The 65,080-nt window shown below is 53.6% G+C and overlaps 5 protein-coding genes across 5 annotated transcripts; all 5 read left to right on the top strand.

The window, feature by feature from the left end:
* The first annotated feature begins 4,345 nt into the window (after nucleotides 1-4,345).
* On the top strand, nucleotides 4,346-8,704 carry LOC101434973 (keratin, type I cytoskeletal 19). The gene is made up of 6 exons (XM_004471619.5): nucleotides 4,346-4,853; nucleotides 7,059-7,141; nucleotides 7,372-7,528; nucleotides 7,827-7,988; nucleotides 8,097-8,222; nucleotides 8,323-8,704. The coding sequence occupies exons 1-6, from the start codon at nucleotides 4,440-4,442 to the stop codon at nucleotides 8,575-8,577; spliced, it is 1,197 nt and encodes a 398-aa protein (XP_004471676.2). The 5' UTR covers nucleotides 4,346-4,439; the 3' UTR covers nucleotides 8,578-8,704.
* Nucleotides 8,705-13,142: 4,438 nt separating this feature from the next.
* On the top strand, nucleotides 13,143-17,256 carry LOC101447208 (keratin, type I cytoskeletal 15). Its single transcript, XM_058283244.2, is given in 13 exon segments — nucleotides 13,143-13,300; nucleotides 13,302-13,346; nucleotides 13,348-13,411; nucleotides 13,413-13,643; nucleotides 14,552-14,636; nucleotides 14,744-14,898; nucleotides 15,366-15,527; nucleotides 15,615-15,645; nucleotides 15,648-15,740; nucleotides 15,860-15,947; nucleotides 15,949-16,044; nucleotides 16,529-16,554; nucleotides 17,138-17,256. Coding segments are annotated over 13 exon segments (1,332 nt in total). The 3' UTR covers nucleotides 17,236-17,256.
* Nucleotides 17,257-24,361: 7,105 nt separating this feature from the next.
* Nucleotides 24,362-29,031, top strand: KRT13 (keratin 13). Its single transcript, XM_004471617.4, has 8 exons — nucleotides 24,362-25,106; nucleotides 26,180-26,262; nucleotides 26,450-26,606; nucleotides 27,062-27,223; nucleotides 27,335-27,460; nucleotides 27,553-27,773; nucleotides 28,457-28,482; nucleotides 28,764-29,031. Exons 1-8 carry the CDS (start codon nucleotides 24,459-24,461, stop codon nucleotides 28,847-28,849), a joined length of 1,509 nt encoding a protein of 502 aa, XP_004471674.2. The 5' UTR covers nucleotides 24,362-24,458; the 3' UTR covers nucleotides 28,850-29,031.
* Nucleotides 29,032-41,450: 12,419 nt separating this feature from the next.
* KRT36 (keratin 36) lies at nucleotides 41,451-45,111 on the top strand. Its single transcript, XM_012530278.3, has 8 exons — nucleotides 41,451-41,590; nucleotides 41,681-42,014; nucleotides 42,680-42,762; nucleotides 43,012-43,168; nucleotides 43,746-43,907; nucleotides 44,013-44,138; nucleotides 44,313-44,533; nucleotides 44,916-45,111. Exons 1-8 carry the CDS (start codon nucleotides 41,451-41,453, stop codon nucleotides 45,109-45,111), a joined length of 1,419 nt encoding a protein of 472 aa, XP_012385732.2.
* Nucleotides 45,112-52,791: 7,680 nt separating this feature from the next.
* On the top strand, nucleotides 52,792-57,472 carry KRT35 (keratin 35). Its single transcript, XM_004471615.3, has 7 exons — nucleotides 52,792-53,549; nucleotides 54,805-54,887; nucleotides 55,111-55,267; nucleotides 55,528-55,689; nucleotides 55,950-56,075; nucleotides 56,499-56,719; nucleotides 57,011-57,472. The coding sequence occupies exons 1-7, from the start codon at nucleotides 53,079-53,081 to the stop codon at nucleotides 57,156-57,158; spliced, it is 1,368 nt and encodes a 455-aa protein (XP_004471672.2). The 5' UTR covers nucleotides 52,792-53,078; the 3' UTR covers nucleotides 57,159-57,472.
* The last annotated feature ends 7,608 nt before the right edge of the window (nucleotides 57,473-65,080 follow it).

Below are 65,080 nucleotides of genomic sequence, written 5' to 3'. Positions count from 1 at the left end.
CTGCCCGTCTGTAGTAGATGCTGCAGGTGCCCTGCCCAGATCCCTTTTAGTGAGCCAGTTGCCTATTCCCCAGCTGCTGTGTGGGTTGGCTGCTAACAGCTCACAGCTGATGCTTTTGAGCATTGCCCTCAATAGGCCTGCACTGCCCAGAAACACTTGGGAGATTATGCCCAACCCCATGCCCCCCGTTGGGCTGCAGATGAGCCTGCATCTTTGTCCAGCTTCTTCCTCTGTCCTGTCCTGCTCCCTGTTCGTAGACCCATCTTCCATGTCTTCTCTCAAGGTCCCTGAGCTTCTCTGAGCTCTGTGTTGAGAATCTGCTTGCTTTGCATTGGCTTCCTGCCTCCCCTCCTCTACTCCTTTCCTTACCCAAATCCTAGGTTTCAGTTTCTTTTGGTCAGCTGTGTTAGTTAGCATTTTCAAGCTTTGAAATTTTCGTTGCCATTTCTCATCTTCCGTTGTTTTTTCTTTTTTTCTCTTGAAATATTCCTTAAATGTCTTTTTAGCAGGGTTTTAAGATGAAGTGAAAATTAAGGTGGGTGTTCAATGTACCACATTTAATCAAAGCTGACAAAAGTTTGTATTCTTTTGTCTCCCAGCACCTGCTACCAAACCTGGCATAGGAGGAGGGACTGGATACATGTTCACTGATTAGAGAAGTGGGTGAGAAAGCAAGTTGAGCACCTCTTATGCAGATGGCCCCTAAGTAAAGGGATGACCTCTAGGTAAGGGGATGTATTAATCTTCATGACAAGTTAAGTTCATGAAGTCTACACTTTTTGCCTTTTCTCTTCCAGCTTAAAAATTAGCCTCTGTTCATATACATAAGCCTGTCTCCTCTGCTAGACTGAACTTTGGGGAACCTTGATTGAATGATCCATTGACTGATCAAATGATTGTGTATTGGAGCAGAATGACAAGCTGGGACCTTGGCAGGTGACATTATGCCATTCCCAACTTGAAGACTTTCTTCAGGCCACTTAGACAAAGGCAACCTTGACCCCAATTCTGTGAGAGGAGGAATAGTATTGGTGGTTAGGACTGCCACTTTTGGAAGTTAAAGATCTGGACTGGAGTCCCTGGTCCACTACTTGTGTGATCTTGGTCAAGTTATTAACCTTTTCTGAGCCTCTGTTTTCTTTACTGTAAAATGGGAATAATGACATTTAATTGAATAATTAAGATAATGTAAGGAATAATTGATATAGTGTACACCAAGTGTTTAACAAAGTGGCTGTCACAATAGAACTTGGCCATCATCCTCAACATCCTCATCATTGTCACCTTCTTCATCATCATCATTGTTGTCACTGTTGTCATCATCATCATCATCACACCATTCATTCTTCCCAGGGACTAGGACTCTCATACCCATCTTCTTTCAGGGTCCCCACACTATCCCATTTCCTCAGGGATGATGATGAAAGCTCTCCCTGCCTTTAACCTCTCTGTGCTGGGGACCATGATCTGCATTTACCCAGATGGAAGAAGCTTTACAATGTGTCTCTGTGCAAGTGCAGACAGTCTTGGCCTCCCGGCCAGGGCTCAGAGACTAACCCCAATTCTGCCCCAGGTGGGTGGTTGACTTCAGGCAAGCCACTTAACCTCTCTGAGCTTCTTTGGAGTGGGTCATTTTTTCCTATTAGTAGGTATTATCAGAGAAAATATCCCATGGTCCAGTACATTTAGGAAATGCTGGTTAAACAAAGTTAAATAATAATAATATTTAATAATACTTGGGTGCTTACTATTTGCCAGGCATAGTGAAAACTCCTTACAAGCACCACCTTATTTAACCCTTAAAACACCCCCTGCAATAAGTATCCTCTGCAATAAGGATCCTCATCATCCTCATCCCTATTTTACAAAGGAGGGACTGAGGTTTTCCAAGCCATTGGTACTGTGCACCGTGTGTCTCCAAAAGGGAGCCAGAGCAAGTGGTATGTCTGAATTTGCCTGACAACTCCTGGGGCTTGAGTTCTGCAGAATCGAGTTGGTGGAGTGCAGGGTAGACCCTCAGCCCAGAGATGAGGGTTTAGAAGGGAGCTCCTCAAATCAGGTTCTACTCTCAGGAGGCCAGAGGCAGACTAGAGACCTCTCTGTTTACTAAATGGGGGCTGCAGCTTGGCCTCTCAATTCCATTTCTGGGGAGCGCAGCCTGTAGGGACAGGCAGTTCTTAATATATCGGAGAAGTGCTGAAAGCTCCAAAGCTCCGGGTAAAAGGCTCTGGGCACCACCTAGCTTCTGGCTCGGCGCTGTTCCTGGCCAGAGACTCTGGAGTGGGGGTTCTCCCTGACTCTGCAGCTGACTACCGACTACTGTAGGGGCTGGCATGATAAGATTTTTGGGGAAGGGGATCCAACAGAGCTGTGTAGTGTGTACTTCTTCAGGGCAAAGACTTCCTTGGAAGGGACTGCAGAACCTGTCACACTCAGCATCCCAGGCCACAGGCTGAGGTCAGAATCTGACAGTCCTGGCTTTGGACCTCTGGCAAGGTCCTTGGAGCCTCGGTTTTCTCCTCTGTAAAATGGGAATAAGACTACCTTTTCCACTGGGCTGCAGTGAGGATCCAAAGACTTCTGAAAAGGCTTTGTAAATGGTACTACCCTCTTGACAACTGTTCATACATTTCTGGCCCTGGAGTAGGGGGCTGGGACTCCCAGTGCCTCTGCAACTTAGGGAGCTCAAAACACCTACATCTTTGGAGATAACTGTTGGTCCTATTCTGTGTTTCCTAATACAGATTCCCTTCCCCCACGACCCTTCTATCAGGCCAGAACTAGAGAGACCAGGCTGGGCCGTGGTGCGCATAGCAACTATCAGGCCAATCTCCCCCTTCGCCCACAAAGAGCAGGCCTCCGCAGGGCCAGATAAGGGTCTAACTCATGCCAGAGCAGTCATGCCTGCTACAACCTTGGTGAAGTGCCGGGCCGCGCTCTTCCTGCTCTGGGCTCCTGGGTCCTACAGCCATCGCCCCACAGCTGGTTCACTAGTTTAAAGAGGCTGAGGCTGGCCTTCCTGGTGGAGGAGGGCTGCTCCTGGTGAGGCAGGGGCGTGTGGGGGTTGTGGGGGGTCCTGCCCCCGTTCCAAGATAAGTCTTCATTCAGTCACCAGTGACCCAGGTGGGACTATGCAGAGAGGAGGCTGAGGTGGGAGGAAAGTGAGGCCCTGGCGATGGAGAGCGACGTGACCATCTCCCTCAGACCCTCTCAGGAAGGGACAAGGAGTGGGTGCCTGCTCTGACATAGGACGGGAAGGGACCACAGGGACACTTCTGAGGAGTGGTGAGGAACAGAACCTGGGGTGAGGGTTTTTCAGTCCACTGGCCCTCTGGAGGGATTCAGGGAGGTGGGCGGAACCGCTGAACTGGGGGAGGGGGGGCGGGGGGGCCTCCAGTTCCCGTGTGGGTGCTTTTGCATTGCTCTCCCTACTCGCTCATCTGGGGTGTGGACTCTGTTAGACAGAGGACTTAGCCGCCGCTGTCTCTGAGGTGCTCCAAGAGGGCAGAGATTCCATCTTATTTTGGTCTTTGGGTGGCAGCTGCTAAATGCCTCGTGGGGGAGCTATTTGCTGCCCTCGGGCTGAGCTTCTGCTCAGGGAAATGTTTATGCCCCTGGATAAATGCCTGTTGAATGACTGCAGGCTTTGGGGGCCGGAGGGTCGAGGGTGGTCCTGGTTGGGGGTGAGAATCCCAAGTGGGGGTCAGCCCCACCCTGCAGTCAGGCTGGAGCTTGGGGTTGTGAAGGCGGGGCTTGCAGTCCAGGTGCCAGAATCATTCCCTGCAGCTGTCCCCAGCCTATTGTCACCTGGGGAAGTGTCTGGCCACAGCAGGGTGGGGCAGCTTTGTCTCCAGAGGCCCAGGAGCAGCGCAGCTCAGAGAACCCCTCCACCCCACCCCGGAAACTGCTGTCAGAGGGGCCTGAGCGGAGAGTGATTCCGCTCCGAGACTGGAATTCCCAAGGGGGTTAGGGACCCTGGTGACCATACCTTGGTGGGGGTGGGGGAGTGTTGGTAAATAGCACCATTCCCGAGGGGGGGCTGAGTGTGATGACGGTGGGGGCAGTGTGGGAGTATAATCTGGGATGGACAGGAATTCCCGGGGTGGGGCTGTGGGGTTCAAACGCTGGGTCCTTTTAAGGAAAGCGAGTTAGAAAGTGACTCCTGGGGAGGGATGGCCACAGCAAACCTGAGTCAGGGGGGTGGAGAACCCGGGGTGGGAAGGGCGCCTGACCAATGGGGAGAGGGCCCGTATTTGCACAGGGAGTTTGTCAACTGCTCGGGGCTCCGATATCCGCCCCTGACAATTCCCCCTCGCTTTGCACCCTCCCCTCTCCCCTCCCTACCCGCCCGGGGATAAAAGGCGCTGGGTGAGGGTTTCGCCACTCTTCCTGCCGACCGCAGCTCCGCTGTCCAGTGTCGCCGCGTTTTCTGTCTTGCCATGACTTCCTACAGCTATCGCCAGTCGTCCGTCTCCTCGTCCATCGGGGGCCTGGGCGGCGGCTCCCTGCGCTTCGGGGCGGGAGGCCCTTTCCGCGCCCCCAGCATCCACGGGGGCTCCGGCGGCCGCGGCGTGTCCGTGTCCTCCGCCCGCTTCGTGTCCTCCTCCGGGGGGTTCGGCGGCGGCTATGCGGGCGCTCTGGCCGTGTCCGACGGGCTGCTGGCGGGCAACGAGAAGATCACCATGCAGAACCTCAACGACCGCCTGGCCTCCTACCTAGACAAGGTGCGCGCCCTGGAGGAGGCCAACGGCGACCTGGAGGTGAAGATCCGCGACTGGTACCAGAAGCAGGGCCCCGGGCCCGCCCGCGACTACAGCCACTACTTCAAGACCATCGAGGACCTGCGGGAAGAGGTGGGCTGCGGCGCGGCCGCGGGAAGCGCACCTGGCCGCGGGGAGCGCACCTGCTGCGGCGGGGGGAGGGTGGAGGCGGGGGAGGGTGGAGGCGGGGGGGGGAGGGTGGAGGCGGGGAGGGCGGCGGCAACCCAGCCCGCGGGCGGGGCGAGGCCGAGGCCGGGCGGGTGGGTGCCGGGCCCCTCGTGGCTGGGGGTGGGGGGGAGCCCGTTAGAGCGTGGGAGGGCCACGGGGTGGGGCGGGGAGGAGAGTAAGGAGCGGAGCGGGCAGAACCTGGGGGCAGGGAAAGGAGCCCGAGGACGGGATGGCGGGAAGGAGGAGGGCACTGGCTGGGGTGCTCCGCGGGAGGGGCCGTAGAAGGCCGCACCGGCTGGGTTGAAGCGCGGAGAGGAAGAAAGAGCAGGGATCCCTGAGGCCTGCGATGAGTGGGAGGGCGAGAAGGGGTGGGCTGCAGCCGCAACAGGGAGCTGCGGGGCGGCCCGAGGGGAATCTGGTCCACCTGCCCTGCCCTGCCCCCCGGTGCCCGCGGCCTGGGGCTCCTGTCCTCCGCATTCCTTTCCTCTGGCCTGCTGATCTGCTCTCCTTCGAGCTCAGGCCACACCCGCCTCCCCCGCCAAGTGTCCAGACAGAGCTCTGGAGCAGCTCTAGGAAGAACGGGGAGGGTCAGCTGTGGGCCCGGGCGGGGCAAAGAGGGACAAAGGCGGAGGCCCTGGTCCTTTCCCAGGAAAGACCCTGTTGGAGAAGTCCAGGTGCAGCAGGGACTTTGCGGTCTTGACGTGGAGAGGCCCCCTACCTCTCCCCAGCAAGGCGGGGTCTCAGAAAGGCAGCTTCCCTTCCCGCAGCGTTTCCCAGTGCCCGCGCAGAGCTGGGGCCACCGGCGCCAAGGCAGAGAACCAGCCAGAATAGTGCTTTCCATGCTTTTAAAATCATGACCTGCGGTTAGAAGTGCATTTTATTGTGCATTTTGTGTATGTGAGAGAGAATCCTCACCATTCTCTCTCTCATGCACAATATGGAGGCAAAAGTTTCTTGAAACGGTTTAAAAAAATCAATTTTATTAATACATATTAATAAAGTGTAAGTCCATCCAAAGTGTACAACCAATGGTAGTTGATATAATTACTTAGATGTGCATTCATCACTTCATTTTTAGAACATTTTCATTATTCCAATAATAATAATAATAGGGGAGCAGATGTAGCTCAAATGGTTGAGGGCCTGCTTCTCACATACGAGGTCCTGGGTTTGATCCCAGGTACCTCCTAAAAACAAACAAACAAATGTAAAAACTAACTCTCACTGGGAAACAGATGTAGCTCAGTGGTTGGGCACCTGCTTCCCATGTATGAGGTCCTGGGTTCAATCCCTGGTACCTCCTTAAAAACAAAAAACAAAAACCAACCAAACAAAACTCATCACCTCTCAAGCTCTCTATACTTTCCTTGCCGTAACAGCTGCTATTCTGCCTTGAAACAGTTTTAACCCTACCGTGAGTGGTGTCCTCTGATGTTTTATACTTTGTCCTATTTCCTTAAAGAACTATGCAGGTCACAACCTGCTGGAAGACTGAGTCCTGACGCATTCTTTGAAAAACACTGAGCCCCAGTTACCCTAATCTGTGAAGTCTGGATGGTGCCCCTCAGGTGTCGCTCTGTCATTTCCTAGAGTGGGAGCTTGGACAAGGAGCCCTGACCTTCAGTCTCTTCCTCTGTGAAATAGGAGTTCCCATGGCCTTGGCAGTGAGCACCCAGTGACTGTCAAAGATGAGGTGCAAAGTGCCTGGCTTGTAATAGATGCTCAACAAATGGTATTCTCTTCCTTGAAGGCAGAATGTGCTTTAAGGGAGTGGGTGGATGGGGGGACAAAGGCCTTCCTGATGCTTCTCAGGCTTCCTCCTTGCCCGCACTGGGTCACAGGTTACTGGAGGCTGTTCCCCCTAAGACCACTTGTGTCTCACTCAGCACAGGGCTCACGGACTTCCTCCCCACCCCGCCTCTGACCCCTTCGCCAGCCTCAGGCCCCCTCTCCCCGCCAGCTGTGCTTTCCTTTGAAGGGCATGGACTGATCCCAAGGCCTCCCAGACAGCAGGAAAGTGGGCAGCTGATGGACAGCTGGGTCTTTGGTCTCTGGGAAACAGGGCGGTACTTATTTGGGTTAGGGGTGCCTGTGTGCTGGTCTGAGGTCAACCTGCCTTCTCCCTTCTAGGTTCTTGGTGCCACCATTGAGAACTCCAAGATCGTCCTGCAGATTGACAATGCCCGTCTGGCTGCAGATGACTTCCGGACCAAGTGAGTGTCTTTGCCCTGGGGGCTGCAGGAGGCCAGGGCAGGGGAGGACGGAGCCTGGACCCTTAGGGGACGCAGTGCATTGGGGGACCTGGACTCTGCCCTCACCCACTCCAGCTGGCCTACAGAAACCCGCCCCCCCCCCATAGTCAACTGAACTCTGGGGTGAGGGGTAGGGAAGGCCCTGAAAGTATAGAAGAAACTGGCCTGACTGCAACGGTTTCCTTTACAAGGTTTGAGACAGAGCAGGCCCTGCGCCTGAGCGTGGAGGCTGACATCAACGGCCTGCGCAGGGTGCTGGACGAGCTGACCCTGGCCAGGACTGACCTGGAGATGCAGATCGAGGGCCTGAAGGAGGAGCTGGCCTACCTCAAGAAGAACCACGAGGAGGTGGGCTTCCAGCTGGGTCTTCCATCCCACCCACCTTCCCAGGGCTGAGGACGCTTTTCTATCCTGCATCCTCTGGCCGTGGCCACACTTGCTGCACCCTCAGCCTGGCCCTGGGTGTGGAGCAGGGCTCCTGGGCTTCCAGCAGGGGATTGTGGTGACCCAGTTTATTCCACAGTGCCTGCTCCTAGGCCTGCACCTGAGAACCAACCCCTTTTGATCTGGGAGAGATGGGGGGCTGACCTGCCCAGGCCCAGAAGCTCTGGGCCCTGACATGCCCGTCTCTGCTGTCTCTTTCCAGGAAGTCAGTGCCCTGAGGCACCAGGTGGGTGGCCAGGTCAGTGTGGAGGTGGATTCTGCTCCAGGCATCGACCTAACCAAGATTCTGAGTGACATGAGAAGCCAATATGAGGACCTGGCTGAGAAGTACCGGAGAGATGCTGAAGCCTGGTTCACCAACGAGGTACGGAGGGGAAGCAGGTGCCCTTTGGGGAGGTGGCAAGAAGAGTGCCAATGCTCTCCAGCCAAAGTTCTGCCTCCTTGCTTATTCCCTCCTCCTCTTCCATTGCAGACCGTGGAGCTGAACCAGACGGTAGCCAGCCACACCCAGCAGCTCCAGGTGAACGAGACGGAGGTCACTGAATTGCGCCGTACCTTCCAGGGTCTTGAGACTGAGCTGCAGTCACAGCTCAGTATGGTAAGTGGCCCCTGTCCCCTGGGATACACATTTGGTGTGTGGCTGTGGCCCTGGCAACCAGACTCCACTGAGCCACTGCCTTTCTTCTCCCTGCCCTCAGAAAGCTGCCCTGGAAGGCACGCTGGCAGAAACCGAGGCCCGCTTTGGGGTGCAGCTGGCACACATTCAGGGGCTCATCACCAGAATTGAGGCCCAGCTGAGCAACTTGCGTGCTGACACTGAGCGGCAGAACCTGGAGTACCAGCATCTCATGGGCATCAAGCTGCGGCTGGAGCAGGAGATCGCCACCTACCGCAGCCTGCTCGAGGGCCAGGACGCCCACTTAAATAGCCTGGCCACCTCCAAGGCCCTCTGAGGGGCCTCTGGGCCTCCTGCCTTCCTGCAGAGGGATTCTCCTGGGTAGGGACACCGGGAGGGGACCCACCTGTCTCTTCCCCCCGGACCTGTGAATAAAACTTTATGGCCTCCAGGGAGGAAAGGCATTTGGTGTGTTAGCTCAACTCCTGGGGTGGGGCTGGGCTAGGCCTTGGTTTTATTTGGACCCAAAGTCAACACTGTCCCAGGAAAGGCCAGAGAAGGCACTCCATGTATGACTCATGGTAATTCCTATTCCTACAACAACTCTGGGAAATAAGCATTGTTCTGTTTTGTAGAGGGGTAAACTAAGGCCTGGGCCTGTGAAGTGGTTTGTCATATATCTGTTCTTACACATGGCAAAGGTGGGGTTTAAAACCGTGTTTTTTTTCCCCAGATTTGGGTCTCTCCCTGCACACTGGACTCTCCTAAGGGTTCGTGTACATGGGTGTGAAAAGAATGTTTATTGAACACCTACTATGATCCCTTGAATCCAAGTACCCTAATAGGTAGCTAATATGCACAATATCATATAGATCAGGAAATGGGTTCAGAGAGGTTAACTTGTCCAAGGCTACATACGCAGCGACTACACTGCAGAGCCAGGACTAGAATCCGGGTTTCCCAGTTCGTTTACTGTGCCACCCCTGCCCAGGTGGTCTCCTACTGTTGATACCACTTGTAGCAGGTCCTCGAAGTACATTCCAGTCTTAACTCCCAGTGAAGGGTGAGGGCTGGGATCCCCTGAGATAGGTCTGAAATTTTTTCCCACATAATCAAGGAGGAACTAAGGCTTTGGGGTCAGGGCCAGAGGAATGAGGGTAGGCACTCCCCTCCCTCAGTGCTGGCCTGGAGAAGACAACTGTAGGCATGTGTGTGTGTGTGCAAGCACTGACACATCATCCCTTCTGGGGCAGCCGGCAGAAGCCTCTTAGCCCGTCAGCTCAGACTGGGGCCCAAGCCTGGAAAGGGACCCAGCTGTGACCCAGTGCTCCCACACAGACCCCAACCTGAGCTTGCTCAGGGCACCCCGGGCCAGCGCGGAAGCACAAGTCCCAGCTTCCTGGTATGACACTGCCCGTAGGTGGGTCTGTTGCCAAGAACAGGCAAACTGAAGGTAAATATTTACAAAGCCCATAAGGAAGTCCTTCCCTCAGCTGAGTCAGGGCCCCGTCACTGTTGTGGTAGGAGGAGGGGACATGCGAGGGATACCAGTCTTGCTCTTGGCCCCCATGGAGCGTTGGAAGATCCCTAGGGAAACGCTGAATGCTGAGGAGGCCTGCCATCCTGAGGGAGGCGCCATTTCTGGGGCCATTTTCCTGTGGACCTCAAGAGAGGTCCGTCAGCTCGCCCCGAATCCCTCGCTGGTGAGGGGCAGATGTGAATGTGTGACAGCCACAGCCCTGCTCTCCCTGTCTCCCTGCTGCAGCCCCATCTCCCACTTCTCCAGCCATTCTGTGTCCCCGGCTCCACCTCCTGTACCCACAAACCTCCCTGCCCCACTTAATTCTCAGGAGGCCTTGGAGCTGGAGGCTCAGGCTGGGATGCCCAGGTACTCGTGCCCTGTCCATGAAAGCCTCTGTTGTTGCTGCAGCTGACACCCCGCTGCCCATGGGACCCCTGAAGTGTGGCTGTGGGGCGGGGTCTGGACGCACACAGGTGGAACAGGTGCCTGGGTGCAGGTCTGGGTGTCAGGACGGAAGCAGCCTTTGCGTGTGCAGGGGAGGGGCAAGGATTCTGCAGCTGAGCAGAACAAAGCTTGGTCTAGCCGCGGGAGGCTGGGCTAGGGGTGGCACCCCAGGTGGGGGACGGGGGTGCAGGAGAGGCTCAGGGGCTGGGTGAGGTCTGTCCATCACAGCTGGTCATGGTGACCACTTGGCAGTTTGCAAAGCGTTTCCTGTCAGGCTTTGCCCTCCCTCTCTGTGAGTCAGGCTGAGCAGGAGGGATTTAAATTTTCTCCGTAAGTGGACTGTGGCCCACAGAGGGCAGGTGCGAAACCCCTAAGCCACACACCCACTAAATGAGAAAGGAGGGATTTGCAGGGGAGTCTCCAGGCTGGGGGGCATGTCCATGGCATCTCCCTGGGGGAATGGGGACACCACCCCGGTGAAGGTGACTTCCAGTGCTCACACAGATCCCTCAAGCCCTGAGCTATCAAACAGTCACTATGGCCCTAGGGCGGGACTGAAGCTCAGAGAGGCTGGGTGGCTCCTCAGGGTGGAATCTGGCCCAGGCTCTTTCCACCCGGCTGCACGGCCCATTCCCCGGAGGTAAGGCCCGCCTCCAGGGACAGCCTGGCTGAGGGCCGCAGGAAAAGGACAGACTGGGCCGGCATCCTGGGCGGGACCCTGGGGCAGGGCTGGAGACTGCAGCCTGGGCTGGAGCTAAGGAGGAGGCCCCAGCAGCCGGCCCACGCCTGGAGCTCGCAGTAGTTGTCCGGATGGAAAACTGAGATTTGCTTACTCGCCTGCATGTCTGCAGGGCCTTTAAGGAGCTCTGGCAGTTGCTGAGTTTGATTATTTTTCTTTCAGAGGAAGACAATCTCCTTTCACCATAAACGCAATACTGCACTATCTGGACCCAGCACCCGGGGTGGCAGCTGGGTGAGGAGGCGCTTGCCCTCACCCACCAAGGCCCCAAGTCCTTCCTCCACCACCCTGCAGGACTCTGGGGTCTGCAGGAGGTACTGCCTTTTCCTGTCCTCTATTTGAATAGGGGTCAGAAGACTTATTTGAGGGCTGGTGCTGCCCCTTACCACCTATGCTGCTTTGCACAAATCACGTAACCTCTCTGAGTCCTGGTTTCATTTCCTCTGTGACAGGAGGAGGGATCGTCCTCTGGGTCATGGGGATTAGAGGAGGTGATGGATGCAGAGCTGCTTTGTAAACCGTGAGGCATGCAGTGGAAGTCAGGGGTTACTGTTATTATGGCAATAGGAAGCGCAACCTGCCTTGCCGCAGGAGCTGGCTGTGGAAGGGGGAATGCTGCTAAGCCTCTTGGCTCCCAGGACATGATCTGATGCCCAAGGGCAAAACTCCTTCCGGGCGAGGATGCTCGGGAGTCTCAGGTCCTGGATGTGTACCCCAACATGCGGCCCCTTGGGGTACCGGGAGCCAAGAGGAGGCAGGATGGAGGCCCATGGGCCCCAGGGCTTCCCTGTGAGAGTGGAGGGTGCCCTTTTGCCACAAGGATACTGAGACTTAAAGGTAACATGTACAGAAACTCACAAGTGTTAATTGACAGGGCAGGATTTGAACCCAGGCCTGAGGGACTCCAAAGGCCTGTCCATGTCCTCTTGCTGCAGCCCTGGGTCAGGAATCCCACCTCCAGACTCTCCAGGCCAGTCTTGGCTCAGCTGCCACAAGCCCCCTTTTCCGGTTGCCTGGAGCCCCAGAAGGCACTGCCCACAGATATCAGGTATCCAGGAAAGCTGGGCCCCTGAGCTGGTGGGCCGAGGAAAATGCTCTCCTGAGAGACCGCTCCCCCTCTCTGGCCTCAGTCTCCTTCTCCGTGGCCTCCGAGGTCTCCGAAGTGTCTTGCAGGCTGCCTGCCAGGCTTCCCTTTCTGCTTTCTTCCCACAAGGCTCGAGCACACTTGACAGGGCAAAGGGGGGCTAACGTGGCCCTGCCAAGCAGTGACCTGCCTGGGGGGTGGGCTGGGGGGCAGGCAGGGGCTTCCTGGAACTTGCCCAGGCTTACCTGCTGTAATTTGCCCCAACACATTCCCTGGAGCAAGCGAAGGTTCAGTGACCTGAGCAGTTGGCAGGTGCTGGGATTATCAATCAGCCCCTTGTCCATCCCATGCCTGCTGTTTTTTTTTGTGGGAATCCAGTGCCTTGGGCATGGAGGTGGGGGAATTGGAGAAGCAGGAGGGGGGTGGATGGGGAGGGGGCCAAGGAAGAGCAGAGTATGTTCATAGTGAAGGAACGGCTCTTGGCCCCTCTGGTCACCTCAGCTGGACCTTGGCTCAAGGCCCCCCCTCCAGTATGCAGCCTGCTCCCCTGAGCCCTGCGATCCTTGGTGCCCCTGCCCTCCAAGGCTCATGTACGGGGCTGGTGAGGAGGACACAGAGGCAGTGCGGATGTGGATCGCAAACTGAGAGCAGAGCTGCTGGCCTTAGGTCCCAGGTGAGGGGCAGGATGGAAGTCCAGCCGGCAGCACAGCTGACTGGAGCTGCTCTAACAGTATGCGCTGAGGTCTTGCTTGGTAGCTGCAGGGTGCCGATCCTGTGTTCCCTGCTGCTTTGTTTTCTCCCAGAGTGGAGAGGAACCTGTAATGCAAGTGTTAAACCCATGGCCCGGGGCAAAACATCATCAAGCCTGAATCATCCCTTTTGTTGCATTAAAAAAACAAACAAAATTCTGCTGCAGCCCTGTCAAAGTGTACAAGCAGCTGTGTTTATTGGGAATGCAGAGCAGTTGCAAAACCCCATGCCATCCTCCGAGGGGTATATAAAGGGCCCCAGGCTGGGGGCTGACAGGCGCAGCTCTCTGGTTTCACACCAATTCTGCACCTCCTTTTTGTGGCTTGCGCTTGCTGAGAACTCACTGGCTCCAGTTACCTGGCCATGAGCACTGCGTTTCTGGAGACTTCTTCCTCCGCCTTCCAAGGAGGCTTGACATGGAGGACTTCCCTCTGGGGTTGGGGGGGTGGCTTTGGTGGGGGGAGTCTCTGTGGGGGAGGTGGAAGCCACAGTATCATGGTTTCTTCTACGAGGTTTGTCTTGGGGTCTGGGGGGTGCCATGAGCTCTGGCTTTGGTGGAGGAGTTGGTTGGTGGTTTTGGTGGAGGCTTCAGAGGTGGCCTTGGAGTGGCTTTGATGGGAGTTTTGGTGGTGGTTTGGTAACGTTGGTGGTGGCAATGGCGGTCTCCTCTCCGGCAACCAGAAGATCACCATGCAGAACCTCAATGACCACCTGGCCTCCTACCTGGACAAGATGCACGCCCTGGAGGAGGCCAATGGCGACCTGGAGGTGAAGATCCATGACTGGTACCAGCAGCAGAGCCCAGCCAGCCCGGCACGGGGCTACAGCCCCTACTACAGGACCATGGGAGAGCTCTGGGGCCAGGTGAGCCCTCGGACACAAAGCGAGGGGAGCAGGGGGCTGGTGCCCTGAGCATGCCTCTAATGGCAGCGTTACTGCTGACTCGAGGAAATCATTTCCTGCTCCGGCAATGTCCCTCTGATAAGTGACCTCAGCAAACCTGGAAAGCAGGGATTGCTTTCCAGGTGCAGATGCTGGCACACATCTGAGAACTTGGCAGTGCCAGGAGATCTCGGGACTCTGGTTAGGACCATTGGGGCACAAGTGGGGCAATTATAGCCACCCCCCCAAGATCCCCCCCCCACCTCCCCTGCAGGGCTCTGTATGAAGTGGTCTGTTACTCCTTTGACAACTATGGTGTTTGAGTGTAACTCCATCACCCCTAAGTTCCAGGACCTCTTGCCTCACCCCTGAAGGGTGTCTTTAGTCCCCAGAGCACTGTTGGGACTTAGGAGACCTGGGAACTCAGTATGGTTCTGCAGCCCACTCACGTACCCTTTCACTCACTCACTGGGACCTGTTTCCTTATCTGCAAACTGCCTAGCTTGGTTTTGCTCTGGGTTCCCACTGCTCAGATGTCCTGTGGCTCCGTGGCAGGGCCAGGGCATGCAGGAGGGCCACGGCATGAGCTGTCCACAGAGGAGGTCAGTGGGGTGCCCCTGAGGGCTGTTGCCAGAGCCTATTGCACCCTGCTCCACCACAGCCCAGGTCAGGCAATTCCCACAGGAATCCCAGGCAATACTGGCTCCTACATGTCCTGAAGCCAGTGACACCACTCAGGTATCCCAGGGCAGAGCAAGTGGTGGGCATCCAAGGGGAGGCTGAACTCTGCCCCAGGGACCCAGGGGGGAGGTTCAGCCTTGGGGGTAGGGCTGAGAGAGCAGCAGGGGAGAGGGGGCGTCCAATGGGCACCAACTGCCTGTCTCCTGCAGATTGCGGCAGTCCTCAAGTACAGCACCGAGGTCACCCTTGATATCGACAATATCAGGCTGATTGATGAAGACTTCAAGTTCAATTGAGCTCCCACCTCCCTCTCCCCTTCCCATACTTCCTCTTTTTTGGCCTTCCTCTCTCTCTCCCAGACCTCCCATTTCTCCTTACTCTGGGCTCCATCTCTTCCCAGGATGAAAGGGAGCAGTCCCTGCATCAGACAGCGGAGGCTGACACCAAGGGCCTGCGCAGGGTTCTGGACGAGCTGACGTTGGCCAGGACTGGCCTGGAGATGCAGATGGAGAGCCTCAAGGAGGAGTGGGCCCACCTGAAGAAGAACTGTGAGGAGGTGAGAGTGGGGAGGGTGGGTGGCAGGCAGGGTGGGGCAGCTTTTGCTTCCTCCTAGTTGGTTGAAGTACTTAGTGGCCCGAAGTGTACCCCCAACACAGCCCACTGCAAACAGGGGTCCCCTTGGAGAGGGAGGTGCTAGATGATGGCATATCTCTGGTGGACCCAGATCCTTGTTCTCTGACCCACAGCCAGGCCTGGGTGGCCACAGTGAGCTTACAGAGGGCCCCTCTGTCCCAGAGGTCTCCCTTGGTAGGACAAAGAGCAGAAGAGAGACCCTCAGGTGGAGGGCCCATGTGATCAAACCTCTTCACGTAAAATGGGAAACAGTGGCCCAGAGTGGGGGGAGTGGTATGCTAAAGCCACACAGTGAGTCAGGGGCAGAGCCAGGCCTGGTACACAGGGCCCCAGACTCTCGGCTCCCTCCTCTGCCCTCCGTCTCCTAAATGGACCCCTCCCACCCCGTAGTAGCTGAGGGAGTTCTGCAGCCAGCTGGCCGGCCAGGTCAACGTGGAGACGGACGCAGCACTGGCTGTGGACCTGGCTCACCTGCTGGCAGAGATGAGGGAGCAGTATGGGGCCATGGTGGAGAAGAGCCGCCGGGATGCCGAGGCCTGGCTCTTCGGGGAGGTGGGTCTGACCTCCCAGCCATGCCCCAGCTGCCTGGGTCTCTGAGGAGGCCCCTGGGGCTCACCTCCCTTGTGGGCAACTTTGCAGACTGAGGAGCCACACAAGGAGGTGGCTTCCAATGATCCAGACCAGAGGTCACTGAGCTGAGACGCACGGTCCCGGTGCTGGAGATGGCGCTGCAGTCCCAGCTCAGCATGGAGACCCGGACCCCCACCCCAGCATCTCCGGGCTGACAAACACTTGCCCCACTCTGGCTGGTTAAGCGTCCCCTCATCTCCCTCCCATCCCACCACCCCTTTCTAGCCTGATGTATCTGTGGAGCCCGGCTGGGGGCTCGCTGGTGGAGGTGGAGTGCTGCTGTGCCATGCAGCTGCAGCAGATCCAGGGCCTCATCCACAGGCTCGAGGCCCAGCTGAGCGAGCCAGAACCAGGAGTACAAGCTGCTGCTGGACATCAAGATGCAGCCGGAGCAGGAGATCGCCACCTACCACAGGCTGCTTGAGGGCCAGGATGCCACGTATGGGCAGGGACCCAGGGGGAGGAATGAGGGAGAGGCTGGCTGTGGCTGGGGCAGGGATTCCTCTGAAAGGGACAGCACGATGTTCCCCAAGTGGCAGTGTGGCATAGTGAAAAGAGAACTGAGTAAGGAGTAAGGCATTCTGGACTCTGGGTTCTGGTTTTTGGCTATGCTACCCTGGGCAGGTCACTTTGCCACTCTGGGCCTGTGTTTCTTCTATAAGGGACAGAAGTTGGGCTAGTGGTCTCTAAGATTTAATGCTGGTTCCATTCTCTGCATGTCCTAGCCACAGTGTCATTATAGATCAGAATTTATTAATATCTACTGGGGTGGCAGCTGGAAGGGTTGTCTGAAGTCTGAGTTCCATAGAGAAGTTGGGTCGGGGGCGGGTGGTGGTGATACAGATCTGGAGAGGACTGTTTAGCCATCCTCAGAGAACTGAGCTTTGGCGCTTTGCTAATCTCTGCTTCGCCCTCTCTTTCAGGATGGCTGCCATTGGCACCGGGGAAGGTAAGAAGGCTCAACTCTTCCAGTGAAGGGGAATCAGGTTGAAGGAGAAAGAGGCCAAACCTCCCAGTAGGGTGGAGGCTCTCCCATTGCAGTCAACATCTCTTCCCCAGTGGGACCCTGTACTGGCCCCAGGTGGGATCGGGAAGGGATATTTACAGAGAACCTTCCCGGTTGAGCAGCCTTTGTCCAGGGCATGTCTCTGTCCCCAGACCCCACCTGTCATGGGCTTACAGTGTAAGATGCCCATGATTACCCCCTGTTCACGTGCAGCTTAAACCCGTGACGTTGCTGCTCACGGCTGGGCATACCTGCCGCTGCCACTGCCCATCTCTTCGATAAGTAATTCAACGTGAAACCTCCTGGCATGTCTTGAAGTGCCTGCCCAGTGGCCATTCTCAGGAAAACTGGACCTCACGCCTGAGAACGGGCGTCTTTCCCTCTGGTCACTTTAATAGCAGAGAATAGTGCATCATAGGAAGAGGAGTTTCCTGGAATTTTCCTGGGGCTCAGCCAAGGGTCTAGTACCTTGGGAGGGAGGGAGGGGCTGTTGCTCCACTCTGAAGCTGGCTCCCTCTTTCTATAGACATCCTGGGAGGTGGTGGTAACTGCAGCGAAGTCCTTGTCATCATAGAGGAGTCAGTGGATGGCAAGGTGGTTTCTTCCCACAAGAGAAACATCTAAGTGCCTGGTGCAGAAGCCATGTCCCCCACCACCCCACACCCTTCCCAGGCTGAGTGGGGGGCAGGCCAGAGGGGCTGGAAAGCAAACTGCAGTCCTTGCCTTCAGTGGGGGACCAGCTAAAAGGGGTCCCTGTCTCCTAGGTCTTGCCTCTTTACCTCTCCCCTACCTCCTTTAGAGCGGGAGGTGAAGAAGCAGTTGTACTGGGTCCCTAAGCTCATTGTACGGTGCCTGTTCATGCCATGAAGAATGGCTTTTCCTTCTGCAAATGTCTCTTGGCTGAGTGTTTGATTATTCTTGTTGGGGTCCAGATTGACCTCTGGCCTCTGAGGAGGCCCAGGGACTGACATCTCCCCCCAACTTTGGCCCCTTCCCTGCATGATCTGGGTGTCTGGGACAAACCCAGAACTGCTCAGAGGAACTTGATCTTCTGGTTTACCCCCTGGGCTGACAGTGAAAGTGGGGCTTGGTGGGGGGCACTTGGGGCCGCCCTCAGAGTGGTTGGAGTACTGAGCACAGAATCTGACACATCTAAGAATGGCTATGGCTGATTTTATTGATCCGCTGCTATATGGCTGGCACCGTGCTAGGCACAGCCAGTCACATGTCTCATCTATTATAGCTGTGAGAGGTCAGGATTCAGTATTCCACTCTTAGAAGTGAGAGCATGGAAGCAGAGGGATGAATGATTTGCCCAGGGCTTCATGGATGGTTAGTGGCAGGGCTGGGACTGGCCGCACATCTGAGTGACCCTGAGGCCAGGGCTTGCTCTGGGACCCCAAGCCCCGGCCCATCATAGCCCTTTGCCAGGAGCTCTCTGCCTCGACTCTGGCCCTCACATCTGCTACATGATCCTCCCTTCCATTCCAGTCAGGCACGCCTGACCCCCAGTGGCACCTCTGCCTCCCTGACAAACTGGCAGCACCCCCACCCTGAACTCTGCAGCTGCTACCTCCTTCCCATGATGCACTTCTCTCGGCTAGGAAAGTGGCCAGAGGGAAGGACACCAGCTCCAGGACGGCCTTCCTGATTTTCCCAAGCTGAAGTGCAAAATAATACCAAGTTCTACTGTCCCTAATGCCCAAACTCTGCCCCTGTCCTCCCCACCCTCAGCGCCTCCACCCTGGGTCCGCTGGAGCCGCATGGCTGTGTGTGCCCCTGGCTTGTCGACGCTGGCCCGGGACTGGCTTCTCCGTGGTCCAGGGTTCATGGCCCTGACGGAGGGGCAGGGAATGAGGAGGCAGAGAACTCCGGGTGCCCAGGCAGGGCAGGGCTCAGACCTTGAGGATGGGGTGGGGGCTGAGTGGGAGAAGGAGAACCAGTTTCCCAGTCCTGTTGGGAAGGGGAGGCCGGAGGTGCCAGTCTTCTGAGAATCGGCTCTTCCGTGGGGGTGGGAAGAGCCAGGTTCTCTGAGAGGTCCCCACGCCCTCTGAGAGCAAAGCCCCTTGCCCTGCAAGCCTGGCTGGAGAGAGGATGGTGCCTGCGCTTTCTGGGGGACATTTAATGGGCCTGTGTCTCCTAAGGACACATTTGAGACTCCCGGGGTCTGGAAGAAGGAGACGGAGTTTACTGAGTGTCTACGATACGCCAGCCGTGGGCAGTGCGTTCTGCGGTCAGTGTCTCATTACCCGCACAGTAGCGCTGTGACGTTGGTGCCGCCACCAGAATCAGCTTTCAGAAGAGGAATGCAGGCCCACAGGACTTAAGTAACTTGACGGAGGCCCAGGCTAGAGAGCATGACGCCGCGTGGGGACCTGGGTCCTTCTGATGCTAGACCATGGCTCTTCCCTTGGCATCACGAGGTGGCCCGTGGAGGGTGCCAGAAGCCGGCGACACCTTCCTGGAGAGGGTGTGCTCACCTGAAAACCCATTTCTTAGCCTCTGTGGGCAGCTGTTCAAATGCCAAAACACAGGTGCTGTCAGAAAGATCCTCCTCACACTTCGTTCTAGTCTCCCGTGCTGTGGATTAGGCTCACGCTAGAGCCTGTGGTATCAGCTGCTGCGCCCCCACCCCCCCGGAGCAGCCAGGCTCCCTCCTGAGCCCCCTTGGACCTGGTGGGACAAGCTGGTGGCTTGGCCACTGCTCCCGCTTCCCTGGCCTTCCTGGCCACTGTGTACAGGTCTCGGTCCTGCTAAGCAGTCGACAAAGGGCTTCCTCAGTCTTTAGTTTGCAAGTATAACCTCTGCAAAGGGTGTGAAGAGGCAAGGTGGGGCTCAGCCCAGGGCTGCGCCTGAATCGGGGAGTGGGGAAGCGGCTTCTGTCTCCCGGAGCACCCGTTTCTGTTCTGTTGGGATTCCCAGAAGGGCTTCCAGAGAGGTCTTTGGAATTTGCCAAGTCCTGCCCCTTGCCAGGCTCTGGAATGAGACGTCCCCATCTGGGGATGGCTCATGCCTGCTGAGCCCTTAAATAGCCTCTGTGTGGAAATGGCACACCCTCCAGCTGGCCCCGGCTGAGCCAGGATTGGTTTCCTCCACAGAGAGAGGGTGGCTTTGGGACTAGAGATAGGGCCTTGGGTGTGTCCTCTGCTCAGAGTGGGTTTCCCGGAGCAGGCGTGGGGCATGCCTGTCGCGCTGTCCCTGAGGACCTTGGCTGGTCCCTGTTTCTCTCTGGGTCTCAGTTTCCCCACCTGGAAATTGTGGAGTGTGGCTGGATGAGATGATTGCTAGGGTCTCTGTGAGATGGTCTGTATCCTGGGGCTGCCCTGTGTCCACTTTATTCACTGCTGTGGGTCCTCAATACATACGCATTGAACTAATGAGTGAACACACTTCTTTGCTTTTTTCCTGCTTGAAACCTGGCTCTGGCCATTCACTGCCCACCTGGTGGTCCCCTGTCCCTCCATGGGTAGCTGTCAGCACAGGGGGAATTAGGAGCTGACAGCCTTTGCTCCTGAGACTTGGAGCTGGGGTGACCCCATTGGACACTGTTCCTGCTTGCCCTTCCTTGGCACCTACAGCCAGGAGACAAAGCATCCTTGAAACAGTTTCTTGGCCATTTATTAAGAGCTTCCCTGTGCGAGGAGCAGCATTTGGAGATACATTTAGAAAAGACACTGTCCTCAGGGAAATGAGGACTGAATGGGGTGGGGGAATAAGAATGACACCAAGTGTCACTGTGGGCACCGTGCTGGCTGTGGGGACTGGAAGGGGTGACAAGGCAGTGTGTTAGCACAGAGTTGAGGACCGCTTAAAAATCACGGTCTGCATTTCCTCATTTGTGAAAGGGAGGAATAGCAAGCCTCTGCTTGACGAGGGCCTCCCACTTGTCGGGTGCTTCTCAAACACTAACTCCTTCGATGCCCAGCTTTCATTTGCTGCCACTGAGGTGCTGAGGGGCCCTTTGGGAGGTGGGTCAGCTGACCTGGCACTAGGCCCCTTGCTGTCCAGGGAGAGAGGGGACTGGAGTAGGCGGAGCCAAGGAGACAAGGCTGGATTAGGAGCTGGGATAGGGTTTAACGATCCGGTGACCTTGGACAAAATCTGGAGAACCAGGGACTCAGAAAGCCATTGCCTTAGGTTGCAAATCAACCTAAGGTGGAGGGAACTGAGGCCCACGATGAGCTGCTGGCAGAGTGGGATGCTTACTCCAGACTTTTCCAGGCCACACGTTTCTCCTTGTTTCCCATTGCCCTGGTTCTCTACATTCTTGGCCTCTGTTTCCCCATGTGTGAAATGAGCGTTGTTGGATCAGAAAGTTCCTACAACTGCTAGTCTGGGCTGGGTGAGTGTCCCCAGGGCTCCCCGAGCACTGGTACTCCCACGAGGGACAGGCAGGAGACGGGCTGACCTGTCAGGCCATCAGCTGCCTGGCCGCTTCAGGAGGCTGCTCCATCTACCGGCTGGTTGTGAGGGTGGAGAGGGAGGCCGGAGCAGGGAGAGGGCCACAGAGCACATCCCTCGCTCAGGTGCACAGCGCTAGCTCTGGCCGGGAAGGGTTTACTGTGCCGTAGTTAAAGGCACAGGCTCTGGAGCCTGAGGTCTGAGTCTTGGCTCTGACACAACTGAACTTTCGAGTTTGGGCAATGTATTAACACTTAACCTCTTTGGGATTGAGTTTCTTCATCTGAACAAGGGATACGATAAAAATAGTGGAGGACCAAACAAAATCATATCGTCCATGTCCGATAAATGTCAGCTATTATTATTATTATTAAAATTTTTAATCCCTTGATTCTCTCTCTCTCTCTCCCTCCCTCTCCCCTCCGCCCCTGCCCCAGCTGTGTCTTCTTTGTCCACTTCTGTTGTTGTCAGCGGCATGGGAATCTGTGTTTCTTTTTGTTGCATCATCTTGGTGTGTCAGCTCTTTGTGTGTGTGGCACCATACCTGGGCAGGCTGAACTTTCTTTTGCACTGGGCGGCTCTCCTTATGGGGTGCACTCCTTGCGTGTGAGGCTCCCCTGCGCAGGGACACCCCTGTGTGGCAGGGTACTCCTTGCGCACATCAGTACTGCATGTGGGCCAGCTCCACACGGGTCAAGGAGGCCCGGGGTTTGAACTGTGGAACTCCCATGCGGTAGACGGATGCCCTAACCACTGGGCCAAGTCCGCTTCCCAGCTATTATTATTTTTAATCTTTTCACACATGTAGAATGAAATACTTAGAGGTCATGTGCCTGGGTTCATGGCCAAGACACCATCAAATATGGCGGAAAGGACCAGAGGCTCAGGTTCAATTCTTGGCTCGGTGGCGACTGTCCCTAAACCTCAGCTGCCTCATCCATAAAGGGGGCTAATAAAAGTCCATGCCCAGGGTTGTGGGGGCCCAATGGCAACGTGATAAGCTCGGGCCTTGTTTGCCGGGATTGTCCATGAATTCACGTTTCCCTCTCCTTCCCTTGAAATGTTTCTTAGGAGGGGAATGACCTTGGTGTTAATCTGCCAGAAACCAGAGCAGGGACCTCACACAAACCAGCTGTGCCTCAGCCCAGCACTCTGTCCTGCCTCCATTAGGAGCCAGGGTAGGCGGAGGGGAAACTGAGTCCCTGGGATGGGTTTCTGTCCAGCGTGCGTCCCCCAGCCCAGCAGGCCCGGGGATTCACAGGACCGGGGTCAGAGGATGGCATTCCTGTGCCGGAGCACCCCGGGACCTTGCTCTGGAGGGGACCGTGCCCTGACCCTGCCGGGGAGGCGTGCCATGGCCACCCCATGATGGCACTCCTGGGGCTTTGGAAGAGCTGTGGCTTTGTTACTCTCAGAGGCGTGGGCCCCAACCTGCTCGTCAGCCCGGGAGGCTTGGGGCATAGTCACTCCAGGCCTGCAAGTTCCATTAATCACCTTGTCAGTTTTGATCCTCCACTGAGAGCGCGCGAGCTCCTGCTTTGGGCTGAATCATGCCTTTTCAGAGAGAGTGCTGAGCCATCAGCGGGCTGGGCTGGGTCAGGGGTCAGCTGCTGAATCCCTGGTCTCCCAGAGGTCTCTGAGCTTCTGCAGCAAGCCCTGGCCCTCTCCCTGGTGCTGTCACACACTGGAAGAAACAGGCCGGCCTCCCTGCCCATCGAAAACAAAGGCCAGAAATCTCTGACTCAAATCTTGATTTTCTGATCTTGCTGCTCAAGCAGCAGAGAGATTTCCAGGATAATCTCAAGCCTCTGCCACCCTACCTGGGCCCCTGACCTGGAAGCACCATGACCCTCGTGGGCGGCCACGGGCCAGACGGCGGCTCCTGAGAGGCTACCCGTGCAACCCTGGCCCTCTTAGTGGATGGGGCCTGGGAGCCCAAGTCCAGGATCCTCTTCTGTTCTGGGTTTGAGAAGCCACCACAAGGCCCTCTCCTTCCAGACCTGCATGGTGAAGCTTCCACGGGTAGGGCAGATAGGCCCCGGTGGGTTTCTAGCCAAGTCCTGGCTCCTCAGTGGGGACCCCTGCCCCAGGTCCTGGGTACATCCTTCCATGTGGCCTCCTGGGTCAAACACTCACAAGCTGACACAGGTGCCATGCGATCGGGAGGCTAGAGAGGACACTGCTCAGGTGTTGCAAGACCTTCTTTTCTGGCTAAGCCCCTAAGGCAGTGTGTATGACAGAGTGACTAAACATGTGGGTTTTAAATTAAAACGGGGCTTCTCAGCCTTGGCACTACTGACCTTTTGGGCCAGATAATTTTTTTTTGGTGGGGCTGTCCTGTGCATTGTAGGATGTTTAGCAGCCTCCCTGTTTTTACTCACCAGATACCAATAGTACTCCCTCAGTTGTGATAACTGAAATGTCTCCAGACCTTGCCAAATGTTCCCTGGGTGACAAAAAACCCTCCCGACTGAGAACCTCTGAATTAATGTGGGGGCTAGAAGTTGGGATCGTGGTTAAGTCAGGGGGTGCAGAGTGTGGGTAATTGACTGGGAAAGGCCAGAAGGAACTTTCTAGAGTGCTGGGGATGTTCTGGGGGGTGGTTACACAGGTAAACTCATAGTTCAAACTTCATACAAGGGTGCAAATGCATCAAGCTGCACACTTGTGATTTGTACATTGGACTGTATGAAAACTATAGCTGAAAAAATGAGCCTGAGCGTCAGACAGAACCAGACTTGGGTTTCAGTCCTGACTCCTCCCTAAGGCTCAGTTTCCTCAGGCATAAAATGTGGGATAACAGCAGGAACCCCCTCATGGGCCTGTTGTAAAGATTCAGTGAGACAGCCCGGTGCCTGCCCATGGCAAGGGCTCAGAGAACATTAGCTATTATGGTAATGTGCTTTTCTATGCCTCAGTTTCCCCAGTGGTATTGGATGGTCTCTAAGGTCCCCTGCCATTGTGACTTTTTCTAAGGGTCTTAGAGCCATGTTTTCCTCAGCGGAAACCCTTTCAAGGCAGTCGATTTTACAGCCCTGGGCAGTTTGTCTTTGGAGTTCTTGGGAACACTGGGGTAGATGGAATGCTAAGAAGGATGCAGAGCATCTCTGTCAGAAGTTTCAGAAAGAGAAAGAAGGGAGGCTGAGGGCTACGTGGCCTCACAAAGCACAGGTCCCTTTGCAGCCACCCCTTGCTTCGAGGAAGCTTCTTGGCAGACCTTGGGAGCTCAGTCCTCATTCTTACACGGGGTGGGGCTGAGAGCCCGTGGAAGTGAGCTTCCTAAGTGGAAAGGCAAAAGAGAATTCATTTGTCAAAAGGGTAGTCTCAAGTAGACACGATTCCCTCTGAATCATCCCTTTTGTTAAGGATTAAAAAAAAACAAAAACCACCCCCATAAGGCACAACCCACCCTGGAAAGCAGAGGTAGCAGGACTTGTGGGAAACCAATGCAGCTGGCACCGAGCCAGAGGGTGGGGAAGGGAGGAGAGAAGATGGGGCGGTCGTCCAACCCTCTGGAGGGTATAAAGAGCGCCCCCTCTGAGGAAGAGCCACAGTCCTCGGCCAGGCCTAGCCAAGCTCCTGTCTGCACCTGCATCCATCTTGCTCTCACTATGAGTTGTCGCCTGCAGAACTCCTCTGTCAGCTACGGTGGTGGTTTTGGGGGTGGCGCTTGCCAGCTGGGAGGAGGGCGCAGCGTCTCTGCCTGTTCAACCCGGTTTGTCTCTGGGGGGTCAGCTGGGGGCTATGGGGGTGGCATGAGCTGTGGCTTTGGTGGAGGGGCTGGTAGTGGCTTTGGAGGTGGCTTCGGAGGTGGCTTCGGAGGTGGCCTTGGAAGTGGCTTTGGTGGGGGTTTTGGCGGTGGCTTTGGTGACTTTGGTGGTGATGATGGCGGCCTCCTCTCTGGCAACGAGAAGATCACCATGCAGAACCTCAACGACCGCCTGGCCGCCTACCTGGACAAGGTGCGCGCCCTGGAGGAGGCCAACACCGACCTGGAGGTGAAGATCCGTGACTGGCACCAGAAGGAGAGCCCGGCCAGCCCGGAGCGGGACTACAGCCCCTACTACAAGACCATTGAAGAGATCCGGGCCCAGGTGAGCCCTCGGACACGAGGAAGGTTCCTCAGTGCAGGGCAGGGCCAGAGGGGCCAGGAACCCAGAATCCTGGGGGTCACATGACGCTGTGTGGATGGCAGGCTCGCTCTCTCTGGGGGGAAAATGCTAGTCTTTTGCTACAAGAGTCTCTACTCCTCATGGGCTTTCTCATACCACAACCATCTAAATGCATTTTCTCTCATTATTCACTTTTATTGTTATTACCTATATCAAAACTTTTATTGCTTTCCAAACAGTTATGTTATTATTAGCAACTTGATTTCTGTGATTCTAACTCACAGTTATTTGGAGACCACAGTTATTAAGAGCCGCTAAGAATGACTAAAATCAACAGAGAAAGGAGTACATGTTCATTCATTGGTCTGGGAATAATTGTTTACTTTGTAGGGGCCCCATTCAAACTGTTGTTCTCACTTGGTGGCAATTAAATTGGGGAGAAGGGGGTAGTTTCTCTCTGTCAAGGTCTGTCTGTCACGCTGCTATAATAGCTTGTTGGGACAGAAATCCACCTGCCTGAGCTGAACCCCAGCTATGTGGGGTGGGTTTTAACTGCTTTGGAATGTAAAAGTTCAGAAGAGAAATTCAAATCTTAGGAAATATTAGTTGGGTTTCCCCCGTGCCAAGCTGAGAGATCAGCTCCAGCTATTATGAAATATGCAGAGCCTGGCTGAGTTTTCTGACTCTAGCGAGAGGGATCTCAAGGCAGTGGGCTTGAGGGGGTGCTAGTCTGAGGCTGTCTAGATGTGACTAACTGAAAATATTCTCTGTGGGACTCTTCTCCTGAAATACACACCCTGGACCTTCCCGTCATGACCAGATGTAGAATATTGGAGTGACAGGACAAATTGAAAGGTCCTGGCCCCCTCCTCCCCTCCCTCCACCTGCCCTCACCACTTTACAGAATAGGAACCGAGGCCCATAGCACCTTGTCCCGCTCATGGTGACAGTTAGAGGCAGAAACAGGCGAGAGCCAGGTGCTGCCTGGGTTTTCTCAGCCCTGCTCCCCAAGCTCAGTGGCCCCTCCAGAAGTCACTGTCCTTTGTATTTTGCAGATCATGGAAGGTACCATCGCTAACAACCGGGTCATCCTGGAGATTGACAACGCCAGGCTGGCTGCGGACGACTTCAGGCTCAAGTGAGTTTATGTCTCTTGTTTGTTTTCCCCAGCAGACTCTTACTTTAGACAAATGCCCCTCTGAGAAATGAAATGGGGTCATTCCAGGAGAAAAGTTCTGGGAGAAGTAGCAGAGTCCAGTGCAGGGATCGGGGGAATGTCTAATACCACTTACCTGTTCCCTTGGGTTCTTTTTTTAATCCCTCAGGTATGAGAACGAGCTGGTTCTGCGCCAGGGCGTGGAGGCCGACATCAACGGCCTGCGCAGGGTGCTGGATGAGCTGACCCTGGCCAGAAGTGACCTGGAGATGCAGATTGAGAGCCTGAATGAGGAGCTGACCTACATGAAGAAGAACCATGAGGAGGTGAGAGGGGAGCCTGACCTGCTGCTGACTGAATCTCCTCCAGTGAGAAAGAGGAGCCCTGTGCTGCAGCCAGGCTCTGCTTTCTACCTGTGCTGCAGCCAGGCTCTGCTTTCCACCTGTGCTGCAGCCAGGCTCTGCCCTCCACCTGTGCTGCAGCCAGGCCCTGCCCTCCACCTGTGCTGCAGCCAGGCTCTGCCCTCCACCTGTGCAGCAGCCAGGCTTTGCTTTTCACCTGTGCTGCAGTCAGGCTCTGCCCTCCACCTGTGCTGCAGCCAGGCCTTGTCTGCCACCTGTGCTGCAGCCAGGCTCTGCTTTCCACCTGTGCTGCAGCCAGGCTCTGCTTTCCACCTGTGCTGCAGCCAGGATCCTCTCTCCACCATGGGGCCTAGAAGTGCTTCAGAGCCAAGGAGAGGAAGGGCAAGGAGCCTGACACATCTCCCTATCCCATCCCATAGGAGATGAAGGAGTTCAGCAACCAGGTGGCAGGCCAGGTCAAAGTGGAGATGGATGCAGCACCGGGCATGGACCTGACCCGTGTGCTGGCGGAGATGAGGGAGCAGTATGAGGCCATGGCGGAGAAGAACCGCCGGGATGCTGAGGACTGGTTCAACGCCCAGGTACCTGGTCCTCTGACCCAATGTGGCTAGGTCAGCCTAGGTGGACACAGCCTCTTGGTTGGGGCCTCTTAGCTGGGCTCCTCTAGCACCTTCTTCCTGCTTGAATTTCAGAGTGCAGAGCTGAACAAGGAGGTGACTTCCAGCACCACCATGATTCAGACCAGCAAGACGGAGATCACAGAGCTCAGGCGTACACTCCAGAGCCTGGAGATCGAGCTGCAATCCCAGCTTAGCATGGTATGCCTACTGCCCTGCCTGGTGGCCACCCCTCTGTGGCCCCTCTCGCATGGGCCTGGCTCCCTGAATGACTTCTCCATTCACCTCTCCAGAAAGCTGGGCTGGAGAGCACAGTGGCGGAGACGGAGTGCCGCTACGCCATGCAGCTGCAGCAGATCCAGGGGCTCATCAGCAGCATTGAGGGCCAGCTGAGTGACCTCCGCAGCGAGATGGAGTGCCAGAACCAGGAGTACAAGATGCTGCTGGACATCAAGACACGGCTGGAGCAGGAGATCGCCACCTACCGCAGCCTGATTGAGGGCCAGGACGCCAGGTAGGGCCTCTCTGGAGTCTCTGTTGGGAAAGTAGCTGCAGAGACTGAGGATTCAGAGAAGGACCTTACAGCTCAACCTTCATGCCCCAGGTTGGGATGAGGCTCAGAGAGGGAGGGAACTTGGCAGAGGGCAAACGGCCAGAAGAAAATACTGGAACCAGACCTCCCTGGGTCTCTTGAGTCCGACTGTGGTAGTAGTTCCTCAGCAGGCTGCAGGGTCAGTGCCTTTAAATGTTCTAATTCAGGCCTCAGAATTGGACTGACTGGAAGAGGGACCATGGAGAGAACATCTAATATGGGAGAAATAATAGCTTGGATTCAGCTCGGCCAAGCAAAGCTGTTACTATAGTAACTGGACGTAGTGTAGCATAGAACAACGGCAGGGACCGGGTCATCCGCTGGGCTTGGGGAGTGGGGGTGGGGCTGAAGGAACCAGGGACAGAACTAAGCCCTGAATGCTTGAGCCAGTAATACCTGCTGCGGTCTCCCAGACTGACAGGCATTCAGACAGACAGGACTGACAGGCATCTGATGCTGCTGCTCCTCGGGCTGGGGGCATAGCTGGGTGAAAAGGGCCAACTCAGGGGCTCCAGCCGACAACCCAAGTCCCTCCAGGAGAAGGCCAGGTAAGCACCTGTGGTCACTTACCTTGTGCTCATTGCTGCTTCTCTCATCTCTCCTAGGATGACCGGTGTCGCCTCCGGAGGAGGTAAGGGCATCGCCCTGTGGGGGAGGTGGGGTCAGGACACTCGTTCACTGCCCTCAGGGTAGGGAGGGAAAGCTGGGCTCCCAGGAGTAAGGAGGGAGGGCGCTGGGGTGGCCGTGGTCATTTGCTCCTCCACTCTCCTTCCTGCCCACTGAGCCACTGGGCTGTTCCCACCAACACGCCGCCTGCCTGTCCCGGGCTTTGTGAGCCTTTCCAGGGGCTCCTGACGCAGCACGAGGCAGGTCTTCTCCAGCCTGAGGTCATTTGTCTCCTCCGTTTCCCAGGAACCGTTAGCGGCACCACTTCTTCTAATGCCTCTGCCTCCAATGCCGCCTCCGGTCGCCGCGTATCGGATACCCGCAGGATTTAAGTCTGCCAGGCACCCAGCAGCCCTCTGTCTTCAGCACCCAGAGGAGAGAGCAGATGCAGGACCTCACTTCTCCTGGGCAGCTTCCTCTCTTCCTCAACCCTGCTACAATTTGGTTTCTCTAAGTTCTCTACTAAAAAGAAAACAAACAATTCAATAAACTTTCCTACCTTTTTGCAAATGTACTTTTGGCTCTGGCCTGGTTTCTGAGGGTGGCATCTGTCAAGACCCTGATTTGGGGCTATGGGTGGGTGGGTGACGATGGGCTGACTAGGTACCCAGACAAGGACCTGGCCTGGGGAACTTCCCATTTCAGAAGGACACAGCTCGTGGGCCATCAGAGTGTACACATTCAATAATGACAACTAGGCCAAGTTCAGTCACTTCCCACACCAAATGCAAATGACTGCAGTAACTCCAAACACGTCCAACAGCAACTCAATTTAATTCTAACTCCTGGGGTCAGACCCCACAGGCTCAGGGCAATCCTCTACAAGATTGCCCCTTCAGACACTTGCTGCAAGTTCAGGGGCTCCCACGACCCCCTCGGGTTTGAGTATTTGCTGGAATGAGTATTTGAAGAACTCACTGAAAATGCTGTACTTACCATTATCGTTTTATTTAGTAAAAGGAGTCAAATAAGAGTTCAAAATAAGAGACACATAGGGTAAGGTCTGAGAAGGTCTCAAACTCAAGCTTCCACGGCCTGTCCAAGTGGAGTCAGAATGAGAACGTGTCACCCTCCCTGCACATGGATGTATTATCAGTCATGGAAATGCCCCCAGCTCCGAGAGTCCCGAGTTTATACACAGGCGTGGTTGGTGGAATCAGTGACCATGTGGGTGGACTCCATCTCCAGCCCCATTCCCCCTCAGGGGTGGGGGAGGTCCCCTGACTTGACCTTGCTCAAAACCCCAGGCTGCCCCACTCTTAGATGTCAGGGTGGCTGGGGCCCTGCCATCTCCTTAGCAGGTGGTCCCCGGCCATCATGAATAACAAAAGACACCTCCACCACAGGAAACTCCAAAGACTTAGAGGTGACAGCCCCCAGGAGCTGGGACAAAGGCTTTGCATAAACATACAGAGGACAGGAGGAACTCACAGATAATGAAGCCCAGCCAACATGGATAAAGACAAATACAGACAAATGCAACAAATATGGAGCTCTGTGGGGGTGAGTGAACCCAGTCAGACCCCTCTGTGGAATGTCCAATAGTGAAGGCAACAGAGGACTTATATTAGAGGCAAGGGATGGGAGTGGGAAGACGTGCGCAGGGCTCTGGGACAGCTGCCAGGAGTCAGCCCAGGGGCGGCTGGGGAGAAGGAGGCTTTATGGGTGTGAGCCCAGCCGGGCTGGCTGCCTCCCTGCTTCCTGCAGAGAGAGCTTCCGCTCCAGCTGACTGGCTCCATCTTGGCCGGAGGCAGACAGTGTTGTTATCCTCCCCAGCCCGCCCCAGGGTCCTGCCATCCCAGACTGTCTGGTGAGAAGCCTTGGGGCTTGTCCAGGCTGTACAGCCCTGCCACCTGCCTTCCTCTCTGCACTCCTTGTTCTCTCCCAGTAGCCTGGATGTCCTGACTCCGGATGCTTCCTCTTGCTCTGCTCACTCCCCCATGGTGGCTTCTTCCCCTGGATTCTGGTGCAAGGGCTCTTCTCTTTTTCCTCTTCACTCTCCCCTTGGGCTGCCCAGGACATGGCTGTGGTTGTAATTTACCGATATATTCCGATGACTCCCAAACTTGAACCTCCAGCTGAGATCCCTCTCCTCAGCTTCGAATTCACACGCCCATTGTGCAAGGGAAATCAGTGTGTCAGACCCACGTGGCCAAAGGAGCACTTGTTATTCTCTCACGTCTGCTCCTTCCAATGTCCCCTTCTCAGAGAACCCAGAAACCCAAGCCAGGAGCTACACTGGACTCCGCTCTCCCTCACCCTCTTCACAAGTCCTTCCTGTGAATTTTGCTTTATCTACTGCTGTTCCCCATCTCCTTGCTCCTAACTTGCTGGTTGCACAGCCACAGTCTCCGTGCTGGTCTCCCTGCCTCCAGTTTGAGCTTCCCCTTCATCCACGCTCCACACACCGGCCAGGGGGATTGCTAGAAACTGGAAACCTTCGAGGTGCATCAATGGCTCCCACTAGCCACTGAGGACAGCTCGGCCTCCTCAGCTGCCAGCTGTCCTGGCTGTCTGGCCTCTTCCTGCCCGTCTCCAGCCCTGGCTCCTCCCCTAGCCTCCCTGGCCCACCCCATGGTCCTGCCACTCCAAGCTGCTTCTGGTGATCCAGCTATGGGACTGGGCACCTTGGGCCCTTGCCCAGTGAGCACCCTCAACCTGATCTGAACCTCCTTCTACCCTTCAAGACGGAGAGGGGCAGCCCCTCCTTTGTGTCCCTGGACCCTGTAGGGACATCCACCATGGCACCTCACCATTGCAGGGGACGCTTGGATGTTCGCACGTCTGTGCATGCATGTCCCCACCGTTCACGGTGTTCTCCAGGAGGGGCAGGGTGGCGTTGTCTTCTGGGGGCCAGAGCTCTGCGGGGGCATGGGAGGTGCTCAGGGAACTCTTATTAAAGGAAGATAATTCTTCTCAGACACCGTTTGATTTTTGCCATGGGGTTTCAGGCTAGAGGGTGGGTGGGGCCGTGCCACTCTTGCCAACTGCCCCTTTTCTCTGTCCCCCTCATTACCTCTTCCCTCTCCTCTCTAGCCCCCCTGCTTCTTTTATGCCCCTCATTTGCTGTCTCCTCTCTCTTACAACACCCCAAGCCTGCTTGTGGGCTTCAGGCCATTGGTTTACTCATAATGGGAGACATGACCCACCCTGCTCTCTAAACCAGAAGAAAGGTGTCTGCCCTCAGCTCATTCCAGAGTGCTCATCCCAGCACTGCCCTCCCCCAACGACAGAACCAGGTGGACCTTAGTTCAAGTTCACGTGCCCAGAACTGTGCTAGGAGCTAAGAAGTCAAAGAGAAAGGGGGTAGGCCTCCACTCCCAAAAGCTTTTTACATTTTTCTTTTATTGTGTGTGCTGTTGTTGATTTATTTAGTCATAAACTATTGAGTGCCTCCAGTGTACTGGACACTTTACTGAGTCTTGGAGAGAAAGTGACAAATAAAAAGCAGCTTCTCTTTTTTGCAGAGTTCACGGACTACAGAGGAAGTAGGAGGAAAGCCGCCCCAAAATAAATTGTTATAATCTTCAAAAACTCAGCTCAGGGTTCACCTTTTGCCATTGGTCTTCTCTGATCTCCCCCCCACCCCTAGCATCCCTGGTCTGTCCCCAGGTCACCCTGTGCTGATGGCCATCCTACCAGTTATGGGCCAGCAGGGTGCTAAGAGCACAGGCGCTGGCCTGTTGCCCGGTTTGCACCCTGGCTCTGTACTTACGGGTAACCCTGGGTGCGTTACTTTGCCTTCCTGGGTCTCACCATCTTCATTCGCCAAGTACTACCTATCTTATGAGGTTATTAAAAGCCAAGTGCTTAGAGCAGTCCTGGGCACATAGTGCTCAATTAGCCATAGCTTGATAGTTACTTTTCCGGTTCTCTATTCTAACCTGTGGGCTCTGTCAGGGCAGGGCTAGTTTCTTAGGCATCCTCATACCTAGAATGCTATAGAAGCTTAATAAAGGCACTGTGCAGAGGAATGAAGAATGCATACAAGCTACGGGAAATGAAAGAGGTCAGGGAGAAGGGACAGCGATCCTAGTCTGGGGAAGCGTCCTCAAAGCTGAGCTACCCATGGCTGGTCCACGGCACCCTGGGGTCCCAATCCCAGGCCTTGTGGACATGGAGCATTCCCCCCTCTGACACCCAGGAGGGCACTTGAGGGGATAGCCTTCTCCTTTTCTGAGCTGGCCTTGGGGAGCACGGTGGGCTGTGAGGTTAGGCCCCCACATGGAGCAGTGCGATGAGTTGCACCTGGCACCCCGGCGCATGGAAGCCCTTCACCCAGACCCAGCGAGGAGACTGAGAAGCAGGGCTTCTGCCAAGGAGCTCTGTGGTGCTGTGGAGGATCTGAATGGAGGGGGGAGCTTTTGGGGTGACCTGTGAACCTCCTCTGGGTTGCCTGCCTGTGAGCTCCTGTTGGGGGACAGACCTTCTCTGGTGTCCAGCCCCCAGGGTACTGATGGATTGCATCAGGGTCGGTGGGGTGAGGCTTGCCTAACCGGCCCCATCTGCCTTCACTGACCTTTGCTCCCTGCTGGGCTGGTTTTTGGAAAAGCGGCCTTATTAGTTGCTCCCGACCCCTGCAGCTGCTGGGAGGCTGCACGGAACACCCACTCAAGGTGGGCTCGCTCTGTCTTTTTCAAAAGGCCCAAACCACCCTGCTCATCCCTTTTAAATCAACAAAACCACAAGCAGGAGAACGAACCTGTCTCATTCCGAGGTCAAAATTTTAATCCAACCTTTAAACAGCCTATTTCCAGGCCCACTCGAGGCCCTGGTGGTTTCTCTAGGTTCGCTAAGGGGGAGCTGGCCTTCTAAAAAGCCACAAGAAGCCTGCTCCCAGCCCCCCAACCCCCACCCTGCGCCTCAGGGAGAAAGAGCTGGAGATTCTTCTGTTTGAAAATCACATTAGTTCACCGGAGAAAACCTGACTTTCTGGTGTTTGAGGCTCACCTGCCTGGATTTGCCACACTGGATTAAAAGCAAAGAGCGCCCTCCTCCAGATCCCGACCAGCTCCACGCAGACCCCAAAATAAACGGCTGCCGGGGAGATCTACTTGCTTGCACATTCACCGCCGGGCGGGCCTGGCCAAGGGCTGTGTCCTATCCTGAGGGACTCCTCCCTCCACAGCCCCCGGGGCCTTCAGGGCTGGGGCAGGGCGGTGGGCCTCCAGCAGGCAGGCACTCCCCTCGGATGCCAGGCCCCTGTCATTTCTCCCAGCGCTTGAGAACCTGGCAGGCTGGGACGAGGAACCAGACAGCGGTGGAGACCCCCGGGGGCAGCTCCTCCATTCCAGCTTCTCAACCCCCCCCACCGGACTGCGTGTGAACAAGGCGGCATTTTGGGGTTTACCTCCCTTTACAGAAGAGGCACAGAGAGAGGCTCAGGGGAGTCATGGCACTTGCCCAAGGATGGGGAGTGTGGGGGAGCTGAGGGTCGGACCCAAGACAGCTGACCCCTCTGCTCACTAAAGTCACAGGAGAAAAAGAATCGCAGGGAAGCTGGGAGTGTAGTTCAAGGGAAGGCGAGTGTAGTTCAAGGGAAGGCGAGTCTCTCAAAGCTGACCCATGGTGTTCCTGGCTGGGAGAAGGTGGATGCCCCAGTGCCCAGGGTTGGGGAATCTATCTTTCTGTCCAGGACTCAAGTTTACCCCCTTAGTCATCTGCTGGGGTGATCATTGGAGGGAGGGTTTTTTTTTTTTTTATTTTATCAGGACCTCTGGGTAAACATGTCCCTCCCAGGGTTGCCCCAGGTCCTCACCCACACCCCAGACTTCTTAGTGCTTTTGCTAACCAGGAAACAACCCAGTCCTGACTGACCAATTAGTCAGACCGACTGACTAATCTCTATAATCAATAATTGTTTGTGGAATGAATGCATGCAAATACAGGAGATGCCAAAGCAAAGGGGATACTAATACAGGGGGAAATTAGAGCGTTTATCACACATGTGCTCTACAAAACTCCTTTTCATCCTTCATTTCATTGCATCTTCACAGCAATCCCATGAGTGGGTACCGTTGTACCTGTTTACATGTGCCAAGACTGAGTCCCAGCCTGGTTCTTGCTCAGGCAAGAGCTGGGAGACACGTTTCTGAAGCACTTTCCAAGACCGTAGCTGGCCTGCTGTTTAGGGTCAGGCGTTTAGCTCCGGGAATCTGGTGGAGACACGAGGCTCTCTCCCAGGCCATAGTGCTCAGGGCACAAAGAAATCATTTGTGAAATATGCCCGGTGCCAAGCTAGGGCTCTGGAGGGAACAGCCTGGTACACAGCAGGTGCTCAATAAAGGTGGCAGGCTGCTGTGCTGATTGCGGGACTCCTGGCTCCTGTCGCCCTCCTCCTCACCTGAGAGAAAGGTGCCTCCTTCTTCCCAAGGCGCCACCTCAGTCAAACGAGCCAGTGACTCCTGCCCTCCCGGCTGGGGTTGCATCTGGCCCCAGCCCTGCAGGGGGCAGAGTCACTCCAGAAAGCAGGTGACTCTGCAGCACCTGCTGGGGCCGAGGCATGGGGCCCCAGACCTTGTCCCTTCCAGGCCCAGTTCCAACCTGGTCCTGTCCTGTCCCCAGTGTTGTGCTGGGCAGTGGGGCACGCTGGTGGGCAAGGCACAACTGAGGGCAAAATGCTCATCCCCAGGCCTTTGGCCCCTTGCCCCTCTGTTTGGGGGCAGCAGCTTTGAAGAAGACCCAGAGCGTGAGCTAAGCGTGCCCAGGCCAGGGAAGTCTCACGGCCCTGTCCAAGGGAAGCCCGGGGGATGAGAAGGAAGAGATGGCACAGAAGGAGGACATGGGAGAAGGAGGGAGAGGGGAGGGTGGTAGCTACGGGTCGGTGGAATGTGTTACTTGACTGTTCCAGCTTTCCCACTCCAGCCACTGGGGCCCGTCCTCACTTTCTGGGAGGCAGTGTGTCCCAGGGGCTGCCTGGGGACTTTCTCCCTTTAGGATGGTGTTCTAGGGGCTATTGGTGGCTGGAGCAGCCCAGGGTGTGTGTGTTGCCTCCCTTTGAGCTGTTCCTCTGGGGGGCTCTGAGACAGCTGGGTACACTTTGGAATCTTGTCCTCCTGCAGGGTTTGGGAGTGATTAGGTGGGTAGGTAGGTAAGTGCTGTTGAGACTCACACAGGCACCTGTTGGGGGCATGTACTTTGAGGGGGGGGATTGGCAATGAGCTGGCATCCACTTTTTTGACCTGTTTTTATGAACAGTCCTATAACTCTGTGGCTTCTTTTATCTAAGCATCTTAGACGAGTCTGAAAGTAAAACCCATGGTATAAAGTATGGTAATTACAGTCTCGAGGCCCTAGTCTGGTTTGCAGACTCGCTGTTGTTAGTAGGAAAATAGATGGAATGCACCCCAGCCCCTGTAAACGCAGATGACCGGGCCTAATCAAACAGGGTGCTTGGGACGTTTGCTTTACAGCTGTGTTAAGTGGTACCTGAATCAAGGGGACGTGGGTGATTGGGGACCAGCTCTATTCTTCCTGTGGGACGGGCTGTGCATCACCCACAAACCACAGCTATTTGTAAGCATATTGAGGGAGAAAGAAGAGCTCTGGAATTCTTCAGGCCATAAAGCTGGGTGCCGGGAGTTAGGGACTGAATGGATCTGAGCAGGAGGCCTGGGCTCTTCCAGATGGGAGCTGCTGGCAAGCACAGCTGTGTGGAAAGAGCTGGCTGTAGGCGAGAAGGCAGTGGGCCTGGGACGCTGAAGGCAGAGCTTGGCGCCAGAGGACTGGAGAGGTATGGCTTAATGCTGGGGTCAGGGTGGCTCTGTGGGCATCTGCCATGCCAAGAGCAGTCTGGAGCAGAATCCCGGAGCTCTGGACAATTGCCGAAAACATACCCCAGGGCGAGAGAAAATATATTTGTGTTTTGGGGAAAATGAGATTTCCAGGGCAATTCTAGGCATGGTAAAGTGGGAGTTTCAAGGCCTAACCAGGTCAGGTATGAGCCTGACGGGGCTTCAGGGCCGTACGAGGAGAAGCTGGATGCTCGTGAGCCTTGTCGAGTCGTAGACTCTCAGGAGGAGGGGCTGCTCAGGGCCGTGGCAAAGGTTCAGGTCTCCTGAGGTTCCCTGAGCATGGACTCTCCATCTCCTGTAGGGGTCAGCCAGGGAGCTGAGGAAAGACCTCCTCGTCATTTAGTGTATGTTCAGATGGCCCTTAGCTCTTAGCCTGGTGAGACCGGGTGACACAGGGAGGCAGATGGAGGTTGGGGAACAGGCTGGGGTGGTGGGAAATGGAACAGAGAAACTTGCCGTGTCTTGTCTAGGAAGGCTTGAGTCACTCTGCTGAAGGCAGCTGTGATCATGGTGGAGTGTCACTGAGGTGGCCAGGATAAAAGGGAGGGCAGCTTAGCACCGTTCCTTGGAGTACTGCTTGTTGGGTCTGTGAGGGTGGAAATGGCAGCCACTCGGAATAGGGCAGAAGGGACAGAAAGGCATATTTTCCAAGGGAAGGCTGATATTCTTATCCCCCAGAGGAGTCAGTCCTGGTGATAGGCCATGGGGAAGGCGGGAAGGAACAGCTGCATCTTGTTTGACCAAGCTCTGCAACCAGTGATTCTTCCTTACCGAGGGTTACCAGATAAAACACAGGATGCCAGTTAAACTTGAATTTCAGATAAGCAATGAATACTTTTTTAGTATAAGCATCACTCAAATATTACATGCCATTTTATTTGCCAAAGCTGGCAACCCTATCCTTACCAGGTCTGCGAACAGCCCTGAGTCTTCCACCATCAAAACTGAGTCAGGCAACCTTTCCTGAATTCTTTAGTTCACCAGACTAAACTGATGACTAGAAATGCTTTAATTGTAAGGTTTTTCCTCCTGTAATGCTTTCTTCAACTTTGTTGAACTTGTTACTGCATGTCTGTACTAGACTCTAACATAAGCTGGCAGCAGGTTTGGCATGAGCTCGTGATGTGGTTGACACGGACTATAGTGACAGTGCTTTTAAGGGAAGGGGCCAGGAATGCCAGGTGCTTTACTTCTTGGACAAATTCTCTGTTATGAGGAAAAGGCAGTCGTAGGGGAGGAAAGGAAGATCAGTTGTGGGTGTTCCAGTGTTCTGGATAGATGCTGAGTAGGGGCTGAAGAAGTAAAGACACAGGATTGGCGCACATTTTCAGGTGCCTCTTAGGATGGGAAATTCCCCAGGACCTGTATGTATGGACCTCAGGGATGGAACAAGCATTAGGAGAAAAAGATGATGCCTAGACCGCAGGACAATCGAAGAGAGACAGCCATTGAAGCTCTTGAGTGATCTTATTGCTATTGGTGCCCATTTGTAGGTGACTTGGCCGCCCTATGGGCCACTGCCTGGTCTGTTTCTTCCTCTGCCTTTGGGGTATGTGGTCATGGTGATGGCTGGCACATTCTGAACAAAGTTCAGAGAAGCAGGGAAGGAGAGTGCCTGCTTAGAGAACTTCCTTCTTCCCTGGGCACATTATGACATGCTGTACCTTGTCCCTCTGCATTGAAGGGACTGCTCAGAGCTGGGCAGAAGGAGACTCAGGCTTGATTTCTTGGGTCTTTGCCTATGGAGAGCCTTGTCTTCCAGAGGGAAGCTCATTTGATGGTGAAAACTTTCACTTTACCAAAGAAGGAACCACAAACTCAGCAGTTGAGCTCATATTTGGCCTTCCAAGATGGGTTTGGGAAAAGCCATGGTATGTTTTCTGTTCCCACAGCAATATCTCTGACCATCTGTCTTCTTCTTCCTTCTCAAAGCTAGAACATGGGGGACAGAGAGCATCGTATCAACACTGTAACCCCACCTGTGCTGGGAGCTTTCAAGAACTTCTAAAATAAGGGCCAGAGGCCAGACAGAGAGTCCTGGTTGAAAGATGTCCCTGCAGCTCCGGACCTAGTCTCAGCCACTGCCTTTTTGAGCAGCTGCCTTTTCTCCATCAGCTTGATCAGGCCTCAGAATCAGCATCCCAGTAGACCAGGCAAGTAGTCAGTGTTCTAGAAATAGCAGTAGACTATAAGCGTTCTATAAATGATTCTGTTCCCTTAAATCTGTCGAATGAATTCCTGTTTATCAAGCACATTTTGATTTAGTTCTTGCTATCTTATGAATGGGCATTATGATCTCTACTCCCTTACTGGGAAAACTGAGACTCCGAGGGACTGAGGAGCTAAAATCCAGGTCTTGTTGAGTCTAGGCCCAGGGCTCTGGACCTTGTTGTCCAGCTCTATATTCCCTAAGTGTCTTCTACTGTGCAAAATCTCAGACCCAGTTGGCTGGAGATGCCATTTTAGCCTGGACACACTGGGATGTCTGCTCCACATCGTGTTGCTGCCATGCCTCTGGATGGGCCCTTTTGGGGAAACGACATTGGGAGGTGGGCTTCAGCTGTCACTCTGCCTGTGAGGGGCAAGGTTGGGGGTGGGGAGGATACTGCAGCAGTGTTCCCTACGGGTGTGCAGGCACCAGAGGCAGAGCCAGTCCTGGGCTGGTCTTGAGGTCCATAGATGTTTAGAAAGAAGAGAAAACCCAATCATGCCTTGTGCTTGAGGCTCCTTAACGCCTCTTTATTCTGTGGTTGGATAACAGCCCCCCATGATGACAAAGCATTATCCAGTCCCAAATGTCTATAGTGTTGAGTTTAAGAAACTTCATGATGGGAAGTGGACTTGGCCCAGTGGTTAGGGCATCTGCCTACCACATGGGAGGTCCGCGGTTCAAACCCCAGGCCTCCTTGATCCATGTGGAGCTGGCCCATGTGCAGGGCTGATGTGTGCAAGGATGCCGTGCCATGCAGGGGTATCCCCATGTAGGGGAGCCCCACACGCAAGGAGTGCGCCCTGTAAGGAGAGCTGCCCAGCGTGAAAGAAAATGCAGCCTGCCCAGGAATGGCGCTGCACACACGGAGAGCTGACACAGCAAGATGACACAACAAAAAGAAACACAGATTCCCGTGCCGCTGACAACAACAGAAGCGGACAAAGAACAAGACGCAGCAAATAGACACAGAGAACAGACAACTGGGGCGTGGAGGGAGAAATAAAATAAAATAAAATAAATCTTTAAAAAAAAAAAAAGAAACTCCACGATAGCCCAGTCCTAGACCCTGCCAGTGGAGTAGGGAAGATGCCTCAGTTGTGAGGAAACCTGCCCGGACTTCCGGAGTTGTTGCACTGAGCGGCCCCCAGGGGAGCCCACTGCTAGCTGCTCTTAGCATCTTGTTGAGGTGTCAGCCTCCCTGGGCGAGGTGTGTTCATCACAACACAGTCAGTCTTCCTTGAGCAATTTAAGAGAGAAGCTTATAAAGCATTTAAGAGTTTGGTAAATGACAACTTCAGACGCACATAAATACTTCCATAAATGCCAACCTTCCGAAGCAAACCCGTGTGGGAGAAAAGTAAACAGGTTGCCCAGCCTTCGGAAAGTCCAGGTTGAGTGGCAGAAGGACTGGATTTACCTCTGGTCCTTAATTCTCAGGTTCTCTTCTTGGTTTGCTGATCTGGCAGTTTTTCTTTTTGTTCTTTTTATTCCTTCTCCGTCCAGAGAATCTATCATTGACCATCTCTGTAACTGTTTTGGGTACTCAGAGGGTCAGAGCAGACTGTCCCTACACCCTGATTCTAGGTTCAGAAGGCTGAGGACCACAAGGGAAACTGCCTTCCAGCCCTACCCATGGGTCCAGAGCCCACGGTAGCAGAGTTCTGACATAATGGAGAATGGAGTGTTCATTGCCTGCCTGAGGGATTGGGTGTGGACCCCCTACCATCTCTCCCCCTACCATTATGTTGTGCCTGGTGGCCAGGCAGATATTCATTCATTCATTTATTCATTTGAGCAGTTGTAGGTTTACAGAAAAATCATGCAGAAAGAACGAAGTTCCTATATTTCTGCCCACCCCCTTGTCCCCCTCCCAAAAGACAGATCTTATCCTCAGCAGCTCCATTTGAGTGCTCACACCTTTGATCCTTTGCTAGCCATATGCCATCATCAAAGACGGTCCTATTAGCTGAATCAACATTTCTACAGTACCTGAGGTTTTTCAGAACACCTTTACTTCTGCTCGTTTGATTCCCATGTTTGTGTGAAACAGGTTGGGTGATGATCTCTTCTATTCCACCAAGGACACTGAGGATTCTGGAGAAGTGGTGTGCTTGATAGCACAGGGCAAATTACCAGCAGAGTCAGGATTTGAACCTGAGGCTCCTGTCCCTAAATTCTGGGTGCCTGGGCTTGGCCTTGGTTGCATGGGGAAGCAGTGAGACAAAGACATGGAATTTGGGGTCCAAGAGTCCTGATTTTAGATCCAAGTTCTGCTTGTCATTGCCTTCTCACCTTGGGAAACCTTTTGAATCATCCAAAGCCTCAGTTTTCACACTTATAAAAGACAGACAGTATTAGCCACCTCCTGGGATTGTTGGGAGATGTAAATGAAATAACTCTGAGCCTCGCATGTCATAGTAGGTGCTCCACGAATTTTAGTTCTTTTTCCTCCCTTTTCACCATTCCCCTGGCTCAGATATCCACAAGCAGCTATGAGGGGTGGGGGTAGTGGATGGGATGACACCTGGACAGCTTGGGCTCCTCAGGGGAAGGCAGGCAGAGAGGGCAGGAACCAAATGTCACTTGTGAGGCCACTCCCGATTTATGGGATCTGATGTAAAGACTCTTTGAAGAGGCAATAAAATTTGTATTCTGCTAGGAAATGACAGTAGTGAGAGTCCTGACTTAGCAAACCAAATTCAACAATTTTTTTTTTTTTTTTTTTTACAAGGCAAGAAACTCTGGTTGGGCAGCAAAAATGACATTCTAATGAGTTTAACTTTCTGGAATAGGAATAGGCTTTCCCAAGAGTAAAAGCTGTGTAACATGCCAACACCCCATGGAGAGTGTATATAAACAGTCCAGAGAGGCCTTGAGAGTCTAGAACCTGAGCTCCTTGCTAAGCTGCGACCTTCCTCTACTAGCATCATGGCAACCCCAATCTGCATCCCCAGCATTTCTGCTGGGTCTGTCAACGGCCTCTGTGGCACAGCAGGTGGCATTTCTCGTCTATCCTCTGTCCGCTCTATGGGCTCCTGCAGGGTCCCTAGTCTTGCTTGTGCTGGAGGGTCCTTCTCCTCGGTGAGCTCCTGCAGAGTCCCTAGTGTTGCTTGTGCTGGAGGGTCCTTCTCCTCGCTGGGCTCCTGCCGGGTCCCTAGTCTTGCTTGTGCTGGAGGGCCCATCTCCTCTGTTAGGCTGGGCTCAGGCCTTGGGAGCTCCTTGCCGGGCTCCTTCCTGTCTTCTGGGTTCCACCCCTCTGGCTTTGTTGGGAGTGTGGGCTGGCTCGGCGAGGGCTCCTTCAATGGCAGTGAGAAGGAGACCATGCAGTTCCTGAACGACCGCCTGGCCAGCTACCTAGAGAAGGTGCGCCAGCTGGAGCGGGAGAACGCGGAGCTGGAGGGCCGCATCCGTGAGTGGTATGAGAGTCAGGTCCCGTACATTTGTCCAGACTACCAGTCCTACTTCAAGACCATCGAGGAGCTCCAGCAGAAGGTGACTGCAGCCGCGCCCCTGGAAGGGTTCTCTCTCATCACAAGGTCTGCCCAGATGGGACTGTAGTTTTTAGGGAATTCTCCTCACAGGGAAAGCTTTTCTCTTTAGAGTTTTGGTTTCCTGCAGGTCCCATGCCTCTCTGCTGATCTCTTGCTTGTAATCTACTGCCAGCCATCCCTCACTTCCCCTCACAGCCTCAGCGGCAGGAAGGGTTGTAACATTTACCAAGGCACTATTGGGTACAGGCAGTGTGCCAGATGTTTTCTTTCCCATTGGTGTATTTGTTCTTCATCTCGAAGAGAAGGGTATTCCTGGACCCATTTAACAGATATGAAGTTGAGTTTTAAAGAGGTTCATTGACTTGTCTAATGTCACACAGTCTGCGAGGGTTGACTGCAGAATCTGAATTGAGGTCTGCCTGGTTCTGGTCACCTCACCCTGGTGGTTCCCATTGGGCCACTCTGCAGGCTAAGATGTCAGGTCTGAAGGCCACGGGCATCCTTCCCTCTCCATGGCGCTGGTGCTTCCTTGACCCCTCTCATTGGGGCTCAGGGCTGGAAATGCTGAAGTCTGCCGGGAGTACGTGGAAGCATGGCCTCCCCGAGCCAGGCTGTCCTCCCCCTTCTTTCACTCCCACTGCTCACAGGAGGCCTTTTGTTCCCCAGAAACTGCTCATAAATGCTGAGAATGCCAGGCTGATTCTACAAATTGACAATGCCAAGCTGGCTGCCGACGACTTCCAGGTCAAGTGAGTGGCCCTGATCAGGGAAGCTTTGCTGTGCTGCTCCCTCGCCTCTTCTGCCCGCTGCCTCGGGGAGCTGGTGAGGTGGGAATTCCGCCAGATGGAGCTACGAGTGGGAAATCTGGCCCAGGCCTTGGATCCTTCTGGGGCTGAGGGAAAGAGCCCGCTGTGCTCCCTACCCCAAATCAGCCCCTGAGCTGGACAGTGGGCAGGGCCCTGCCTGTCACGTGGCTGTTGATGGAGATCTGTGTGCAGGTACGAGATGGAGCTGTCTGCGCGGCAGCTGGTGGAGGCCGACATCAATGGCCTGCGCAGGATCCTGGATGATCTGACCCTGGCCAAGGCTGACCTGGAGATGCAGGTGGAGTCCCTGAAGGAGGAGCTGCTGTGCCTCAAGAAGAACCATGAGGAGGTGAGGCCGGATCATGCGACTGCAGAGTTTCCCGTCCAGCTCGGGGAGCCACTGCTGAGCCTTAGGCATAATGACAGTGACAATCACCTCCACGGAACACCAGCTGACATTTACTGGCAGCTTACTGTGTGCCAGGAATGAAATGGAGTCCTTTGCATTTCATTCTCTTTTCATTTCATGTCTCGTTTCAACCTTACAACAACCCCAGGAGGTAGAAACTATCACATGCTCTATTTTACAGATGAGGAAACTGGGGCAGAGAGAGGTTAAGTCATTTGCCTAAGATCACACACAGTTACACTCTTGCTCATGACTTTAAATCTCCATTTGGGCTGCCATCCTGTGGAGCCTGATAACAATTTGGTTTGCCTGGTGTTTGCATCATCTCATTTAACTCGCCCAAATCCCCTGCTGTTAGGTATATGCCCCTTAGGAGACAGAGGCTTAGAGAGGTTAAGCATCCTGTCTAATATTACACAGCTGGCAACTGAGGGAGGAGGGTTTGAACACAGGCCAGTTGAACCCCAAATCTAGCATGCTTTCCACGACCTTGTGCCACCTCGCCTCCCCTCTGCAGGAAGTCAATTCACTCCGTTGCCAACTTGGGGATCGACTGAACGTAGAGGTGGATGCCGCCCCACCGGTGGATCTCAACAAGATTCTGGATGACATGAGATGCCAGTATGAGACCCTGGTGGAGAACAACCACAGAGATGTGGAGGCCTGGTTCAACACCCAGGTGGGGCTGGCCTACCTGGACCAGAGCTCCTGGGGGGCAAGGGTTTTCCCTTTCAAATAGCTTCACTTGGCCTGACCCTGCTTCCGCCCCTCTTGTGTGCTTCAGACCGAGGAGCTGAACCAGCAGGTGGTGTCCAGCTCGGAGCAGCTGCAGTGCTGCCAGACAGAGATCATCGAGCTGAGACGCACGGTCAACGCCCTGGAGATCGAGCTGCAGGCCCAGCTCAGCATGGTGAGTGGCCTCTGCTGGAGAGGCCAGTCACAGCTCGTGATGGGCCACCTGTTCCAGTGGCTTTGCATGAGGTTGTCACGGGCATGATCACCGGCAAGCTACACTGATACCCCAGGCTGGGGGTCTCTGGGGTGGGGTTCCCTCCTGTTGGCAGCTCTTCCTTTCCCATTGTAGCGGAATTCCCTGGAATCCACGCTGGCTGAGACGGAGGCCCGCTACAGCTCCCAACTGGCCCAGATGCAGTGCCTGATCTCCAACGTGGAGGCCCAGCTGGCTGAGATCCGCTGTGACCTGGAGCGGCAGAACCACGAGTACCAGGTCCTGCTGGATGTCAAGGCCCGGTTAGAGTCGGAGATCGCCACCTACCGCGGCCTGCTGGAGGGAGAAGACTGCAGGTGAGTAGTCGAGGGCCTGGGCAGCCAGGCTTGGGGACAGGGCTCACTTAGACCCACACCGCAGTGCCGCGTGGAGGGCGTCCAGCCTGGAAGCGGTTACTGCGTAGATGAAGGGGAGTAGATAGATCCGAAGCCCTACTGAGATCCCTTCTAGTCCTGGGCTTTGCTAAATCACAGGGGATAAGCCAACCCCACGCCCACAGCGACAATTTCTTGGCTGGCAGTGAGTGGTCTTCACCCCAGCAGCCCTGTGCTCCCACCCTGGGGATTTCCTTCTCGGTCCTTACTCATCTGTCTCTGTGGCTCCGCCCAGTCCATTTAAGATGAATTTCAGCCCAATGCCTCCGTGCCCTAATACCCTGCCTCGACCTCCTTTCCTCAGGCTTCCTCCCCACCCTTGTGCCACGGAATGCAAGTCTGTCGTGAGGACTCCTTACATCTCGAGTACGCCCTGCGCCCCGACTGTGCCCTGCGCCCCGGCCCCGCAGATCAGCACCCAGATCCGCACCATCACCGAGGAGATCAGAGATGGGAAGGTCATCTCCTCCAGGGAGCACCTGCTGCCCTGCCCGCTGTGAGCAGCCCACCTGGCCCATCAGGGCTGGCCTGGCCACGGGGAGGAGGACACCCTGTGGCTCCTGGCAGCTAAGCGACCCCACCCTTTCCTAGAGGGCCCCCCCCAGCTCTGCAAGTCTTTCTACCAGATTCTTCTCGTGTTGAGTTTCTGGGCTTCACTGTGCTCTTATGCCATGCAAAATGTAACCAGGGTTTCCCTGGGAGCTTACCCAATAAAGTGTGTTCTCTTGGCATAGCAAAACTGACCCTGGGTCCTGCTGTTATTCTCATGTGCTTAGGTAGTGGGGGTGTTTGTAAGAGGTTACAGGAAAATTGGGAGCTTTGTCTTCTCTGGCTCTGAGTGATGGGCCGTGGCCGGGTGGTTCAAAATATTTAATAATGAGACTGTCCCAGGCACTGGGCAATGGGAACAGACATGGACATGGACCCAGTCTAGATGGGCCCTGCAAAACCCGCTGGCCTGGCCCTGCTGTGGGCACCCACCTTGGGGTGGCCTGCGAAGAGGCCTCCTCGGTACCCTGCTGGATCTTGAGGTTCTTTCTTCTTATGGCTTCTCCTGCCTTGTCTAGCCCCCATACCCTGCCAGCCCACCCTCCATACCTGACACTGGGAACTGTTCAGGAAAGGGGGTCCTAGGACCAAAGCCAGAGAGGGCCAAAGCCCAGGCAGCCCTCCCGTACCAACCACATCAGAGAGGGGCGTCAGCCTGAGATGGGAGAGGAAGGCGGAGGGGCAGTGGCTCCAAGTCCCCAGCACTGGTTACAGGGTAGCAGTAAAGGGCGGCAGGGATGGTGAAGTGGGGTGGGGTAGAGTCACAGATGGAGCTGGCGGAGGGACAGCCAGGCCTTGCTTTGGTGTGCCTCAGAATTTACTGGCCGAGCTGTCAGTCTGGGTGTGGGGCCTAAACACGCCACATCCCTGGACTCCCCTCTGATCACCCTGAGAAGTCCAAGGGCCTTATGGCTCTTGTTTCTGTCTCATTTTTCGGTTAAGAACACAGGCCCAGAGAGGGACAGTGACTTGCCCCAGGCCACAAAGCAGTGAGAGGCAGAGATGGGCCCTTTCCCCACTTACTTGCCTCATACTCTGGTGTTCTTTCCAGCACGCGGTTTCTCATCCCTTTCTCCCCCTTGGCCTCTGGACTCTTGCCAGGGAGAGACCTGGCATGGCTTATGACTCCATGAATCTTTGGCTAAACACCCACCTTCAACCACCCGCTGGACAGGCCAGAGGTGCAGCCCAAAGATCTCAGACCTGGGCAGATGACAGGGCATCCTGCAGTGGCCTGACCCGGCTCTGCTGCTCAGGGTGTGGCCAGTCACATCGTCTCTCTGGTTTCAGCTGGTCCAGCCATGAACTGCAGCTTCCAGGGGACCAAATGGGACAAGGATGTGCAGTTCAGGAAGTGGTAGTTACCAGGGTTGGTGTCAATAAAAACAAAGAGTCCCTGGGCTTGGAGTGGGGTGTGGGAACCCCAGTGGGGGACCAAGCCCTTTGTTACATGGCAGGCTATAGGCCCTTGGACGTGGACGGTGAACCTGAAGGCCTTGGCCCAGATGACCCGCTCAGCTTTGGCCAAGAGCTGAGCAGGAGGGCCAGTCCACCTCTGCCCTGGTTCTTTCACCTCCACTCTGCCCCAGCCCCTCTCTCTGTGCTGTGCTCCCCGGCTCTGGAGCCTGAGGCTCACATCTCCCAGCTGTGGCCTGGCTGCCCGAGGCTGAGGAGATGTGAGGTGGGCAGCCAGGTGTGCCCAGGTCTGCACCACATCTCTGTTTGGTGGTGCATGGCAAGAGCCAGGGCTCGGGGGAATGGACGGAGCTTCCTGGAACAGGTACAGCTCCAGCTGACTCGCCCCTGCGCTGGAGCAGGCAGGCAGACCACGGAGGCTGGTGACCTAAGACACTGTCATGCTGCCACTCCTGGCACCCAGTAGTTTTTCCTAGTCTATGAGCACTCTACAGTCTACAGATTACTGTCACAGCCTCATCTCATGTACACAAACAGCTTGTAGGCATTTTATTTATAAAAGTTTTGCCTAGTGTTTTGTTCAATTACCCGGAGCATCTATCTGCATTAGTCAAGGAACTGTCCTATTCTCAACCTCACACACACTTTGTACTGAATTCCATTTTATTTTTTAAAAAGATTTATTTATTTTTATTTATATCTCCCCATCCCCTCGTTTGTACTTGCTGTGTCTGTTTTTTTTTTTTTTTTTTTTTTTTTAAGATTTATTTTATTTCTCTCCCCTTCCCTCCCGTTGTCTGGTTTCTGTGTCCATTCGCTGTATGTTTTCTGTGTCCACTTGCATTATCAGGAGGCACTGGAAACTGCGTCTCTTTTTTGCTGTGTCATCTTGCTGCACCAGCTCTCCGTGTGTGCGGTGCCACTCCTGGGCAAGCTGTGCTTTTTTCACATGCGGTGGCTTTCCTTGTGGGGCGCACTCCTTGTGCATGGGGCTCCCCTAAGGGGGGCGACACTTTTGCGTGGCACGGCATTCCTTGCGCACATCAGCGCTGAGCGTGGGCCAGCTTACTACACAGGTTAGGAGGCCCTGGGGATCAAACCCTAGACCCTCCATATGGTAGGCGGATGGTCTATGAGTTGAACCACGTCCGCTTTTCTGCTGTGTCCGTTCATCCTCCTTGTTTCTTTAGGAGGCACTGGAACCGAACCCGGGACTTCCAATGTGGGAGGGTGGTGCCCAATCGCCTGAGCCAGGGATCTCCCATCTGGTAGGTGGGAGTCCAGTCTCTTGAGCCACATCCGCTTCCCTGAATTCCATTTTAAATCACGAACTGGTCACAAACTAGAGATTAATGCTGCTTTGGAGTCGGAATTGGCTGGTCCAGAGTGATATAGCAAGTGGCAGACTCGGGACACCATCTCAGGTCTTTTGACTCCCATTTCATTGCTTTTTCCAGGACATTGAGAGAGAGAGTGTATGAAATATTACATTTATGAAATCTCCCAAGAGTTAACATCATACTTTATTTCCAGGTAGTCTGATCTTCCTGTGCTTTCTAGACATGATATCTGACTGTTTTTCTCATGCCAACATCAATTAATCAATTATCAATCAACAGTTTGTACTGAACACTGTGTAACCCAGGAACACTGGAAAACCCAGGGCTACTGCATGGGCTTCTCTAGGGAGAAGCAAGGGCAGGGGAATAGCTGGACACAAAAGTCTATTGCGGGCACAGTTCTCAGGACCTCCCGGTCCAGGCGAGCTCCCCTCCTCAAGCACCAGGAACAGTCCCTGGAGAGCAGGAGGGGGTGTGGGGAAGGCTTTCAGGTTCTAAGGAAAAGGAGAGATTATTGAGAGTTGGGGTGGCCAGGGAAGACCCGTAAGGAGAGACTTGGATCTGATGGAAGCCTTGAAGGATGGGTCACCAGGTTTGGTGAGACAGGAAAGGAGGTAAAGGACATTTTAGAGCATGGCCAGTAGACCCGTAGCATGTTTTGGGGACAGCATGGACCCCATCTGACAGGGTACAAAGGTCCTGCTGGGAAAGTTGTTAGGGTACCTGCTAAGCAGTGCTTGTTCTTATTGTGGAGGAGTTCTAGGCAACTGCTTTGTTCTACTAAAAAGAATACCATGGATTTATTATTTGTTTGTTTTTCAAATAAAGCATTGAAGTATTAAAAAAAAAAAAAGAATAGCAAGAAAAAATGGAAATAAACCAGAGCAACTGAAAGGTTTTAAAAAATTTACAGGATACTTCAAAACTTTAAAAATATTAGTTATATGTTTCATGAAATTATCGAAAAAAATCATATCAAGAGTATTTTATTTATTTATTTTTAAAGATTTATTTTATTTATTTCTCTCCTCTTCTCCCCCACCCATTGTCTGCTCTCTGTGTCAACTTGGTGTGGTCTGCCCGCTTGCACCCTCAGTGGCACCGGGAAACTGTATCTCTTTTTGTTGTGTCATCTTGCTGGGTCAGCTCTCGTGTGTGTGGCATCATTCTGGGGCAGGCTGTGCTTTTTTCATATGGGGTGGCTCTCCTTGCAGGGTGCACTCCTTGCGCATGGGGCACCCCCAAGTGGGGGCATCCCTGTGTGGCATGGCACTCCTTGCACGTGGCAGCACTGCACGTGGGCCAGCTCACCACATGGGTCAGGAGGCCCTGGGGATGGAACCCTGGGCCCTCCATATGGTAGACGGATGCTCTATCAGTTGAGCCACATTTGCTTCCCTCAAGAATATTTTATTTTATTATTTTATTATTTTTTATTAAAGTTAATAGATCACATAGAATGTTACATTAAAAAAACATAAGAGGTTCCCATATAACCCACCCCCTACCCCCACCCCCATCATTTTTGTAAATCGTATGTTTTTGAAGATATACATCACAAAAAAGTTTACATTATAAAAAACATAAGAGGTTACAAGAGTATTTTAGATGTACCTTTATCATTGAATTGGCTCATGGGTCCTGCTTCCCTTTGGGCAGAATGGCTTTTGGCCCAGAGAACACGCTGTTCTCTGTCAAAAGAACTGCTTAATTTGGGTAGATGCCTCTCACCTTCATAGAGGAGGCTAATCTCTTTCCACTCTTTGAACCCCAGTTTCCCCATCTATAAAAGCAGGCATAATATGACTGACTTTTTAAGTGTTTTTTCCTCCCTCTTTCCTTTTTTATTTTTTATTTTTATTTTTAATTTTTTAAAATCTCTCTCCCCTTCCCTGCCCACCCCCTGGCCCAGTTGTCTGCTCTCTGTGTCCATTTGCTGTGTGTTCTTCTGTGTCCACTTGTATTCTTGTCAGTGGCACCGGGAATCTGTGTCTCTTTTTGTTGCATCATCTTGCTGTGTCAGCTCTCCGTGTGTATGGTGCCACTCCTGGGCAGTCTGCTTTTTTCGTGCTGGGCAGCTCTCCTTATGGGGTGCACTTCTTGAGCATAGGGCTCCCCTACATGGGGGACACCCCTGTGTGGTATGGCACTCCTTGTGCACATCAGCACTGTGCGTGGGCCAGCTCATCACACAGGTCAGGAAGCCCTGGGTTTGAACGCTGGACCTCCCATGTGGTAGGTAGATGCTCTATCTGTTGAGCAAAATCTGCTTTCCTCTTTCCTTTTTCTTTCCTTCCTGTCCCCTCTCCCTCCCTTTATTTACCCATCCTCTCAACAACTTTCTTTGATTACTCACTTGCATGAACACAATTCACCATGGGCAATGCATTCATTCATTCATTCATTCATTCATTCATTCATCCTTCTGTTTATTAATTCATAGTGAGTCATAGTGAGCCCAGCGTGTGCTTGATACTACAGAGGGTTCAAAAGTATGAGGTCAGTCCTTGCCTCAAAGAACTTAATGTCCCTGGGAAGACAGGGTAAAGCCACAAGAGTTAGAGAACAGCAGTTAATTGAGTCCTGACTGGTGGGGCAGGCTCCAGGGTCTGGTGGGGTCTTCGCCCCAGGGGCAGCGGGCGGGCCTGCCATCTAAAGCTGGAAGGCCTGGACCTCAGGTAACTCACCTTGATCCTGGGTCCTCCTCCAGGAGTCTGCACCCTTTTAATCCTTCTGTGTTCACAAGTGCTAGCTCTGCTGCTCAGTGGCTGTGCCACCTAGGGCAGGCCTCCGAAACATTTCATTTACTGAGACTCAGCTCCTAAATGAGGATATCGGTAGTGCCGATCTCAAGGTCTTTCTGAGGAATGATTGAGATAATGCATGCAAAGCGCTCGGCCCAGGGCCTGGTGGCTACGAAGAGCGCAGCGAACGATGGCTGATACCAGGATCTTTGTCGTTAACAGGCCCGTGTGTGTGCTCAAAGCTGAACAGGACTGGAAACCTCTTCTGGGCAGCACAGGTGTGACCCCGGGGTTGTGCAAACAGCCCCATGCTATGCAAGCCTCTGTTACTGTAGCTTCTCTGGCCCTTTGCTCCAGGGTGTCCCTCGCTGTGCCAGAGGAAACACTCCTGGGAGGCTGTAGCTTAGCAGGCCTGGGATGGAGCCCCAGACCCATGTGGTGGAAGCACAAACACCCAAGGAGGCCCAGCCAGGCTCTCAGCTCAGCCGTGTCCTTTGCACCGGGGTGTGGAATTCCAGGGAGGAAAGCCGAGGCAGCCGGTGCAACCCTGCGACTGTGCCGGCAGGTGCCTGTGTCACCAGGCCTGGGGGTGGGAAGGGTGCGGTGACTCATGGCAGCTCCAGGTCTGAGAGCGCCAGGCATGCACCAGGCCCGAGGGATGGTGGCCTGTGTGCCCCGAAGCTGTCCACACTCGCCAGCGGCAGCTGTGTAGCACCCCCAGCCTCAGTATAACAAATCAATGGCAGATCCTGCATGTGGGGCCGGCAATGGCAACAGCTGCTGTGACTGAACAGGTGCTCTTCTAAATGTTCTGAACTCATTAACCCCCCACAGCCTCCCCAGGAAGTAGGTACTATTATCTCTTCCCCATTTCACAGAGGAGAACACAGATTCAGAAAAGTTGAGACACATAGGGATATGTGGCAGGGCTGGGATATGAACCCACAGAGTTTACTTTGTACCCACGATGCTGTGCTGCTTCTCCTGGGACAGTGGAGGGGGCCAGCTGTCTCCCCGTGGAGCACAGCCGAGTGCTCTCCTTCCCGGTCTCCATTGAGCCTGTGTCCTGCAGCCTGGGGTGGCATTCCCAAGCAGTGGCGGCAGGCATGACTCCGGGCAGTGGAGAGGGCGAGGTCGGATCCACCGGATCCAGCTCGGCACTGGCTGGGGGCACTTGGACGAGTGCCATTGGACCCTGAGTCCTGGTTTCCGCAGTTTCTAGATGCAGAAACGCAGCCAGCCTCGCGGAGCGGTTCTGCGGAGGGAGCCGGAAGCAGGCCCCTGGCGCTGCCGGGGCTCAGCTAGTGGACATTCTCTGAAGGGGGAGATAATCCGTGCCCCTAACAGAGTAAGCAGGACCCTGAATCACAGGGCAGGTCAGAAGGCAAGTCCCCCAGGGTCCCACCTGCTGAGACCCCTGCCCCGGCCCCACCCTCCCCTTGCACTCAGCTCAGCAGCACCAGCCTCTCGCCCAGCTCGCACTTGCATGGCAGATTGAATTTTTGGAAACATAACCAACCCTTGCCAAGCTTTCTGGGCTCCAGTCTAGCCACCCAGCTCCTGTAGCAAAGACGTGCCTCCTGAGGGGGTCTGTGCCTCAAGCCTCCCCCCTCTCCCACTGGAGGCGAATGGAAGGAAAGCCTTCTCTGCTTTCCAGCCAGGGTCTCCCAGACACTGCCGGTGGTGTCCCCGTAGGCAGCTGCCCACTTTACCCACTTCCAGTCCTCCTGGCTACAGCTGAGGCTACCCCGGGGAGGGGGGTGGTGGGCATGTGTGCATCACGGCTCGGCTATAGCTAGGGTGAGCAACTGTTCCATTTCACTCAGGACGGAGGGGTTCCCTAGGACCCTGGACTCTCAGCACTAAAACCGCCACAGTCCTGGGCACACTGGGATGGTTGATCACCTTGAGTGTAGCCTCTAGGCCATTCCAGAGCCTCCCATGTCCTGTATCCCTGGATGTGAGGCCCCCTCTTTCCCACAACAGCCAGGCTTGCTCTTTCGTCTCCCAGGAGTCAACCCACAGGCCCATAAAAGGAGAGAAAGCTGGAGAAAGTCAGGACAGTGTCTGGGCTCCCACGCCTGCTTAACGAGGAGGCTGAGGTGCCGGCTCTGAAGACGGCCCCTTTGAAGAAGGGATGGAGATGAGGCAGTGGAGATGCGTCTCGACATAGCTTCTGCTCCAAAGGGGCTCCTTTTTTACGAGGCCGGGAAATATTCGTGGGAAGTTAAATAACAGGTTAATGAGGGGTTCTGATGGAAAGCGGTATTAACTTTAATGGGGAGAAAACACTTAGCTGAAGGCCAACGCCCACTGGGGTAGACTTATAAACCCAAGGCGGGGAGCGGCTTCTGGCTCTGGGGTTCCTGGCCTTGGTACCCTTGCTACCAGGCCACTTGCCACTGGGCTGCTGAGAGCATGGCTTCCAAATGCCTCAAGGCCAGCTTCTCTTTGGCATCTCTCAAGGGCCCGGGTGGAGCTGGCGGGGGCTCTACTCGCGTGTCCACGATGTACTCTAGCAACTCTTGCAAGCTCCCAAGTCCTTCCCGCATGGCCTGCAGTTTCTCTGCAAGTTCGGCTGGCCTGGGCAGGAGCAGCTACAGGGCCCCCAGCTTCCTCCCCACTCTCTGCCTCCCCTCTGGAGGCTGTGCCACCGGCTACAGCATGGGTGGGGGCTGGTTTGGGGAGGGCATCCTCAATGGTAATGAGAAGGAGACCATGCAGTTTCTGAACGACCGCTTGGCCAACTACCTGGAGAAGGTGCGGCAGCTGGAGCAGGAGAATGCCAGCCTGGAGAACCGCATCCAGGAGTGGTGCCAGCGGCAGGTGCCCTACATGTGCCCTGACTACCAGTCCTACTTCCAGACCGTCGAGGAGCTTCAGAAGAAGGTAAGAGGCCCAGGATGGCTTTGGCTGCCCAGGAGCCAGGGCCACCAGCCCTGGACCTGCTTGCAGATGGTGCTTCAGAGGTCACGAAGTATGTTCACGTCTCTGAACTAATTTGCTCCTCCCAATAATCCTATGCGGGAGGTTTCATTAGCCCATTTTACAGGTGAGGGCACTGAAGCTCAAGTTGGTAGAGTAACTTATTTGAGGTGACCCAGCTGGCAGTTAGCAGAGCAAGAGCTTGAACGCCAGCTTGCATACCAACTGGCTGAGTGATCTTTGGAAATGCAGCTCACTTCTCAGAGCTTTTCATGTCCTCTCTTTTTCTTTTTTAAAGGTTTATTTTATTTATTTCTCTCCCCTTTCCCCCCCATTGTCTGCTCTCTGTGTTCATTCACTGTGTGTTCTTCTGCATCCACTTGCATTCTTGGCAGTACTGGGAATGTGTCTCTTTTTTGTTGCATCATCTTGCTGCATCAGCTCTCCATGTGTGTGGTGCCACTCCTGGGCAGGCTGTGCTTTTTTCATGTGGGGCAGCTCTCCTTATGGGGTGCACTCCTTGCACGTGGGGCACCCCTATGCAGGGGAACCCCTGAGTGGCACGGCACTCCTTGTGTGTGGCAGCACTGTGCATGAGCCAGCTCACCACATGGGTCAGGAGGCCCTGGGGATTGAACCCTGGACCCTCCATATGGTAGATGGATGCTCTGTCAGTTGAGCCATGTCTGCTTCTCTCCTCTCTTTTTCTTTTAAGGTGAGGAGATTGGTTTTGATGTGTTTAGTACATATCAGGTTTCCCAGAACTAAGGTCAGGAAGGAAAACCCTGTCAGAGAAATTTCCTTCCTGCAGGGCCCCTATTCCATATGGAAGTCACAGCTGGCTCCCGAGGGGGCCCTATATGACCAGAGAAGCCCAGAGCACTCTGATGGCAGTGACCTGCAGCTTCTCTCTGGGGGCTCCCTGGAGGCCTGGGAGGCAGAAAGGAGCCTTGTCCCCCCATGCTGGGTCTTCCCTGCAGCCTCTCCATGCCTCCTTCTCTCTAACGCTGCATCACAGGTCACAGACACATTGCATTGGAAGGGACCTTAGAGGTTTTCTAGTCCGACTCTTTCCTCCTTTGACCTTGTGCATGTTCACAAGCCTTCACGGAGCCTCAGCTGCCATGAGTCTGGGGATGGGTGACTCCTTCCCTTCAGAGGCAGCCCACTACAGCAGAACCTCCTTTCTTTCCCTGATCTCACTTCTTTATTCCCCCAGACTCTCTGCACCAAGGCAGAGAACGCCAGGCTGGTGGTGCAGATTGACAACGCCAAGTTGGCCGCAGACGACTTCAGAACGAAGTGAGTTGTCTGAAGGGGAAGGGGGCTGACAGCCTCCCTCCTGCTCGCCCTGTGGTGGGGGCTGGTAGAAGTGGACTTTGGTGATGTCTGACCCAGGGATGGGGCTGCACTGAGTCACTGACATACTAAGGCAGGACTCACAGCATCAGGTCAGCTTGCGGGGGGACCTGACTTAGATACGGAAAGGAAATGCAACTTCAGGTACCCTGTCCTGTGCTTGCAGGTACGAGATGGAGCTGTCCCTGCGGCAGCTGGTGGAGGCCGACATCAACAGCCTACGCAGGATCCTGGACGACTTGACCTTGTGCACATCCGACCTGGAGGCCCAAGTGGAGTCCCTGAAGGAGGAGCTGCTGTGCCTCAAGAAGAACCACGAGGAGGTGAGCATGGGGAGGTGGTGAGCAAGGGGAGGTGGTGAGCAAGGGGAGGAGGTGAGCAAGGGGAGGAGGTGAGCATGGGGAAGAGCCTGAGTATGGAGGCGGATGGGAACATAGGGGAAGAGTGATCATGGAGGAGAGGTGAGCATGGGGAGGAGGTGAAACCTGGGGAAGGACGTATTGGGAGGAGGCTGAGCATGGAGGAGGAGGTGAGCAAGGCAGCCAGCTGGGAGAGTTGGTGCTCATCCTGGTCTGTTCAATAGGAAGTAAACTCGCTACGCTGCCAGCTTGGTGACCGGATCAATGTCGAAGTGGATGCTGCCCCGCCTGTTGACCTGCACCGTGTTCTGGATGATATGAGGTGCCAGTATGAGACCCTGGTGGAGAATAACCGCCGGGATGCTGAAGACTGGTTCAACACCCAGGTGGGTACTTGGAAATAGTCAGAGCAACCAGGGTTCACGGTGGGGCACATGGAAGTCACCCCCGGGCTCTGAATCGAGAAAGCTCTGGTTTGACTTTGCTGTGCAACCTTGGGCAGGGTTGCTGTCCTCTAAGCAACAATGTGCTCAAGTGTGAAACAAATGGGTTGAACTGGGTGATCCAGAAGGTCCTTCTTGGCCTCTGAAGACCCCTGGAGCTGAATCCCCGATGCTCCTAACCAGGTCCTGTGTATGTGTTTCAGACGGAGGAGCTGAACCAGCAGGTGGTGTCCAGCTCGGAGCAGCTGCAGTCCTGCCAGGCGGAGATCCTCGAGCTGAGACGAACAGCCAGCGCCCTGGAGATCGAGCTGCAGGCCCAGCACAGCTTGGTGAGCCCCAAGGCTTGAGAGGGTCTGCTGCTGGACCAGGCGTAGCAGCCCACCAGCTCCAGCCTCCATGCTCTGACCACACAGGCTGGCCCCAGGGCTCACTTTCTCAAGTGTCAGGATTTCTCTATGAAGAAAAGAGAATGAGGGCCCAGCCCAGCAACAAATGCCCCAGTGGTAAAAATAGGAGGCCTGTGGCTGCCACAGGCCCTGGCAGTAGCTCTTATATGTGTTTTAGCAGACACACCTATTAAGTAATTATCAGTTAAGCAGAGATGAGTGGCTCATGCTAATTCAAAGTGATTCCTGAGCCTCCGTTCTTGGCTCTGAGGCCTCATGGAGATCCAGGTGGATTAAGTGCATCTTCTTCATTCCTTCTCTGACCTCTAACTTTCCTCTTCCCTACACTACCTCCAATCCTCCCAGAGAGATGCTCTGGAATCCACGCTGGCTGAGACCGAGGCCCGCTACAGCTCCCAGCTGGCCCGGGTGCAGTGCCTGATCAGCAGCGTGGAGTCCCAGTTGGCGGAGATCCGGGCCGACCTGGAGCGGCAGAACCAGGAGTACCAGGTGCTGCTGGATGTCCGGGCCCGGCTGGAGGGCGAGATCAACACGTACCGGGGCCTGCTGGAGAGCGAGGACAGCAAGTGAGTATCATCTTCTGACTGCAATCTACAAAGTTTGGTGGGAGGCAATGTGGTGCTTGGGAAGAGCCCTGGATTCGGAGTCAGGAGTCTCTGGTCTTGTTACAAATTCATCAAGTGGCCGTGGCAAGTCTTTTCTCCTCTCTGCGCCTCCTTTTTCCCACTGGTAAAACAAGGGGGCAGACTGGGTGACCTCCAGGGGGCCTTTGGGTTTGCACAGTCTGGGTTGTACTCTGAGGTACTGAAGACAGCAACTGGGAACTCCACTTAATCTGACCCCTTTCTTTCTCCTAGACTTCCCAGGCACCCGTGTGCCCCTGACTGCTCGCCCTCCAAGTCATGCCTCCCCTGTCTTCCTGCGGCCTCCTGCAGTCCTGGCACAGCCCACATGACCTGCAGCCCCCGCCCCATTTGTGTGCCCTGCCCTGGGGGCCGGTTCTGAAAGGGGCTGTCCCGGAAGGCCACGGCCATTGTCTCCAGGGCTTGGACCTGGCCTCTACTCCACCTAACCCTTAAAGCCCAACCTCCATTCTTGGCAGAGCCCAGGGCCTGGCCCTGAGTGGACCCCCTGCGAATATATACCTTACATTTTCTTGAAGGCAGTCACTATGGCTCGCTGCCCCTGATGGCTTCAATTCCTTAACATTTCAACGGGTGCTGGGGTCTCTGTTCTCAGGCTGCCTCCTGGGTCAAGCTTTCCTTCTGGGTGCTGTTCAGTGAGTTCTGAAATGCAACAGAGGGCTTCTGTTGGCAGAAAAATAAAGCTCATTTGCTCCTTCCCGTGATGTCTCCCTCATAACATCCTGGTGGTTGGTTTGTGTTTCTCTTGGGTTCAGAGGACTGACTGTAGTGCAGATGCATGGGGGATAGGTGACCAAGTGTGACCCTGAGGACAATAGGGTCACTCTGTTCCTGTTTGGGGCAGAGATGGATAGAGGCTTTCCCTGGAAACTGTACTTAATGGCTCAGCTTTCCTGATGAAGATCTTTTTCCAAGGTTCCTGTGCTGACAGATACTATCAGATCTCCCCTCCCATCCCTCTTGGGGTTCCACAGTAGGATGGAAAAAGTAGGATGAGATTGGTGTGACGTGAAACATTTAGGACACTTTGTTAGCCTCATGTTTGTAGACCCCATAAGAGTAACCACATGGTGTCCCATGCCCAGGGTACTTTTAAAAGTTTGTTTATGTCAACCCTCCTCTTCCATTACAGTCCTTTCAAGCAGTCTTTCCAGGTCAGCAACCTCCCTTCACAATCCACATCCCAGCACAAGCAGGAGACAGGCGAGGGAGCCTGCCACCGTGACTCCCATGTGTAATTCCGAGATACATATCCTTAAGGGGCTTCATGCAGGTTCTTGTGAGCTCTTGGCATAGGATACAGTGCTATTGGGTACAAAAGCATTTTTGCTGGATGTGGGAGCTCTCAGCTTCTTGGCCCAAAGGCTATCACCTGGATCCAGAATGTTCTCCCCCAACAGACCATGTACATACCAAGTCTGACTAGGCAAATACCACGTTCTATCAATCCCACATGTGAAATAGAGAAGGATGAATGCAAAACTTTCTAATATGAAAAGGAAGATGGCTATACATAAGATGGCCAGAGTAATTGTCAATGAACTTCAGTGATATGCAGAGAGCTGTACAGCATCTAAGGTGGATTGGTGATAGCATCTAACAGTTGATTGGTGAAAGATGCTGATCAAGGCAGGCTTGAGATTCCAACCCCTTCAGGTGGGTGCCTCACCCTGATTCAATTTTGGATTCAGTTTTAGAATTCTCCTTTTTTCTAATTCTCTGTGAAATGAAGGTGTGGTGATTTGAAGTTGTATGAACTCCAGAAAAACATGTTCTTAAATCTAATCCATTCTTGTGGGTGTAGACCTATCTATCATAAGAAAGACATTTTTTTTTAAAAACAAGCAGAACTTTATTGTGGAAATATATACAACTCAAAATTTCCCAGTTTAACCATTTTAAAGTATACATGTTTAGTTACATTCACAATGTTGTGCTACCATCACCAACATCAATTACCTAAATAAACATTTTCATCACCTCAGACAGAAACTCTGCACCCATTAAGCCATAACTCCCCATTCCCTTTACCTCTGTCCCCTGGTAACCTGTAATCTACTATCCTTCTCTTTGAATTTGCTTATTCTAGGTATTTCATATAAGCGAGATCATACAATATTTGTCCTTTTGTGTCTGGCTTATTTCACTCAACCTGATGTATTCAAGGTTCATCCATGTTGTCCCATGTATCAGAACCTAATTCCTTTTTATGGCTGAATAATATTCCATTGTGTGTGTATGTACTACATTTTGTTTATCCATCCATCTGTTGATGGGCACACGGTTGCTTCTACTTTTTGTCTATTATGAATAATGCTGCTGTGAGTATCACTGTAAAAATATTAGTTAACATCCCTGCTTTCAATTCTTTGGGGTATATAACAAGAAGTGGGATTGCTGGGTCATATGGTAATTCTATGTTCAGCTTTCTGAAGAGCCCCCAAACTGATTTCCACAGTGGCTGCACCAGAAAATAACAAATATTGGCAAGGATGCGGAGAAACTGGAACACTTCATTCCTTCTTTTTTTTTTTTTAATTATTTATTATTTTTTTTTAAAATTACATTATGAAAAATATGAGGTCCCATTCAACCCCACCGCCCCCGCCCCCCACTCCCCCCACAGCAACTCTCTCCCATCATCATGACACATCCATTGCACCTGGTAAGTTCATCTCTGAGCATCACTGCACCCCATAGTCAATGGTCCACATCATAGCCCAGACTCTCTCACGTTCCATCCAGTGGGCCCTGGGGGGATCTATAATGTCCCGTAATTGTTCGTGAAGCACTATCCAGGACAACTCGACGTCCCGAAAACGCCTCCACATCTCATCTCTTCCTCCCGTTCCCCATACCCAGCAGCCACCATGGCTACCGTTCCCACACCCATTCCACATTTTCTCTGTGGACATTGGATTGGTTGTGTCCATTGCACATCTATGTCAAGTGAGGGCTTAGATTCCACATGGGTACTGGATGCACTCCTCCCGCTTCCAGTTGTAGACACTCTAGGCTCTATGTTGTGGTGGTTGACCTTCTTCAACTCCATGTTAGCTGAGTGGAGTAAGTCCAATAAATCAAAGTGTAGGAGCTGAAGTCTGTTGAGGCTCTGGGCCTGGGTGTCATATTATCAGTCCAGAGATGAGGCTACTTTAGCTAAGTTGTGACCCACCTTATTCAGGATGGGACTTAATCCTATTACCAGAGTCCTTTATAAATGGAATGAATACAGGAGGAGAAAGCCATGGAATCAGGAAGCTGCAATCAATGAAACCCAGAGAAGAAGGGAGGGACCAGCAGATGCCACCATGTGCCTTGCCATGTGGCAGAGGAGCCAAGGATTGCCAACAGCCAGTGTTCAGGAAGAAAGCATCACCTTGATGATGTCTTGATTTGGACATTTTCTTGGCCTCAAAATTATAAGCTAATAAATTCCTGTTGTTCAAGACAAACTATTTCATGATAATTGCCTTAAGCAGCTTAGGAAATTAAAACAGAAGGTCCAGGTCTTAGGTTTCTTGCAGCACTTTTCCAACTGGCATCCTGTGAACCTCCACGTTCAGTCTTCTTGGAACACCTTGGGTGGCTTTGCTGAGGCTCAGTCACCTGAGGTGGGGAGTGGTCTCAGGATCATTCACTTCATTCAGTAAACACTTCTCCAGCACCCCCATGTGCCAGGTAGTATGTTAGGTGCCAGGGCAGGCCTAGAAAAGAGGCCCTGGGATGGGACAGGAAGGACACCTACTCACTATGTCATTTTTCCTCTCTGCCTCAGTGGCGAGAGGGGGCCATGCAAATGAATGTGGGCTTTGGAGTCAGACTGTTCTGGTTCAGATCCTGGCCCACCACTTCCTGCCTGTGGGAGCTTTAGCAGGTCACAGATGCTCTCTGAGACTCCATTTCCTTATCAGTAAAATAGAGACTCTTTTGTAGGGCCTGTGTCTGTCTATCTGAAATCTGGTCGACATTGTTGACTCTGTTCTAGCTGGCAGCCTGGGTTGTCCTGAAGAGAGCCACCCACCTTTACCTGACCCTGACTTTCCTTCCTAGCAGTGTTGCCCAGGGGTAGACCAGGCGAACCAAAATGGATATGCAGTGAAATGCTTTTTGTCTAGTTCTGACTCTGTCCAGCGTCAGTGGGGGAAGCCACATCCAGGGGTACATGGATGTTCTCATCAGCACAGAGGCTTGAGTTGACTCTGTTTCACATAAGCTACGCTCTTCCTCTTTATGGCATTCTTTGTGGCACAGCCCTCTTCTAGACCTACCCCAAATCCCTCCAAGACAGAGCTAACCAGCTCAGGCATAGCTTTGCCTCTCAGCATTGTTTACATCATTTGTGTGTGCTTTTTAATTATAAAGCTGTTGATATTTGGTCAGAGGTTTTCAACATGGGCTGTATATCAGAATGACCTGGGAAGCTTTTACGAATACTGATGATGGATTCCTACCCCCAGAAATTCTGATCTAATTGGTCTGGGATGTGGCCTGGCATTTTAAAAAGCTTTCCAGGTGATTCTAACATGCAGGCAGGGCTGAGAGCTCCGTCATTAGGTGGATGGCCTTTGGCAAGGCAAGAGGTATTCAGAGAACTCAGGGCAGCTTCAACCCAGACCTAAGTGCCATCAGGTCGGATCCCTATTATATTTTTCACCACTTCTCAGTTCTGCCTGTTTTCTCTCCATTAACTTCAAACACTTCTACTGAATTTTTAATTTCAGTTATCATCTTTTTGATTCTAAAGGACTATTTTTTTCTCTCTCACTGTTTCTCTTTTTAAGTTGTTTTGTGGATGTAATGGTCATACTTATCTCTGAGGTTAGTAAAAAAAATATGCATATATATATGTATATATAGATTGTTTTGGATTCTATTTTGTCTCTGTCCTCCAATTTCCTTTTCTTTTTATTTTGTGTGTTTGCTTGTTTTGTTTAGTCTCTGATTTTAATGTTGGAAGCCTCCCTCAAATATCTGGTGAGCCTTCTTTTCATTTTTTAATTTTTTAAAAAAGATTTATTTATTTATTTAATACCCCCCCCGGCCCCCCCCCCCCCCCCCCCGCCGGTTGTCTGTTCTCTGTGTCTATTTGCTGTGTCTTGTTTCTTTGTCCGCTTCTGTTGTCGTCAGCGGCACGGGAAGTGTGGGCGGCGCCATTCCTGGGCAGGCTGTACTTTCGTTCATGCTGGGCGCTCTCCTTATGGGGCGCACTCCTTGCGAGTGGGGCTCCCCTACGCGGGGGACACCCCTGCGTGGCACAGCACTCCTTGCGCGCATCAGCACTGCGCATGAGCCTTCTTTTTATATTGACTGATAAAACACTAAAAAGCTGATGCGAGGCACTATGTATAAGGACAGATTGGCGAAATGGCTTTTTGGGTGGCAAAACTACCTAAAATCAATTTTTGTAAGTCGGTTTGTAAGTCCTTCTGTTTTTCAAAGAAGCCTCCAGTTTCCTGCAGGGGACTAGAGACAAGGAGGTAGTCTTGGGTGGGGCCCCTGCACACCCCCTCTGCCCTTGTTTTCAGAGGGCAACTCTCCTCGCCTTGCTGTGAAGGCCAACAGCATCCTGCACCCCTGGAGCTCAGAACTCCCACCAGCACGTCTTGTTGCCTCCCACCCCTTTGGCTTGCTCACCTTCATGTTCCCGTCTCCCCCTCCATTTCTTCCCATACACTTTCTTGCCTAATGACTTGTTTTGTCCTCGGACAGGTTGGGCTACAGTGGAAAGGCTTTGGATTCAGACAGACCTGGATTTGGATACTGACTATGTACCTACTTGCTCTACCTTTTCCACCCCCAGAGTCTTCATCTGTGAAATATACCTCAGATCTGGCCTATTGGTTCGAACCACGGTCTTCTGTGGTTTTGAACAAGGCTGCTCTCCTTTATTGCATCAACTCTGATGTGAAGCTCAGTCTTTTCTTCATAATGTAACACACTGCTCATGCATATGAATTTAGTGGACTTTGCTCAAGACTTCTCAGGACTTGTACAACCTCTCACCACCTCCCCATGCCTCCTGATCCCTGTTGCCCTCTCCCCCTCACTCCTTCTTGCCATGCTTGTCCTATGAACTCAACCCCTTCTCCCTCTTCTTTCAGCTAACACCAAGGCAGTGGGGGCCCAACTTTTACTCTTGGAATTCATTAACATTTTTCAAGGAAAGACAATTCAATTCTTTCCTCAGGAGGAATTCTGGTGGCAGCTGTTAGGATACAGATGCTCCTGTCCCTCAGTGGTTCTCAAAACCACCAGGAGGACTGATTCAACACAGATTTGGGAGTTTCTGATTTAGTGGGTCTGGGGTGGGTCTGAGAAATTGCATTATTTTATTTTATTTTAATTTTTTAAAATTAAAGTTAATAGATGACAAGGAATGTTACATTAAAAAACATAGAAAATCAAGAAACATAAGAGGTTCCCATATAACCCACTCCCCACCCCCCACCGCATCATTTTTGTAAATTGTATTTTTTTGAAGATATATACATCACAAAAAAAATGTTACACTAAAAAATATAAGAGGTTCCTGTATACCACCCCCCTCCTCCCATACCAACAACCTCCCTCATCATTGCAGCACATTCATCACACTCGGTGAACACATTTTGGGGCACTGCTGTACTACACAGATTATAGTTTACCCTGTATTTTGCACTCTCTCCCAGTACATTCAGTGGGTTATGGCAGGATATGTAAGGCTCAGCATCTGATCCTGCGATATCATTAAGGACAACTAAAAATCCCAAAAATGCCCCCACATCACATCTCTTCTACCCTCTCCCTGCCCTCACCAACTATTGTGGCCACTTTCTCCACCTTGATACTACAATTTCTTCTATTACTAGTCACAATAGTTTTATAGTAGAATATCAGTAAGTCCACTCTAGTTCATATTTCATTCCTCCATTCTGTGGACCCTGGGATGGTGATGTCCTCTCCACCTCTAGATCAAGAGGGGGTTTAGATTCCACATGGATGATGGATGCAATTCCTTTGCTTGCAGTTGTAGGTACTCTTGATTCCCTGGTGTGGTGGTTGACCATCTTCACCTCCCTGTTAGCTGACCTGGGTAAGACCAATGAACCAGAGAGTAGGAGTCACCACTCTGCTGAGGCTCAGGGCCCTGCTGGCACATGGGCAGTCCAGAGATCCAAGTCCCCTGAGTATGGACCATCCCTAGCGCCAAGCACAGGTTAGAAATTGTATTTCTAACATGTTCCTTGGTGATGCCGATCCTGCATTAGAGAACCACTGCTATACCTCATGACTATAATACTTATCTTACAGGTTTTGTGGTGAGAATTAGATGGGTGAATTACTGACAAGCATTAAGCACAGTGCCTGGCCCTTGTGGGCATTCAATAAGAACTGATTATAACCTGGAAGGACGGTCTGACCAGTCTCATTCCGTGTACTTTGGTATTGCCATCATGCCTTCTTCCATCTATTGCCACTCTCTTTTCTTAACAGTTAACACAAACAAAGGTAATGGGGAAAGAATATAACACACCCATATTAAGCACAAAGTGTATGAGCCTGCAACAGTTGCCGCTAGGACTGTAACCACTGGTCTAGCATGTTGCTTTCTTAAGGGAAGGTGGAAGACTTCCGTAATTGGAGACACCTGCTCCCAGAAACCCAGTTTAGCTCATCCCTGGACTGCAAAGCCTTTTTCTCAGGGAGCTGATTCACATTGCTCACAGTCCCTGAGGTTCTGAAGTGAACCTTCTCTATTCACCATTGCAGAAAAGAAAGTAGGGCTTGTTCCAGCCTGTTCCATCCCAGTTAGCAACAGTAACCAAACACTTGGCAACTCAGTGCAAGGTGCAGCGATAATTGTTGGGGAGGACCCAAAGATGGTCAAGGTGGGGCATCTGCCTTGCGGAGATGTCCACGACATTGATCTGCTCTTTCAAGAGTGGGGTCCTCACCTCTCCCTTTCTCAAAAGTGTCTAACTGAGAAAATACCCCTGATTCGTAGGCTTTCTGACTGTCTTCAGCTCATTCTCTCCTCCCTTGGTGGGAAGGTAGGAAGGTGGTGGACATTAGGAAGCTTCAGAGGTTCTTTTCCCTAGCTCTCTGGATAGATACCATCTGTCCTATCTCCCTGGACTTCCATGGCTTCCAGGATGGGTGCAGCTTCTTCCACCCACACATTTCCTTGGTAAAGGGGCCAAGCCTCTTCCCAGACGGAAGGTTTTATTAAAAGGAGCAGTTGCTGCCCTATGGAACTGCTATCTCCCTCAGGGTCAGGGCAGAGGGGTGCAGTGGGCAAGA

Source organism: Dasypus novemcinctus, chromosome 21, assembly GCF_030445035.2.
Source record: "Dasypus novemcinctus isolate mDasNov1 chromosome 21, mDasNov1.1.hap2, whole genome shotgun sequence".
Classification (NCBI taxonomy): Eukaryota; Metazoa; Chordata; class Mammalia; order Cingulata; family Dasypodidae; genus Dasypus; species Dasypus novemcinctus.
The sequence above is the reverse complement of the archived record's forward strand: the minus strand, read 5'-3'. Positions and strand labels throughout refer to the sequence as shown.

Bases quoted from the DNA above. Each gene is read 5' to 3' on its own strand.
- LOC101434973 (XM_004471619.5), top strand. From the start codon at position 4,440: ATGACTTCCTACAGCTATCGCCAGTCGTCCGTCTCCTCGTCCATCGGG. The intron at 7,529-7,826 runs GTGGGCTTCCAG...GTCTCTTTCCAG, and splicing joins TCAAGAAGAACCACGAGGAG to GAAGTCAGTGCCCTGAGGCA. The intron at 7,989-8,096 runs GTACGGAGGGGA...CTTCCATTGCAG, and splicing joins AAGCCTGGTTCACCAACGAG to ACCGTGGAGCTGAACCAGAC.
- KRT13 (XM_004471617.4), top strand. From the start codon at position 24,459: ATGCAGCTGGCACCGAGCCAGAGGGTGGGGAAGGGAGGAGAGAAGATG. The intron at 27,224-27,334 runs GTACCTGGTCCT...CTTGAATTTCAG, and splicing joins AGGACTGGTTCAACGCCCAG to AGTGCAGAGCTGAACAAGGA. The intron at 28,483-28,763 runs GTAAGGGCATCG...TCCGTTTCCCAG, and splicing joins CGGTGTCGCCTCCGGAGGAG to GAACCGTTAGCGGCACCACT.
- KRT36 (XM_012530278.3), top strand. From the start codon at position 41,451: ATGGCAACCCCAATCTGCATCCCCAGCATTTCTGCTGGGTCTGTCAAC. The intron at 42,015-42,679 runs GTGACTGCAGCC...TTTGTTCCCCAG, and splicing joins TCGAGGAGCTCCAGCAGAAG to AAACTGCTCATAAATGCTGA. The intron at 43,908-44,012 runs GTGGGGCTGGCC...TGTGTGCTTCAG, and splicing joins AGGCCTGGTTCAACACCCAG to ACCGAGGAGCTGAACCAGCA.
- KRT35 (XM_004471615.3), top strand. From the start codon at position 53,079: ATGGCTTCCAAATGCCTCAAGGCCAGCTTCTCTTTGGCATCTCTCAAG. The intron at 53,550-54,804 runs GTAAGAGGCCCA...TTATTCCCCCAG, and splicing joins TCGAGGAGCTTCAGAAGAAG to ACTCTCTGCACCAAGGCAGA. The intron at 55,690-55,949 runs GTGGGTACTTGG...TATGTGTTTCAG, and splicing joins AAGACTGGTTCAACACCCAG to ACGGAGGAGCTGAACCAGCA.